Below are 69,518 nucleotides of genomic sequence, written 5' to 3'. Positions count from 1 at the left end.
CATCATATGTATCTTCATTTACAGTACCACTACTATCACCTCAAAGGGTTATTCCCAAGAGTTTGGCATTTTGTACTTTTCCCACAGGGCTTAACACCAATGCCTATCACACTCCTATCACAAAAGAGTGTTTACAAGTAGGTTTATCATAGCACACCTTTTGTCTGGACTGAATGTCTGTGAGGGTAGTTTGAACAATACCCATCATGTCTTAACTCTATCCTGAGCCTTTGTATGTATTCAGTTATTGGCTCTGCCTCAGTGTCCCTTTCCCGGGAGTCTCTGATGAGATCAAAGGGTCCTCTACCTTCCTTCCATATAGGAGATCAAATGGGGAGGGCCCTGTTGATTCTCGGGGTACCTCTTTGTAAGCAAACAGAAAATATGATAGCAGCTCGTCCCAATCATGAAACCTCTTATTTGCATACATCCCCAGCATAGATTTTAGAGTCCCATTGAATCGTTCTACCAAACCATTTGTCTCTGGCTGACATGGGGTGGCATGTATTTGTTTCACCCCACGCTAACTCCATAACTCACTGAATAGCTGAGACATGAAGTTTGACCAATGGTCAGGCAACATCTCTTTAGGGAAACCCACTTTGCTAAAGATAGTGACAGATTCTTGCTACAGATTCTGCCTCAGTGTTAGGCAGAGCTACTGACTCAGGATAGCTAGTGGCAAAATCCACCACCACCAGGATATATTTCTTTCCCCTTTGGGTAGAACATGACATAGGGCCCACAATGTCCATTGCTATCCTCAGAAATGCCTCTTGTATCACAGGCCAAGCACAGGGGAGCTTTCTGGGGTCCTGCAAGTCTCTTTCTCTCTTGACACAAGGCACAAGACCTGCAACAGTCCCTCTGTGTTCCTGTCTAGTAGAAATTTTTCTTTCACCTCTTCTAGGTTCTCTGTGCCCCCAAGTGACCAGCAAAGGGACAATCATGTGCTAACACCATTAACTCTCTATGGTGCTGGGTGGGCAAAACCAACTGCTTATAGGGCTGCCCAGAGCTTTTGTTTTCCCCTAGGAGCCTCTCAATACAACTTTCCATCTTCTTCAAAACTCTTCTCCCTGTTTCCCCTGCTTGGGGCCCTCTCTAGGACACACCCTCTTATGCTCCCTAGAATAGGACCTATCCTTTGTTCAATGGCAAAACGCTGATATCTGGGACAGCTTCTTCAGTCACAGGGGTCATCTCCTCCCCCTGGCCAGCCTCAGCTCCTTCCACACCTGGAAACACACTGGTCATTCTGCTGCAGAGGAGTTAGAGAGACCTTCCCTTTCCCCCACCAGCAGTCGGTGAGGTTTCCCACTCCCTTCTGGGGTTCCAGCACAACATTCCCTTTTGCTGCGGGTTACCAGATTAATAGCCTTAGCCATGTGCAAATTATCATTACTAACAAGTTCATAAAAGCTGTCAAACACCTGCTGTCAAACACCTTCTAAGCCTTCCCGTTCCATGTGCACCATGGCTAGAGGGCCAGGAATCTTATGTCCCCCACTGGCAGATGCTCCTCTTCCTGGCCAGGCAACATACCAGTCTTTGGACCACACTTCCCGAGAGCAGAGAAATCTGGGCTCCAGTGTCTCTCCACCCTACACACTCCTTGCTATTTCCTCTGTCAGCTTGAATAAATTCCATACCTATGCCCTCAGGATCAGCCTTCCTAAGACTCATCAGGTGAGCTCTGGGGCTTCTGCGTTAAGCCCTGGATTGGACAGAGTTTAGCTGATTTCTCAGTGGATGTTACGGCGGAAACACCTTCCTGGATCCTCTTCCTTCACAGCAGGGTTGTGATGGAGATTTTCAGGAGGGGAGCGATTCTGGGGGGTGAGTTCCTGGGCTCCCAACACCCTCCTTCTGAGATGTAAAACAGGGTCCCCCCTTTACACTGGGTTTGTACCCTCCTCCTTCTGTGGCTGGTGCTCATTAGACATTTGGACTTGCACAAAGCAGTCAGCCAGGGTGTGCATGGCTTCCACAGAATGTAAAGATTTGTCCCATAACATATTCCTAACCTCGTCAATGCATGTACTTAAGTAATGTCCTTGAGCAAAGAGATTAAACATCCTCATCCCTTTCCCCATTAGGGCTCACATTTTATAGGCATATTCTCTATGATTTATGTCAGCACTTTTCCTGAGATTCTTACATTTCAACCTATACACTTCAGGAGTAATTTTAAACCTTTGCAAAACAGCTTTTTAAAATTCAGAAAATCTCAAAGCTTCCTCAATCTGCATTTCATTAAATACATTCAAAGCTTTACCAGAGTGTGTTGCAATCAGGATGGGGACTTTCTTGTCCTCAGGAATATTATGAACCTCTCATAACCTTTCAAAAGTGGTAAGGTATTCTTCAGTGCAATCTGTTCCCTTCTGTGCAGGGCACAACTTGACCCAGATGAGGCTTCCTTGAGTGGGTGAGAGACTAGTGTTGGGTTAGGGTTAGGGTGGGGTCTGGCCATGTTTTGCCATCATGTCCAGACTATGCTTCCTCTCCTTCTCTAGGGGCTCTTTCTCTTTCTTCTCTCTCCAGCCTGGCCAGTTCTAGCTTTGCAGCTGTTTTGCTGGGGCTCACATTTACACTTTCCTGTTTCTATTTCTCGTACCCAAAATAAACAAACAAAAACAACAAACTGTTACCTCTCTGTGACTGTTTGAAGCCACCACACTTGACACTCACTTAAAGCTGCTACACCAGGGCTTAAGGTATAAACCTCATTTACAATAACAAGCTGTGCAAACACCCGAGTTCACTGCACCACTGTGAGATACTGGGGCACAGTCCAGACCAGTGGGGGGCTGTGTCACTCCTGCCCTGCAACCTTAGGTGCCTCACAATGCCATACTGTAGTAGCTCCCACCTGGGCTGCTCACAAACAGGCTTCCAGCAGGCAAGCCACTCCCTGAGTACCCATGTGTAACTGCAGCCTGCCAGTTACACCTTGGCTCTCACCAGCCTTGGTTATACTGCAGGGGGACCCCAACACACTCTCAGTCCCAGTTTCCAACCCAGAACTGTACGTCCTGTACTGCTCAGCCCTCTCCTGGACAGTACAAATATATTAAGTCTGTTATTCCTTTAAGGGAATAACATGCCAGCTTGTTACCTTGAATAGTTATCCAGACACTTCCGTTTAAACACACTGGATTAGATCAAACAGGAAAAGAAGTTTATTAACTACAAAGAGAGAGGTTTTAAATGAGTGCAAATAATGAGACATAAAAGTCAGAGATGGTTACAAGAGAAATAAAGATAAAATGCTAACTAGTATCTACTTAAGAAACTAGCTTAGTTGCAAAGCAAACGTTCTCACCACATGCTCAAGCAGATTATTCACCAAACTTTCAGGTCAGGACTCCTCCCCCAGAAACCAACCACTGTTTCCCTTTGTCTTCTCAGGTGCAGAAAATTATGTGGGCAGGGAGAGAGAGGGGGATATTTGTCTCTCCCTTCTATAGTTTCAGTCCCCCTATTGAAAAACATTTCCAGCTGAGACCCAGGAGGCAAAAAGTCTATGTGGAAGGATGTTCCCTGATGGTTTTTTCACCTGTTTGAACTTCCTTTGTTTCCCTTCCTGCTTGACGAACCTGTTTCCTACTTAAATGCAAATTATGGCAAGAACACATTGCTTCTTTTGGTTAGGACAGACCTGATTTCTGCCTGGGTGTGGCACTCTGTACCTCAAAACAGCACCCTAAAACCCTCATATGCATCATTCACCATTCATACAAAATATGCCATGTAAGATATCATAGGAAAGGTCACAATCTGCCGAAAGTCATTGTTCTGTCACAATATGTATATCTTTAGTGTATGAAATTATGAGATTTTTCTTGTATGATTGTTTCTGAAATATGTTGTAAGTTTGAGGGTTCTCCAGTTCTCCAGTGACAACAAAGGAGGTGACCCACTCACAGAAGGGTGTTAAATGACCATTTATCAGCAGGGAAATTGTGATCAAGGGATTTACAATGTTGTAAGAGGGCTGTGCAAACATCATACAGTGGGGGATTGCTCAACCCTGTGACTCAGCAAAACCCACCAGGACATGTCTGGGCTAGAGTTTTCAAAGTACATGGGCTGAGGATATAAAATAGAGGACAGTAGCATCATGCTTTGGCCTTTCTCCTTCCCACACTTATGCCAGAGGCAACAAGAACCCTGGGAAGACAAAGACTTGAACTGAGGAGACTGGTCCAGGCTTAAGGGGCAAGCCTGTGTATTCAGGGCTGTAACCTACCTGCAAGATCCAGTGAGGTGAGAAAAAGTGCTTGATCCAAATATTGTCTAGTTTAAGAAGGTTTAAGATTTAGACTGTGTGCTTACCTTTTTATTTTCTTTGGTAACTATCTCTGACATTTTGTGTCAACCACTTATAATCACTCAAAATCTATCTTTCTGTAGTTAATAAATCTGTTTTACATTTTTCCTAAAACAGTGGGTTTTGGTTGAAGTGCTTGGGAAATAGCTCAGGTTACAAAGGCTTGTTTGTCTCCTCTCCACATCAGGGGAAGAGTGGACTGGGTAATGAATTTACACTGGTCAGGCTTCTGACCAGGGCAAGACAGTACAGCTCTGGGGTATAAGGCTGGGAAGCAGGGGGGAATTGGCTGGGGCTTTTCTCTGTGTGATTTGTGAGTGGCTTTGGAAGCATTCATGCAATCTGGCTGGGTGTGGGGCTCCACATGCTGTTGTGCTGAGTGATAACAGTGCCGGGAGGGGTTTACTACTTGTCCCTAGCAAAGCATTGTGAAAGACAGCTCAGGATAGAGAGTTAAGAAGGCACAGCGGTCCCACAGTCCTAGGTTGTACCCCAGGGATCCCATCACATGGGTAGGGCTGTGGGGTTTGGAACGTGTGTTAATAACCTCATACAGGGGAATCTTATAACTTCACATACAGTGTTGCCACACATATTTTACCAGGACAATACTGACCAGCAAATTATGACTTTCAAATGATACCTTCCAAGGCATACCATGTACCCAGATTATTACACTAGTGTGTTGGGTGTGAATACAGGGATGTATTCTGTCACCGCTGGAAAGAATTGTTCTCGTAGGATAGGGAAGGAGACGGCTTCTGGGCTATGCCCTGCTAGTAGGAGGGGAGTGATTCTTCCAGGGGCAGGGATGGAAGGGGCCTGAACTCCTGAAATCCTATGGCTCGACAATGCCTGTGGCTGGCCCCATTCCGGTGCCTTGCTAGGGAGCCAGCCTACGCAGTGTGGCATGAAAAGACGCAGCCTAGCGCCTTAGGGCACACATGCTCCCCTCACGTTGCCTTGCCCAGAGGGGCTGGATGCAAGCCCCGATCTCCTTATGCCCCAGTCCCAGCTCCTTGACGCACCTCAAGCCCGTCCCCAGCTCCTCTGTTCACCCACCCCTCAACCAGCCAGCCCCACCGTGTGCCCTGACTGCAGCTGCCATGCATGCAGCTAATCCCCAGGGCCTGTCCAGCTGTGGGGGGCAGAGGGAAGGCTGCGGAGGTGGATACTGGAACTGGAATCTCAGGTTTGTTGGATTCGATTATTTGGAAGGACATGAACTGTCGCCAGGGAACCCGAACTCTGCATGAAGTCTTTTTTGCCATTTAATCTTACTGATTCCCATCATCTGTCCCTGCTAGCTCCCAGGCACTATATCTGCTAGGGCAGGGGTGGGAAAACTACGGCCCGCAGGCCACATCCGGCCCATCAGACCATTTAATCCAGTCCGCAGCTCCAGCGGAGGAGTGGGGTTGGCGGCTTGCCCCGCTCTGCACGGCTCCTAGGAAGCAGCCGGCATGACTCCCCTCCGGCTCCTACTTAGTACGTGGAGGCGTGGCCAGGCAGCTCTGCGCACTGCCCCGTCCACAGGCGCTGCCCTCACAGCTCCCATTGACTGTCGTTCCCGGCCAATCGGAACTGCAGGGGTGGCGCCTGCGGACGGGGCAGCATGCAGAGCCGCCTGGCCATGCCTCGGAGCTGGAGTGGGGACATGCTTCCAGGAGCTGCTTGCAGTAAGCGCTGCCCGGAGCCTGTACCCCGAACCTCTCCACCCCCGCGCCCCGATCCCCTGCCACAGCCCTGATCCCCCTCCTGTCCTCCAAACCCCTTGATCCCAGCCCAGAGCCCCCTCTTGTACCCCAAGCCCTTCATCCCCAGCTCCACCACAGAGCCTGCACCCCCAGCCAGAGCCCTCACCCCACCATGCCGCAACAGCCTGCCCCATCCCTGATCCCCCTCCGGTCCTCTGAACCCCTCGGTCCCCCGGAGCACCATCCTGCACCCCAAACCCCTCATCCCCGGCCCTACCCCAGAGCACTCATCCCCCCAGTACCCCAACCCAGAGCCCCCTCCTGCACCCTGAACTCCTCATTTCTGGCTGCATCCCAGCTGGAGCCCTCACCCCCTCCCGCACCCCTACCCACAATTTCATGAGTATTCATGGCCCACCATACAATTTCCATACCCCAATGTGGCCCTCAGGCCAAAAAGTTTGCCCACCCCTGAGCTAGGGGACAGGAAGGATGGCATTGAACCTGCTGGACACCATAATGCCCACCAGGGGGCACTGCCAGCTAGGGAGACAGCCCCCTCAGGTGTAATTCTGAAGGGCAGTGGTGTGGGGCAGATTGGCTTGCACCTACTACGGGAGGGGACCCCCTGGCTGCACTGGGCACTGCTGTCACACCCAACAGGAAGCACGGTCTAGTGGCTTTGGCTTGGCGCTAGAAGGCAGGAACTCAGGGGCTCATCCTGCTGACACTGACTCAGTGTCTGGCTGTGGATAAGGTGCCTAACTCCTCTGAGCCTCAGTTTCCCCTTCTGCAACCAGGGACTGCACTCGCTAGTGCAAGGTGCAGAGGATGGGCTGCGGGCAGTGCTTGTCTGTCAGGGCAGTGCAGCCGTGCAGGGAGTGTGGGACTGACGCCTGCTAGCACAGACTGTGTCTGCGTCTCGGGGCTGCTCTTGGTCCTCAGAGTGCTGGTGGGGGCAGCTGTGTCTCCCTGCCGTGTCTCCCTGTCCCTGCTGTGGAAGGCTGTCACTCATGAGGAGATGCCTTGCGGCTGGGACCAGCTCTCCTCTGCACAGATGTCACCATGGTGGCTGCGTGATCACTGGGGAAACGACAAGCCCCTGGTACTACAACCCCCTGGCCTGGGAAAGTTTTCTCCCGTCCCCAACCTGAGCCCAGCATTTTGCGGGCTTTGCCCCACAGCCTATTCTAAGTTATTGGAGAGTAAAATAAAAGACTGAAATGGTGAATTCTCCCCCAGCTCCGCTCTGCTAACTCAAAATGACTGCAAGGATTTACTTCAAACTCTCCCTCACATCTCCTGTCGGGGCTCAGACCCAGGACAGTAGCTAACATTGAAATGGGGCTGACATTGAAATATCTTGTGTCTCTTGCGCCCATTCTTTGAGCCATGGGGCAGGGAGAGGAGGAAGGCAATTTGGGGAAGGGGGGGTCACTTCAGAAAAGGTCCTGTAGGCTCAGCCAGACTTCTGTAGTAATTCCCATGGCATAAGCGGGACGCTGCTTCCCCAGTGACCTTGGCCAATTTGTGGAGGCCCTAGTTCTTGGAGTGAATCCCCAGTAAGACTCAGAATTAAGGAAAAATCCCGGAGACTCACCAGCTTTCAGATGGGTTCTTCCATTCCCTGGGGCATCTCCAGACAGCATCAGCCCAGCTGTGGAGAGCTGCCAGCCTCGCACGGTGAAGCCTTCGGCATCAGACTGGAGAGAGACGGACCGATGGAAGTTCATGGCCCCAAGACACTGTCTGCTGCTGCAAACTTGTAACCCTCTGGGGCTGGCAGTTGGGTTGATGCACATTTTCCAGCACCTGCCCCATCTGCCACGAGTAGAGGATGTGGTCAGCTCAGCAGAAACCAGTCGCAGTCTGTGATTAATCTCTAGTGCCGTGCAGGCTCTCAGGAGATCATTTCCCACGAGGGCAGTTGGGGGCATGGACAGGGCAGCCCAGATACTATGCCAGCCTGGAGGGTCTGTCCTGGGCCCATCTACACTAGGCAGGGGAACGGCTGCCAAGGCCTGGGCTGGTTTCCTCACTTCTCTGCGCAGCAAACTGCGCGGCAGGTGTGTGTGACAGAGCCATGTCAGCCTGTACCTCACAGCACCTCTGGCAGCTGGGGCTGTCCCTGGGTATCTGGGATGCCTGAAGCATCCAGGGCAACCAGGCTGCCTGCGGGCTGTCATGCTAACTTCACTCTGGCTTGCTTTGGAAGGGAGCACCCGGCCTGGGGTAGTCTGGGGTCCCCCCAAACCGCCTCACACCCAGCCTGGCCTCTGCCTCTCACCGCAGCCTCCCCTTCTGCCCACACAGCCTGGGCCTCAGCCCCACCTCCGGTCTGTCCCCACAACAGGCCACCTCAGCCTCTCCCCAGTCGGGTCTCACCTCAGCTCCCCTTGCCAAACTGGCCCCAAACCAGTGTTCACCTCAGCCTCCCTTCTACCCCACGTCACCTTCCTTTCCCTGGGCTTCTCCTCAGCCTCACCTCTGTGCCCAAACCAGCCCCCCGCCCCGCCCCCCATGTCAGCCCCTGCGCAGCCAGGCCTCCAGCCTCGTCTCTTCCCCCCAAGACCAGCCCCCGGCTCTGCACGTCAGCCCCTGTGCAGCCAGGCCTCCAGCCATGTCTCTTCCCGCCAAAACAGCCCCCTCCACATCAGCCCCAGCGCAGTCAGGCCTCCAGCCTCGTCTCTTCCCCCCAAAACCAGCCACCCCACGTCAGCCCCTGCGCAGTCAGGCCTCCAGCCACGTCTCTTCCCCCCAGCCGGGCCACACCTCAGTCTCTCTTTTGCCACTGGCCAGGCCTCAGGGTCCCCTGGGTGAACCAAACCATCAGGGCCCTCTTTCAGATCTCAAATGCCTTCCTCCCCTGGACCCCAGACCTCCATTTCCAGCTCAGCTCCCATTTTCCATTCACCGGGTCCTACTCCCTCTGTCTGCCCTGCTCTTTCATGGGCTGTGAACGGGACCAAAGCCCACTGTGATTCACCCACCGGGAAGGATTTTTGGTCCACCCTGGAGCAACAGGCCAGGCTCCCAGTGAGCTTGGCAGCCAATTGGGAGTGTGGGTGCAGCTAATGTCACACGGTGCCCTGGGTGGGGAGCAAACCTACGACTTCAGGATCAGAGCCAATGCTGCCTGTGTTAAAGACCCAGCTCTTCTAGCCAGGGTGGTGGCCGGCTCCTCTGCCTCGCCAGGGGGCCCAGCTGCCACTAGAGAGGGATGGAGCAGGCACCGGATGGTGGGATATGGGGTGACACTAACAGTCACACTCCCTGCAGGGATAGATCTCTGGGGGTTATTCAGGGTGCACTGGATGCTCACAGCGTCCTCTTGCTCATGTGAACGCTTTCAGCTGTCCACGCACAGCGCCAAGCAAATCCCAGACTGGAACGCTGGGCCCTGGCTTTAACCAAAAGTCACTGCCTGCAAGCGTTTGCTGAGGCTGGTTTGCAAGTGACACGGTGAGAGGGTTTGGCAGTGAGGTTTTCAGGGTGTTGTAGTAAAGCCACCCAAAGACTCTGGCCTTGTAACCCTGCTCAAATCTCGGTCCCTGCCCATTGCCCTACAGATCCCCCCATCGCCTCAGGCACTAGATTAGAGCCCTGGGTCTCCACACTCAAGAACAATTTATAGGCTCTTATGAGTCTCCTAGTATTTTTCACATGAGCTGGGTAATTTTTTTAAATGATCCTTATTACATTACACAGCCCTGCCGCGCTGGGGGTGGGTCAGCGAGGGGCAAACACACTGGGTGGGCATAAAGGGCCCGATGCCCTGAGGTCAATGGAACCGGAGGGAGCTCAGCACTTGACAGTACTGAATCTTTGGGGCACCAGAGAGATGCTACAGCAGGGAGCTGGTTTCATAATGCCTGCCATTTCGCCACGGTTACCAGCTACTTCCACAAGCCTTAATACACAGCCCTTCTCACCCCACTGCTACGTGGCTATTCATCGAGGCAGGAGGCTGCCTTTAAATGCCAGTGGTAAGTAGCTGAATGGAAAATCATTTAAAACCTGTTCCAAACCAATTACCTCATCCCACTGGCAGAACCAGTCCCTAATGGTGGCTATGCTCCTTACTTCAGGCCCTGGCTGCACAGCGGGAACCCAGAGCTCCGGGCTTAGTTTTGTTAGATTGACAAAGAACATGGAATCAAGGCAAATTGCTCCCTTGTTTTCTGCTCTATACATAACGTGAGAACAAATTGGGGTCATGTGATGAAATTAATGGCTGGGAAATGTAGAACTAATAAAAGGCTACTTCTTAGAATCATAGAATCATAGAATATCAGGGTTGGAAGGGACCCCAGAAGGTCATCTAGTCCAACCCCCTGCTCGAAGCAGGACCAATTCCCAGTTAAATCATCCCAGCCAGGGCTTTGTCAAGCCTGACCTTAAAAACCTCTAAGGAAGGAGATTCTACCACCTCCCTAGGTAACGCATTCCAGTGTTTCACCACCCTCTTAGTGAAAAAGTTTTTCCTAATATCCAATCTAAACCTCCCCCATTGCAACTTGAGACCATTACTCCTCGTTCTGTCATCTGCTACCATTGAGAACAGTCTAGAGCCATCCTCTTTGGAACCCCCTTTCAGGTAGTTGAAAGCAGCTATCAAATCCCCCCTCATTCTTCTCTTCTGCAGACTAAACAATCCCAGCTCCCTCAGCCTCTCCTCATAAGTCATGTGCTCTAGACCCCTAATCATTTTTGTTGCCCTTCGCTGGACTCTCTCCAATTTATCCACATCCTTCTTGTAGTGTGGGGCCCAAAACTGGACACAGTACTCCAGATGAGGCCTCACCAGTGTCGAATAGAGGGGAACGATCACGTCCCTCGATCTGCTCGCTATGCCCCTACTTATACATCCCAAAATGCCATTGGCCTTCTTGGCAACAAGGGCACACTGCTGACTCATATCCAGCTTCTCGTCCACTGTCACCCCTAGGTCCTTTTCCGCAGAACTGCTGCCTAGCCATTCGGTCCCTAGTCTGTAGCGGTGCATTGGATTCTTCCGTCCTAAGTGCAGGACCCTGCACTTATCCTTATTGAACCTCATCAGATTTCTTTTGGCCCAATCCTCCAATTTGTCTAGGTCCTTCTGTATCCTATCCCTCCCCTCCAGCGTATCTACCACTCCTCCCAGTTTAGTATCATCCGCATATTTGCTGAGAGTGCAATCCACACCATCCTCCAGATCATTTATGAAGATATTGAACAAAACCGGCCCCAGGACCGACCCCTGGGGCACTCCACTTGACACCGGCTGCCAACTAGACATGGAGCCATTGATCACTACCCGTTGAGCCTGACAATCTAGCCAGCTTTCTACCCACCTTATAGTGCATTCATCCAGCCCATACTTCCTTAACTTGCTGACAAGAATACTGTGGGAGACCATGTCAAAAGCTTTGCTAAAGTCAAGAAACAATACATCCACTGCTTTCCCTTCATCCACAGAACCAGTAATCTCATCATAAAAGGCGATTAGATTAGTCAGGCATGACCTTCCCTTGGTGAATCCATGCTGACTGTTCCTGATCACTTTCCTCTCCTCTAAGTGCTTCAGGATTGATTCTTTGAGGACCTGCTCCATGATTTTTCCAGGGACTGAGGTGAGGCTGACTGGCCTGTAGTTCCCAGGATCCTCCTCCTTCCCTTTTTTAAAGATTGGCACTACATTAGCCTTTTTCCAGTCATCCGGGACTTCCCCCGTTCGCCACGAGTTTTCAAAGATAATGGCCAAGGGCTCTGCAATCACAGCCGCCAATTCCTTCAGCACTCTCGGATGCAACTCGTCCGGCCCCATGGACTTGTGCATGTCCAGCTTTTCTAAATAGTCCCTAACCACCTCTATCTCCACAGAGGGCTGGCCATCTCTTCCCCATTCTGTGATGCCCAGCGCAGCAGTCTGGGAGCTGACCTTGTTAGTGAAAACAGAGGCAAAAAAAGCATTGAGTACATTAGCTTTTTCCACGTCCTCTGTCACTAGGTTGCCTCCCTCATTCAGTAAGGGGCCCACACTTTCCTTGGCTTTCTTCTTGTTGCCAACATACCTGAAGAAACCCTTCTTGTTACTCTTGACATCTCTTGCTAGCTGCAGCTCCAGGTGCGATTTGGCCCTCCTGATATCTTTCCTACATGCCCGAGCAATATTTTTATACTCTTCCCTGGTCATATGTCCAACCGTCCACTTCTTGTAAGCTTCTTTTTTATGTTTAAGATCCGCTAGGATTTCACCATTAAGCCAAGCTGGTCGCCTGCCATATTTACTATTCTTTCGACTCATCGGGATGGTTTGTCCCTGTAACCTCAACAGGGATTCCTTGAAATACAGCCAGCTCTCCTGGACTCCCTTCCCCTTCATGTTAGTCCCTCAGGGGATCCTGGCCATCTGTTCCCTGAGGGAGTCGAAGTCTGCTTTCCTGAAGTCCAGGGTCCGTATCCTGCTGCTTACCTTTCTTCCCTGCGTCAGGATCCTGAACTCAACCAACTCATGGTCACTGCGTCCCAGATTCCCATCCACTTTTGCTTCCCCCACTAATTCTACCCAGTTTGTGAGCAGCAGGTGAAGAAAAGCGCCCCCCCCTAGTTGGCTCCCCTAGCACTTGCGCCAGGAAATTGTCCCCTACGCTTTCCAAAAACTTCCTGGATTGTCTATGCACCGCTGTATTGCTCTCCCAGCAGATATCAGGAAAATTAAAGTCACCCATGAGAATCAGGGCATGCGATCTAGTAGCTTCCGTGAGTTGCCGGAAGAAAGCCTCATCCACCTCATCCCCCTGGTCCGGTGGTCTATAGCAGACTCCCACCACGACATCACTCTTGTTGCACACACTTCTAAACTTAATCCAGAGACACTCAGGTTTTTCCACAGTTTCGTACCGGAGCTCTGAGCAGTCATACTGCTCCCTTACATACAGTGCAACTCCCCCACCTTTTCTGCCCTGCCTGTCCTTCCTGAACAGTTTATTACCATCCATGACTGTACTCCAGTCATGTGAGTTATCCCACCAAGTCTCTGTTATTCCAATCATGTCATAGTTCCTTGACTGTGCCAGGACTTCCAGTTCTCCCTGCTTGTTTCCAAGGCTTTGTGCATTTGTATATAAGCACTTGAGATAACCTGTTGATCGCCCCTCATTCCCAGTATGAGGCAGGAACGTCCCTGATCTGCCTGAAGATATGTCTGCATGTGAGCTGGAGGGGTAACTTCCTGACACACCTGCCCTCGCTCTGAAGGAGCTGGCACACTGGAATAGAAGTGCGGCTGTGGTGGTGCGAGCAGCAGGATAGGTTAGTCTCCCCAAGCGTGGCCCAGAGTGAGACCCTAGGCACGTCTGCTCGCCCGGCCTGCTGCTTGTGCTGCCACAGCTCCAGGGCTATTTTTAGCACAGTAGTTTGATCAGAGCTAGCGCAGGTATGTTCACACAGCTGGAAATTACACCACTAGCTCCAGCGTAGCCATACCCTGAGTGGCTGAGTCAGTGTAACCCCTTCTGAGGGGTGCTCCTGACATACCACACCGAGCACATCGGGGACTTGCCCCTGGCCTGCAGCAGCAGAGTGGCAAAGGCTCAGGACTCCATTTCCCAGCTTGCCTGGGCTCCAGGGCGGAGACAAGGACTGGCTAACAGCACCACCAGACCTAATCAGAAGCCAGAAGGCAAAGACAAAGGGTTTGGTTTTACCTGTGGTTTGGGGTGTGGCGGAGAGAGATGTGTCACAGCCAGGGACGCCCTTCTCCTCCAGACTCCTGCCCAGGCTGACCAGATGTCCCGAAATAACCAGGACCATCCCAATATTAGGGGCTTTGTCTTATATAGGAAACTATAACCTCTCCCCGAAAAAAAAAAGTGTCTTGATTTTTCACACTTGCTCTCTGGTCACCTGTCAGGGTTCCCTCCCCACTCTGAACTTTAGGATACAGATGCAGAGAAATGCATGAAAGCCCCCTAAGCTTATTTCTACCAGCTTAGGTTAAAAACTTCCCCAAGGCACAAATCCTTTGTCCTTGGACGGTACGCTGCCACCACCAAGTGATTTAGACAAAAAATCAGGGAAAGGACCACTTGGAATTCCTATTCCCCCCAAATATTCCCCCAAGCCCTACACCCCCTTCCTGGGAAGGATTGAGAATAATATACCAATCAAATATGTAAACCAGATTCTTAAAAAACAGAACTTTATTTTAAAGAAAAAAAAAGTAAAAGAAGCACCTCTGTAAAATCAGGATGGAAGGTAACTTTACAGGGTAATCAGATTCAAAACACAGAGGATTCCCCTCTAGGCAAAACTTTAAAGTTACAAAAAACAGGGATAAACCTCCCTCTTAGCACAGGGAAAATTCACAAGTTGAAAACAAAAGTTAATCTAACGCACCCTGCCTTATTTACTTACTCTTTTTGCAATATTGAGACTCACTTTATGATGGTTTATAGGAGGAGTTTTCTGACCTGATGCTTCTCTGCTTCCCAAGAGAACACACAAACAAAAGCACAGACAAAGCCTCTCCCCCCTCATCCCCCCAGATTTGAAAGTATCTTCTTTCCCCATTGGTCCTTTTGGTCAGATGCCATCCAGGTTATTTGAGCTTCTTAACCCCTTACAGGTAAGGAGGAATTCTAGGCTACCTTTAGCTGTAAGGTTATGACATCACCCTATTCTGACCCAAGGGAAGACTTTGATCCTTTTGGGATTTCCGGGGTGCTGAACAGTGTCATCTCAGCAGGAGGCTGTGGAGAGTCACAGCCAGGCTACCAAAAGCCAGCATGACTGCACATCGGAATCCTGGCCAGGAGGCCGCAGAAATACTGAGATATAATTATCATCTTCTGATGAGCACAGAAACCTGTTGTATATGCACTGTTTAACTACTTGTCTCCATATAACCTCTCCGCTTCTACTGGAAAACAGTTTTGTCAAAGGAGTAGTGCTATCCCCTGTCATATTTTACTTTATTTGTTACCAAGGCATATAAAATCCCCTCCGCAGTTTCAATCAGCTATGGTATTCTTACTCACTTTCTCTTGCAAACTGCTGTGCACATTGAACAGCTACTTTGTCCTACCCCAGAGAAGGCTGCATTTCAGCTGAAATTCACTCATCTGTAAAAACAATACTAGCAAAACCCCATTGGTTTCACTGTACTTTACCTCTACAACTGAAGAGCAGAGCCAGGACTGTGAGTGAGGACTTTTAACTACCTTTGGTTATTCAGTACTTTTCTCAAAGGCAGGTCCAGTCTGTCTGTGTAGAGAGGAAGGAAGGCCCAGTGGTTAGGGCACTAATTTAGGACTTGGGAGATCAGGGATCAAGTCCCAGCTCTGCTATAGACTCCTAATGTGACCTGGGTCAAGTCTATTGGGGTACGTCTACACCGCAATAAAACACCTGTATCAGCTGCCTCGGGCTCGCAGAGCTATAAAATTGAAGTGTGGTCATTCAGTCTTGGACTGGAGCCCAGGCTCTGGGAAGCTGTGGGAAAGAAAGAGGAAGCGAAACAGAGTGAAACACAGCAAAAAAAGCAGGTGTGAGAGGGGAGTGGGGCAGAGTGAAAAAGAATCACAGCTAACAATCCTAAGTGTTGTGGGACTCGAGTTACTTCTGTGCCAAAAAATTAAAAATTCTGCATGCAGTATTGCAAAATTCTGCAAATTTTATTTGTCAAACAAATGTGGAGGCTCCAGCATGGCATTGGGGAGCACAAGGCACTGGCTGCACAGAGGCGGGAGATCAGAAAGTCATTTTTCTGCAGGGCAGCAAAGAAATCTGCAGGGGACATAAATTCTGCGCATGCGCAGTGGTGCAGAATTCCCCCAGGAGTATCGGGTTTCCTGGCTTGGTCAGTGACTCCAGGTATGGTCACCGCTGCACCTCTGTTTCCCAGTCTGTACAATGGGGCAGTGACCTCGCTGAGCTCACAGAAGGCTGGGAGGGTTTGGCAGGCCTCGGAATAGGAACCAGCAAGGTTCTGCCCAGATGTTACGGAGCGTTGAGATGGTTTGGCGTGAAGGTGTTCCGCATCCAAACCCATTTCCCAGCAAACTGTTCACTACTCCTCCTCCGAGTGAGGTGGGGGTCAGAGGGCCAGATCAGGCATGGAGCTACACTGATTTACATCAGCTAAGGATCTGGCCTACCAGGGCCTGGTATCTAGACTGCAGGGCCCCATGTACCCTCACTGCTGACTCGAGGTGTCCTCGACGGGTCCTTGCCGGAGTGAAACGGGTTCAGCTGTGAGTGGTGCTGGGACCAAACGCGTCTGAGCCCATTACACAATGCGCGACTGAGCCCACGATCCCCGGAGCTGGATGGGGCATTTCTGCGTTGGCCCTGGCCAAAGCGTTGTCCTGTTCATATCAGCAGTCGTGTCCTCACGCGGATGGGCCCTAGGTCCCTGAAGCAATCCGGAGCCTGCAGAATGAGCCCAAAACTGAACACAGTCCTGGCGTTCCGGTCATTTGCTCGGCCCCTAAGAAGGACCCAGGCGAGCTGGCTTTCCAGACAACCCCTTAGTTTGCCGTTGTGCATCTGCCCCGCCGGCGGGTCGCTGCTCATCCACGCTTCCCTCGGGGGCGGGTTTGGAGACGCTCCGATTCCTCCCTCCCCCCACCCGCCCGGGTCTGCCGGAGAACAGCCGCCGCGGGGGCGGACCGGGCTGTGGGAGGAGCCCTGTGCCTCAGTGGCTGCCCGGCCAAGCCCGGGGCGCTGGAGTCGGGGCAGCACGTGGGGGCGGGGGGTGGCTAGTGGCCTCCATGGCCACCGGACAAGGCAGCGGGCGAAGCGAACCCAAGCTCCGCGGCACCCCGCCCCCGCCGTGTCTGCGGCGCCCCGGGGCCGCTCCGGGGCCCGCGGGCCGAGTCTGTACAGCGCGCTAGCGCCCGCCCCGGTCCCCGCGGGGCTTGGTCTGCCCCAGGGACAGAGGCCCCCGGACGCCGCTGGGCTGTGCCGGCCTGGAACCAGCCCCTGGGGAGCGGCCGGGCTGCGCAGGGGGAGAAGCCGGCCCCGGGTAAGTGAGCCCAGCCCCGGCTCCCTGTGAAGGGGAGCTCGGATCTGCGGCTGGAAGCGCCTCGCGATGCCCCTAGGGTCGTGCGCGCTGCTCCCCTCTCATGACACTTGTTGCTGTTGGAAGGAGCAGGCAGCCAGGGCCCCTCTGAGCCCCGTTGCTGCGTCCCCCTGCCGAGTTCAGACCAGCGGGAGCTCGGAGGCTGAAGGGCGCTGGGGTCCTTGTGAGATGTGGGTTTGCAACCTGTGGACCTGGCTCCAGGGTGCAGGGATCAGACACAGAGACTGGGCCCGCTCCGGGGCTGGTGTAGGTTAGCGCTGCCTGGGTCTGGATTTACACCGCTGAGATCTGGCCAAAGGAAGGGTGAGGTTTGCTGCTTGAGGAGGAAGGCCGGGCAGAGGCAGCCTGGGAGCTAAGACAGGGAGCCATCGCTGGCATGGGGTGACCGGCTCCCCGGCAGTCCCCAGCTCCGGCAGCTTTCGCCTCCTTGGCTCGCGCCGTCTGAAGGAACAAACAGGAGTTTGCCAGCCAGGCCCCGTAGTTCAGAGCAGGAATGAAGGGAAGGGTTTGGTGCTATGCGGGTGAGGTGTGCAAATCCCGGGGATCCTTCGGGCCAGTCCTCCGCTGGTGTAAAATCAGCATAGCTCAGCTGTCTTGTGGAGCTATCCCAGCTTACACCAGCTGAAGAGCTGGCCCATCATTTCTCTTGCAGCAGGACCTACCAACCCCCCATAGGAATCAGGGCCCCTAACTCTGCAGCCTACAAACCAGTAACACAAAGACAGTCCCTGCCTCTGCTTGCATGAAACCTGCAAAGGATTCTTCCAGTGGAGATGGGCCAGGCCCTCACCAGTCTGACTTGGGTTTCACATTCCTCAGAGTTCAGGGATCATTGGATCCAGGAGGCCACATTGGCGTAAATTTGGGGTAACGCCATCAGCTTCAGTGGAGTTACTCTGGATTTACATCAGTGTTACTGAGCCTGGAGTCTGGCCCAGGGTTCTTGAGCTCAGTGAATTTCGGTTCTGGGTTTGGAATCGGGACCCTGGGGGAGGGGCTGTGTGTGAAGAATAGGCCAAAGTCCTAGATCCAGATCTTTGGAGATTAGCCTGGGCGCCCCACACACAGGGAGAGGCACTCCCTGCCTGGCAGGGTTACAGCCTACACACACACTCACCCACCCCCAGATGGTGGGGGGAAGGACATGGAGAACTGAGGCACAGAATGATGAAAGTCTGTGGCAGTGCTGGGAACTCAGCACCAATCTCAGGGCTTCTCACCTGCTGCTATTTATTGTTTGAAAGGTGTTATCCCAGGCCCCAATCCTGCAGCCGGAGCCACGTGTGCCTGGGAGGAGCCCATCAGCTGCAGCAGGCTCTGCACGGGCCTGCGGGGATGGAACTGCAGGATTGGCTCTGACCTCTGCAAAGCGTAGTGCATGCAGCGTATGGGACAAACGCTGTATAAAGTCACCTTCTACTTCACTGACTTTTTAAAATAAAAGGCGGAGCCGGTTAATTTTTCCCTTCTCAGAAAGGTTCAACAGTGACTTGGCCGAAGAGCTGAGGTCAGGAATGTCCATTGTCTGCCCTGGGGCAACTTTTGACAGCAACGAGATAAATCCATGCAGAGTCTGGTCTGTTTGCTTGTGATGGAAGTTCCAATAGACCCTGACCCAGGGCCTTACCCAGGGCCTCACAAATGAGGTGGCTCTTGAAATGCAGAAGGTTTTAGGTTTTAGTTTTAGGTTTTAGTTGCTAAGGGTCTGTCTACGCTACCCACGTTAGAGCGTGGCTGCGGCAGTGCAGCGATGTGTGCAGCGTAGTGGTGTGTTATCGCCAGGGGAGAGCTCTCCCGGCAATAACAAATAACCCCCCCGGAACGAGCGGTGGTCGCTTTCTCATCGGGAGCGCGGCTCCCGGAGCTAAAGCGCTATATACTGGCGCTTTTCAGCGCTAACAATTTTTGTCACTCGTGGGGTGTTTTTTCACACCCCCTAAACGACTGAAGTTTTAGCCCTGAAAGTGGCAGTGTAGACGCAGCCTGACAATCCTGCTATGCAGGCAAGAGCGGTTCTTCAGGAGCCCACTTGTGGAGCGGCTTTTGTCCAGGAAAACCTCCTACTGCCTGTCGGGGGGAAGGATCCCCATCCCTGATGAGGTTTGCATCTTTGAAGCAAGGGAAATCAGTCTTTTTCCCGGCCCTGCGGGATGATGGATGGTCTGTGACCAGGCAGGGAGACATTAACCGGGCACTCGTCCTGCAGTGTGGATTGTTTTTAAAGAGCTGATTATCAAAGCGGGATGAATCCACACAGTGGCCTGTGAATTCCCTGCCGTCTGGCTAAGACAAAGGAACCTAGGTGCAGGCAGGCAGGAGAGCGGTGTTGGAAAGGAAGCCGCTGGGGATCACCACTGCTTTATCACTGGCTTTCTGCCTTTAATTTCTCTTGTTCCTGGGCAGGGAATGTTTGCACAGTGCAATTTGGTCTGGATGCTGCTTCCTTTGGCACATAGCAGCTGAGAGCGACGGAGCAAGGCAGGTTTAGAAACCATCCTGATCCCTGGCGACAAGAGGCAGAAAATGTGACAAGGTTTCTGAGATCAACAGACTCTTTATTGCTCACTGTGCTAACGTGCAAACCTGATAATCCAGCCTCTCCCACCCACCAACAGCCACTGGCCTTCACCCGCTCCTCAGCACGGTCACTTCTCCAAAAGCCATTGCAGTTTGTTTGCTTTTCCAGGGTGGGCTGGATTTTCCTGAATGACTTAGGAGTCAATGGGACTTGTGCTCCTAAATCACTCTGGCGCTTTGAAGCTGCCGCCCCCAGTGTACTGTCAGGAGGGAGAGCACAGTGTGGTGTTATTGACAGGGGATGGGGGCAGGAGCCCAGGAATCTGTTTCTGGCTCTGTCGACCTTGGGCTCATCACACCAAATTTTCAAAGGTAGATGCTGGTGTTGGTGTCAAACTTGAAACACTTCGGGCCTGATTTCCCAAAGTGCTGGGCACCCCCAAATCCCAGATGAAGTCAGTGGACCCTGGGGGTGTCTGCATCTCGGAGATCAGGCCCGGGGGGTCTCACAAATTCAAGCACCTTAAACCAGTTTAAACTGTCTGTGCTGCAATTTCCCCCATTACAAATAAGGAAAAATGAGCTCCTGACCTGCTTCCCAGGGGGTTGTGCGACTGAGCCCCCTGTTGGTGAGGTGCTTTGGGATCCCTGCGTGGAAGGCACTATATGAATGATATAAGGACAGTCTATTAAAACCAATTCTATTTTGCACTTCTGTAGCGCGCTCCACCCACAGAGCTCAAAGCACACTTCAGTATCGTCACCCAACGGTACGGATACGGAAATGGAGGGACAGGGAGGTTGGATTAGGCTTGCCCATGGCCACGAAGCAAGCTAGTGTCAGAGCTGGGACCAGAGCCCCGGTCTGTCGTTAGTCAAAAGAAGTGAACAAGCCATGTTTGTGATGCAGCCCGCTTGATTTCTGTGTCAGGCGTTCGCAGAGGGTCGGGCCAGAAGGGACCGCGCTGATGATCTGGTCTGAGCCCCTACACAGCACAGGCCAGAGACCCAGCCCTGGGTTCCCGCATGCAGCCCCTACGCTGTGCTTGAGCTAGAGTAGCTCGGCTAGACGAATGTCCAGGGGGACGTGTGGTTTAGCAACGAACTCTCCTGGTCCCTGTTGGCAATCCCAGCCTGGCCGGACACCGCAGGATGCAGTCATCGGCTTCCCCGTTGTTGCTGTGAACTGGGGGGAGTCTCCTGTGAGAAGCGAGGCCGAGGCTGCCCTGGACGGGGTACCAGCACAGCTCGATCAGTACAGCTGGACTGGCAAACCCTCCTGGTGGGGATGCAGTATCCACTGGCCAGAAAGCGCCGTTGTCAGTATAGATTGTATCAGTTCCCTGCGTGAAATACACCCCAACCCACACTGCTATGGCAGCAAAAATGTCTAAGGTAGCCCTGGCCTTGGATTACAGGTGTTGGCATCTGAGACAAAGCCAGATAAGCTTGGCCTTGCTGTGACTGACATAGCAGGAATGCGGAGAGAAGGGGGCGTCTGTGAGCCAAGGGGATTGATCCAGTACAAGGGAGCATGTGATCTCCCACGTACAAAGAAGCGCTAAGCAATTGTCCGATTGGCTCATCACCTTGGAACAACCTTGGTTTTATTTAACCTGGAGCTGTCCAAATTGTTTTGCCGACTCCCCTGGAGGGGGAAGAGGGAATCAGGCCAGGCTGGAAACAAGAAGAATAAAATCTCAAATCAGCAGCATGAAGTTCCAGGAGATTCCCTGGCACCGGCCTAAGGGATCGCCCACCCTGTACTGCAGTGTGGACTGTGGGGGGGTGGGTGAATGACAGTGCACCCAAAAGTAGGGAGCTCTAACCGCCCCGTGGGGAGGCTGCTGGACCAAATGAAAAGGTAGCTGGTTTGCACTACCATAGGCCTGTTTGAATGAGGTCTTGTGCGCCTAACTCACTTTAGGCACTTTGGGAAATCCCACCTGCAGTCTCTGTGAGTAATATTTCAGAAGTGCTCGGTGACACACTGAAAGCCAATGGGACTTAGGCTCCTCAGTAATTGAGGCACTTCTGAAAAAGTTCCCCACAGAGATGACAGGTGGGATTTTCAAATGCACCCAAGTGAGTTAGGAGCACAAGTGCCATTGACTTTCAGGTACTTTAACGGTACCTCCCTAGCCCAGACAGGGGTGTCATTGGGCCCACACCCTCAGTGGGGAATCGGAAGTCCTGACCTTTGCACCTTCCGCAAGGGTTCTCTGTAACATCAGCTGTAAGGAATGATAGCGTGTCAGATCTTCAGCTGGTATAAATCAGCTTAGCTCCATTAAAGTCTATCGACCTAGACTGGTTTCCACCAATGGAGTATGTAGACCAGGGGTTCTCAAACTGGGGGTTTGACCAGGGTGGGTTGTGAGGTTATTACATGGGGGGGTCGCGAGCTGTCAGCCTCCACCCCAAATCCGACTTTGCCTCCAGCATTCATAATGGTGTTAAATATGTAAAGAAGTGTTTTCAATTTAAAAGGGGGGTCGCGCACAGAGGCTTGCTATGTAAAAGGGGCCACCAGTACAAAAGTTTGAGACCCACTGATGTAGACCATAGTCTCGTTTTAAAGTGACCCTGGAGGTATACACCACCTCCACCTGGTGAGCGCCTGGCACTGTGGTATCTGGGCTGCCTTTGTGTGCACAGTATAACACCCGCCTGCCCGTGAGAGCAGGGAGCTCGTCCTTTGCTCTGCTCTAATGCCCATGTGCACAGTCCCACAGCCCCATTGTCAGTGCAGCTCGAGGCACTCGGGTGCAGAATTCTTCTCTGCTGGCAGAACGTGCGCCTTCTGCTGGCTGCCTCCCCCTTCCTGCTTTGGTCATGGCCACGGACGGTCTCGCTCTCCATGGCCCTCCCAGCGGGGAGGGAGAAGATGTCAGGAAACGCCGGGAGGCCACGCACAGGGTTGGGCTTGGATTGTGTTGCTACCTGTGTCGATCAGGAGTGACTCTGCTGAAGTCACTGGCCTTACACACAGGTAAACCCAGGGTCAGCGAGAGGGGTAAAGCCCCCGCCTGTTCAGATCAGCTGTTGCTGTGGCTTTGGGAGAGCAGAGAAGCTTCTCAGGAGCTTGGGACAGGACCCATCTCCCTTCTGTTCCCCTTTTCATTGTCTTCAGTCTCATGGTGACCTGTCCTGCCCATATGAAGGGTACAGCCCCTGCCCCACGTGGCAGTCCACTCAGTGGCACTGACAAGTGCCACAGGCTTTGAGGAACAGCATCAGAACCTCTGCCCCAGTTCCAAACACCCGGAGACCACGGCTCTGGCTCTGCATTTATCTAAGAGCCTCTGTGGCCCTTGGCGCTGGAGTATCTGAGCATCTGCCAGCTATCAATGGGCTCCATCCAAGGCAGGCAAGTGTTATCCCCATTGTACGGCTGAGGAAACTGAGGCACAGCATGGGGAAGTGACCTGTCCAAGAGCTCATGAGACTCTGGGGCTGCCCCAGGAACTGAATCCACATCTCCACAAGGCCAGCCTTCCTCTCCACCTGAACTCAGTGCTGTCACCCAAGGCTATTCAGCCTCTTTGAAGAGCTCTCCCTGCGGCGCTGACGTTTCATGGTTAGTATTTATTTTCAGCCTTCCCAGAGCATGGTTAATAATCCCTCTACTGCTGCAACATCCCGACCCGTGTGCCCAGTGCCTGCACCAGACAAGGCTGGGCAGGTCAAGTCTTTGTCTTGGACAACAAGGAAAGTTCTCAGGCCAGAACCCAGCTGTGTTCCTTCTGCGGCTGGCCAGGCATTGGCTGCCCTGGCCCATGGCTGAGTTCTTACCGGAGTGGGTGGGCGGGCTGGTGGGTGGGAAGAAGGCTGGCAGGGATGGCACTAGGGCCAGAAATGTTGGCCAGAGATTTTCAGATGTGGGCACTCATTTTTTTTGGCAGAGCTACTTGAGAAGCCAGGGCCCTTCCGAGGTGCTGCCTGGGTATGTGACTCCATCGAAGTCAGTCACCTCATCGAGTCATCGAATCATCGAGTCATCGAATCATCGAATCTCAGGGCTGGGAGGGACCTCAGGAGGTCATCTAGTCCCACCCCCTGCTCAGAGCAGGACCAATCCCCAACTAAATCATCCCAGCCAGGGCTTTGTCAAGCCGGGCCTTAAACACCTCTAAGGAAGGAGATTCCACCATCTCCCTAGGTAATCCATTCCAGTGTTTCACCACCCTCCTAGTGAAAAAGTTTTCCCTAATATCCAACCCAAACCTCCCCCACTGCAACTTGAGACCATTACTCCTTGTTCTGTCATCTGCTACCACTGAGAACAGTCTAGATCCATCCTCTTTGGAACCCCCTTTCAGGGAGTTGAAAGCAGCTATCAAATCCCCCCCTCATTCTTCTCTTCTGCAGACTAAATAATCCCAATTCCCTCAGTCTCTCCTCATAACTCATGTGTTCCAGCCCCCTCCTCATTTTTGTTGCCCTCTGCTGGACTCTTTCCAATTTTTCCACATCCCTCTTGTAGTGTGGGGCCCAAAACTGGACACAGTACTCCAGATGAGGCCTCACCAATGTCGAATAGAGGGGAACGATCACGTCCCTCGATCTGCTGGCAATGCCCATACTTATACATCCCAAAATGCCATTGGCCTTCTTGGCAACAAGAGCACACTGTTGACTCATATCCAGCTCCTCGTCCACTGTAACCCCTAGGTCCTTTTCTGCAGAACTGCTGCCGAGCCATTTGGTCCCTAGTCTGCAGCAGTGCATGGGATTCTTCCGTCCTAAATGCAGGACTGTGCACTTATCCTTGTTGAACCTCATCAGATTTCTTTTGGCCCAAACCTCCAATTTGTCTAGGGCCCTCTGTATCCTATCCCTTATGCTTCTCCCCTCCCATTCCCGCTTATCCCGGCAGAGACATCTGAAGAGTGCTGCAGGGATGGGCTATACATCCCAGTGTGCTGGACGGGGCACGGGGATTGTGTTTCTGGCCATGTTTGCAGGAGCAGATGTGCTGCTGAGCACGGTTCCTGGGATGTGTGTGGGGTTGGGTATGGTAAAGAAAATCCTTTAATTGGGCATTTCCTTGTTTCGAAGGCCTGCTATGCACAGACGCTTTCTGCTGGTATCACTGTCAGGCAGAAGCGTAATTATTTACCAGTACAGTTATACCACTGCGAGCACTAATGTGGGTGCAGTTATACCAGTATACAGGTGCCTTAAGCCAGGAGAGTCTGTTCCCCCTCCTGGATGGGGATGAATTAGACCGGTAAGAACACCTTCATACCAGTATAGTTGTGTCCACACTCGGGGCTTGGACCACTTTAACCCTAATGGCACTGTTACCCAGTACAAGTTCTGTGTGGAGACGAGGGCTAAGGGTTGTGGGGGACTGGTGGCACTTACACACCTGGGCCTGGTTAGTGATGAGAACAACGAATAATCACCCCCCAGTGCCGCCCATCAGTAGCCTGGTTTTCATCCGAGGATCTCAAAGCACATTATAAAGGTTGGTTAATTCAGCCTCCCAGCAGACCAGTCTCACTAGCCCTCTTCTACAGGTGAGGAAGCGAAGTCCTGGGAGGGGAAGTGACTTGCCAGCCGGCCAGTTGAGAGCAGAGGAACCCCTGGGCTCTGCTCTGACCACTAGACTGTACTCCCTGCAGATATATCCTCAGAGAAAAGTCACAGTTCTGTGACCAGACAGCCCCTTGCAAGGGGCGGCTCTATTCTATGCGACCTCTCGCTCTGGCTATGCAGCTACTGCACGTCCGTCACTGAGCCAGCCTAGACGCCGTCTTGTCTGAAGGAGACAGGTGTGGAGCGTTGTTCCAGCCCCACCGTGGAGGGTTGGTCAGAGATGGTGAATTTCCTTCCATTTGTTTCTGTGACGGGGCTGCACTGAAAGAACCGGGCCCCGTGGCCCAGCTCTGGCAGCTGGCTGGAGTTCCTCTGACTCAGGGTGGGTCTAGCCGAGCGTGTGACTGTAAAAACAACAGCCGCCCAGCGTGGGCACTGATTGCAGCAGAGTGTTTGTGGCAGCGGCAGGATCCCGGCTGTTTGGCGGAGTCTCCACTCCCTGGCCTTTGGAATCCAGCCGCTCAGCGTGATTTCCACTAAACAGAAATCCAGCCCTTCCTTTGTCTTTATCGTGCTGTGCCTGTAGCCCGGGTCTCAGATGTGACATACCTGGACTCTCTGTGTCTGGGTTAGCAGGGGAGCCACTTGGGGAGGGGAATGTTTGTACAGGGCTGAACGCACTGGTGCTGAGTAATTATTAGGCTGTGTGAGGGGTTTTCTTGGCAAATGCTGCAGTGTTGTTATTCTGAGTCAGAGATGGTCAGAGACGTTCTCCCGCGATGCGCTAGCAAAGGATTCACCCGGCAGCTCGGTTTGCTGCGGCGCTCAGACCCAGGCAGGGTGCCCCAGAAGTCGTCCGCTGCGCCTGTGTGGACACAGTGGCTCCAGTGCTAGTTCTCGGAGCAGGCGCTCCAACTGGAGCCAGCCTGCCACGTGTGCAGTCCGCTGTGAAGACAGTCCCTGGCACGGCCAGAATGGCGCCAGGCGGGCTGAGACCCGGCTCTGTCTTTGGTGCTCCCCAGGCCGGTGCTGAGGGAAGGAGCAGTCGTGGCAGAGCTTCTCTTTGCCGCATTTCCAGCTTAGCTTCATTTTTGTTTGAATCTTTGTTAAGAAGGAGTTTTCTGGGACTGTCACGTTCTTTGCTCACTGGAGGGAAGAAGTGCCTCAGTTCTCCTGCCTTTTCAGCTGTTCAGGTGTGTTAGCTAAGAACCCTGGTCCTGATTCTCCTCTCACACCACTTTCATTTTGGTGTAACCTCACTTCCTTAAATGGGATTACTCCTGTGAGTGAGAGGGGAATCGGGCTCAGTGGGTTACTCCTGATTTACACTGGGGGGAGGGAGAGGGGAATTGGGCTCAGAGGGTTACTCCTGATTTACATCCAGGTAAGTGAGAGGAGGATGGGGCCCAGTGGGTTACTTCTGATTTGCACCAGGGGAGTGAGGGGGATTTGGCCCCAGTGGGTTACGCCTGATTTACACTGTGGGGAGTGAGAGGGGAATCAGGCTCAGTGGGGAGGGAGGAGGGGAGTGAGAGGGGAATCGGATGTGTAGTTTACCCAGGCTGGTCCTGCTCAGAGCTCAGTCAGTTCCCATATCCCTCTGTGACAGCCACTGCTCCCTGGTGTGCCTCTGGCCAGTTAGGCAAGGCCTGCGTTTGGGAAACAGCGTGCAGGGATTCCCTCCCGCCTCATCCCTGCAGCTGTGGGCTGGTGAGCTCAGATTACCCCTAGCTGAGCTTGCACAATCATAGCACTGTGTGCGGGTGTGCGTGGCTGAGCTTCTCCTGTTGCTGTGGGGCAGTGGGAGGGGAGTAAGTGCTACAGACAGAGCAGGAGGGATCCGCACGCACTGCGGGGTGCAGGCGATGTGCTGTGCTAAGGCCCAGGCTGGTGCCCCAGCTGAGCCTCTGGCTGGGTGGGACAGGCCACTGCGCCCTGGCTGTGCGTCTTGTGTGGTGCAGGTTTCCCACTCAGCTCTTGGAAGAGGGCTTGCTCCTCCCGGCTCCGGGAACGCCTTGTGCTGCTTGCACGCTGCCTCTGCGCCTGGCCCCGCCGCGCCTGGCAGGGCTGGGACGGTGTTGCTCACCTGCCCCTCCTCTCTGACTCACTGGTTCCCCTGGCACGGCAAGCGCCAGCGGAGTGGAGCCAGAGCGAAGACAGAGGCTGGCAGAGGGGACCAGTCGACTGTGTGGGGGGGGATTGGGAGAAACCCGTGAGTTGGATTTAAAATCAAAAGGCAGCTCCACGCTGTTTCTGGGCCGGCGCAGGGTGGAGAAGCCCGCCAGGTAAGGACGGCTCTGCTCCTTCCCAGGGGTCGGTAGGTGAGCTGGGGCGGGGGAATGAATGGAAGAGAAACCCGGGGGCCTGGGGTGGAGAAATTCGCCAGCCCTGCCAGCCCACTGGTGGTACCAGAGCACATGGCTGTGGCCTGGGAGACATTTCCTTCCTGTGCCATTCTGGGGCCCCCTGGTTCCACTGGGGCTGCGGGGAGATGGGGGAAGGAAGAGGCGAAAGGCAGCCTCCTTGTTTACCACAAGCCCTTTGTATTCAAGGAGAGTGGCTCTGGCCCTCCCCTCTCTGGAGGGTGCTAATTACAGCTCCTGGGAGGGAGAGGGCAGCTGCCATGGCAGGGCCTGAGAGGCCCCTCTTTGCTGGTACCCCGCCAGCCCCCCCAGTATGGGACTAGCAGAGTAACCTCGCTCAGCACTAAGCCAGCAGAGAGAGACCCAGGGACTTCAGTGGGCTTGGCTTAGCTCCGGGGGGAGTGCCAGCCCCAGCACTCACTACAGGAATATGTTCTCAGTGGAGACAAAACCAACCCCTAGTCCTTTCTCCGGAGCCCCCTCGCTTTCCCTCCCCTCGGTTGCAGTCTCTGGGGCTGGGGACGCTCCTTGGGGTTTTTTATTTCTGCTAAATCCCCATGGCTCAGAGTTTGCCAGCCCCCGGTGCTGACGTCTGGGCTGGCAGGAGGTTTGTGCTGTTCGGCTGGCAGAGCAGCCAGGATATGGCTCTGATGGACGGACCCGTCCGGAAGATTCACACCCAGCGGCCAGTGAGGCAGCGAATGGGGCCGAGTCACTGCCAGGAGCCCTGTGCTGTCAGGCCAGGAAACTCCAGGGCCCAGGAGTGGGTCAGAGACTACAAGTGTGAGCAGGACTGGAGCAAGGGACTTGGGGCCTCCTAAATGTCCCAGAGCCAGACCCTGAGGGAGCCATTCCTGATACAATATGGGAGGCTCCAAAGATTTAGGGGCCATTGGCCACGTGGCCTAGAGCAGTGGTTTTCAAACGGCGGGTCGCGACCCAGTACTGGGTCATGTCGGCTCTGGTCAGCATTGCCGACTAGGCCATTAAAAGTCCCGTTGGTGGTGCCACCAGGCTAAGGCAGGCTGGTCCCGGCCGGCTCTGGCACCACACTGCCCCCCAGAAGCGGCCAGCAGCGTGCTGCCCCCGCCCCGAGCACTGACTCCACACTCCTGGCCAATGGGAGCTGGGGCGGGAGGGGGCGGTGCCTGCAGGTGAGAGCTGCGCGGAGCCGCTTGTGTGCCTCTGCCTAGGAGCTGGACCTGTTGCTGGCTGCTTCTGGGGCGCAGCGTGGTCCGCGGTGCCAGGACAGGCAGGAAGCTTGACTTAGCACCCCCGCTACGCCGCTGACCTGGAGCCTCCTGAGGCAACCCCGTGTCCCAATCCCCTGCCCCAGCCCTGAGCCCCCCGCTGCACCCCAAACCACGCATCCCAGGCCCCAGCCAAGCCTGCGCCTCCAGCCCAGAGCCCTCACCCCCTCCTGCACCCCAACCTCTGTCCCAGCCCAGAGCCCCCTCCGACACCCTGAACCCCTCATTCCTGGCCCCATCCCACAGCCCTCACCCCCGCACCCTGACCCTGAGCCCCTCCCACACCCCAAACCCCTCTGCCCCAGCTCCGTTGGGTCACAGGCATCAACAAGTTTCTTCAACTGGGTCGCCAGAAAAAAGTTTGAAAACCACTGGCCTACTCGATGGGGCACTACACTGGGACTCAGGAGACCTGTCTTCTTTCTCCGGCTCCTCTGGCCTGCTGGGTGATCCCGGCAAGTCACTACCACTCCCCGTGCCTCAGTTTCCCCATCTGTACAATGGGGATGATGATCCAGACTTGCTTTGTAAAGCACTTTGAGATCTGCTGATGCAAAGCACTAGATAAGAGCAGCTATTATTTATTCATTATGATCTTGCCTTGAGTAGAAGTAGGAATCACTGGAACCTGGGCTAACGCCCATCCAGGCTTCTCTCCGATTTGCCTGGGGGCGCCTCGCAGCCCAGGGGTGTTTGAAGAATCAGCCTTTTGTGGTGTTGCCTTTGCTCTGCGCGGGTCCCTCTCCCGCTATAGAGGGGCCCCTCTCCCGCTATAGCTGGTGGCCCCTCGCTGGGACGTGCGAGTGCCAGGAACCGCTCTGCATTGTGTCCTGACCTGAGACCTGGCCTCTCCGCTCCCCTCGCCACTGAGCCCAGTGCGGGCGTGTCCTTGCTGGCCCCTGCTCCTCTGCCCTGCCTTGCTCCCCCCATGGGCCTGCCGGGTGAAATGTACAATCAGTGACTTATCGCTCTGCATGAGTAATGAGGAAGGAGACGGCTGCTTCGCCTCCTGTGACTTGCTCCCAGTTAACCCCTTCCCTGACGCCAGCGGGTTCGGGAAGGGGACTTGGCTGTCCCTGGGCAGGAGTGGAGGTGTCATGCCCTGGCCCTGCTGCCTCTCCCTGGGGGTGAGGGAACTCGGCAGCGTCCCTAGCAAACCAACCTGCCTCCCTTCCACAGAGAGCACGGGGCTGTGTGGACGCTGCGTTCATGGCTGTGTGCCCACAACAGAGCCACATGGGCTCTCGGTTTGGAGAGACGCAAGTCCGGATTTTCTGGGAGCCCAGCACGCTGAACGCTTCAGAGAATCCGGGCCACACTGTTCATCTTGAGAGTCAGACGGGCAAACACAGCCTGTACGGGGCTGGCCCTTTGTGCGTGGGCAGAGCAGGGAGGCTGGCACTGGCTTGGAGAAGGCTGCTCATGAAAGAATTGCAGACACTGGCTCAGGACGGCTGCCGAATCAAATGTGAAAACAGAGTGAGCCAGACACTCAGACGGTGTCCTCAGGGGCTGCGCTCATGGCAGATCTTCCCTCAGCAGCAGGGGCTCCTCAGCCTGATCCCCAAAAGGGATCCATGCGTGGGCAGCAGAAGGAGGGGTGGCCGTTGGCATTGGCAGGCAGGTGCCAGATGGAGTGACATGCAGGGCTGCAGCGCACGAATCACAGAGGCAAAGAGCCAAGGTTCCAACGGGCCGGAATACGGATTTCTGGTGAACTTTCCAGAGGACAAGGGGAGGGGCTAGGAAGAGGTGGGTGAGAAATATTATGATTTGTTACGGCTGTGGTGGGAGCAAGGCAGGCTTTGGCCTGGACAGGACAGGGGCATGCAGCCAGCAGGGTGATCCTGTGGGCTCTGCTCTGTTCTTGTTCATGAATTAATCCTGGCTGACACCTCAGGAAGCTTTTCCAGTTTCTTATTTTTCCCATTAAGAAAGGGATAGAAAATATCATACTGCCTCTATATAAATCCATGGGACACCCACACCTGGAGTACTGCGTGCAGATGTGGTCGCCCCATTTCAGAAAAGATGTATTGGAATTGGAAAAGGTGCAGAGATGGGTAACGCAAGTGGTTAGGGGTATGGAACGGCTTCCGTATGAGGAGAGATTTAAAAGATTGGGACTGTTCTGCTTGGAAAAGAGACGACTAAGGGGGGATATGATAGAGGTCTATAAAATCATGACTTATGTGGAGAAAGTGACCAGGGAAGTGTTATTTACCCCTTCACATAACACTAGAATCAAGGGTCATCTAGGGAAATTAATAGACAGCAGGTTTAAAACAAACAAAAGGAAGCATTTCTTCACACAATGCACAGTCAACCTGTGGAACTCCTTGCCAGGGGATGTTGTGAAGGCCAAGACTATAACAGGGTTAAAAAAGAGAACTAGATAAGTTTCTGGATAATAGGTCCACCTGTGGCCATTAGCCAGGATGGTCAGGGACACAACCCCATACACTAGGTGTCCCTAAAGCTCTGACTGCCAGATGCTGGGCATGGACGATAGGATGGTTCACTCCCTCTGAAGCACCTGGCACTGGCCACTGTTGAAAGACCGGAGACTGAGCTAGCTGGACCTTGGGTCTGACCCAGTCTGGCTGTTCGGATGTTCTTATGCTCAGTTCCCGCCCTGGGTGCTGTGCAGCTCACACGCCTCCCCCTGAACCAGGGACCTGGCCGTGAGGGAGCAGGGGTGGATTTGTAGGGCTGCTGAGGTTTGGATGCAAAACCAAGTGGAATCTGGATTGTTGTGCTGGGATTCCCAACTAGCCAGGCTGAACTCAGGGGATGAGGACATGGGGGTGGGAAGAAATGAGGGGGATGGGTCCCGCCCCGGAGCCCATTACAGTGGGGGCGTAGGCCCCCCACTGACATCGGCAGCTCCGGTGCTGGCCTCACACTGGGCAGCTCTGCACCGTGCCCGTTTCCCAGCTGACAGATGTTAGAGTTAAACAAAACCTGGGCTTGGTGCCCAGAGAAACTGGCCATTCCCTTGACTGAACCTGCCAGGGCCAGGGGGCGAATCCTTTGTCACAGGGAGCGGGAGGGGCCCTTCCCCTGCTGCTGAGGCAGGAGCCTGGGAGTGGGACTAAGTGAGCTCAGGGTGCTGGAGGGGGGAGACACAGACAGCCTGGAGCCGCAGCAAGAGGGAGAGGAGAAAGGAAGAGCTGGCCAGGACCGGGGGAGGGGTGGAGGCGTCATCTGGGGGAGGGGTGGGGGTGCGGGTGCCGGCTGGGAGCAGGCGGAGGGGTGGAATTAGGGAGCCAGCCAGGGGCGGGGGAGGGTATGACATCCCAGTGGACATGGGGTGGGATGGAGCGGGGTGGTTGTCCAGCGGTGGGTGGATGCGGGAGGCAGGACAGAGACCGGCGGGGACTTGAGCTAAACTCTCAGGTTATGTCTACACTGTGATGAACCCGTGGCTGGCCCAGCTAAGCTGCCTTGGGGCCGCGAGGCTCGGGCCATGGGGCTGTAGAATTGCAGGGTAGATGATTGGGCTCAGGGACACTCCCCACTCCCGGGGTCCCAGAGCCTGGTCTCCAGCCCAAGCCCCGTGAGGTTGCGTCAGCAGAGCCGGGCCAGCTGCGGGTGTTCGTGGCCGTGTAGACGTACCTCAGCTGCTGCTCAGCAGCGCCCCACGCTCAGCGCTAGCTCTGCCTGTATCAGAGGGGGGCGCCAGAGCAGATCTGCAGGGACCCTGCAACCCCGGAGCCGGCACTGTGCTCCCAGGCATGCTCCTCGGCCGACTCGCAGGGAGCCTGGGGCGGGCACAGTGCCTGAATTTCCCCACTGTGTGACTCACAGCATACAGCTGGCCTGCCCGGTGACTCTGGGGAATCGGTGCCAGCGGCTGCAGCAGCCTCACCAGTTTCCTCACCACCGTGTGGCCGCTGCTGAGCCTGTGCCAGGGGTTGTGCCCTGGACCCGAGTTCCTGGCATAGCCCCATAGGCAGAACACAGCCTGTGAGTGGTCCCGACAGGGGGGCCCATGTGCAAGGTGGTTCACAGGGGGCTCCTGGGGATTCAGCCAAACAGTTTGGGGCCCAACTTTCCAAGTGACCTCTGATTTGAGGGGCCTCCACTTTGGGGGTCTCAGTGGATCTGATTTACGGGGTGCGAGGAAGCTGGGGTGACCTGTGGATGTTCAGCACCTTTGGCCCCAGGCCCTGGCTGGGGGTATTTAGGCTCCTGAAATTCAGAGGCTGCATCTGAGAGCTCGTCGGCTGGAGCAGGATGGTACTGGGAGTATCTGCTGTCAGGGCTGGGTGCCCGCGCTGGCTAGGCACGCGGCTCAGCCTGTAGCTCCCCTCGGGAAACGGACTGGGTTTCTGCCCGCGCTCCGTTCAGAAGAACTGGCTAAATCAATCAGGGCAGGTCTGCAGGAGTACGCGGAGCCAGCGCCAGTCTGGTGGCTTGTGGTTTCCGCTCACAGTGAGGCGAACGGTGAGCAGCTCGGCTCAGGAACCCGAAAGTGCGAGTGAAACTCGGTGGCTGGGATTCCAGCGTTTTCTGAAACTGCTGGGGGGCTGGGCCCTGTGAACCGAAAGGTGGTGTTCTGCGTGCCGTGCTTGGCTGGCAGACTCGGCTGGGATCTGGCTGGTGAGACGCCAGCCAATGGAGCGACTGCGTGAAAGTCACCGGCCCCAGGGTCCCGCTCTCCAGAGCGCAGCACACCAGGAGGCTGGCCAGGGGCCACCCAGAGTGGCTGCACTTTTGCTCCATCGGCGCAGGGACCCGGGGTGTAGTTAGGTGGCTGCTTATGCCAGCTTGCTTTCGTCACCCCAGCAAAGGTCGCATTTTGCACTGGTGCAGAGGGTCTACCCCAGCAGCGTGCCCTGGGGACCCACAGAGATACAGATACGCAGGGCGGGGGAATTTGCTTTCTTTCTGGGTGGGCTCCCTCTGCCCCTCCCCTAGGGAGCCGCCAGTCCCAGGATAAGCTCCAGACAGGAACTCTGGGAGACTTTCAGTTTCTCATGTAACAGGCTGACTCAGCTGGCGGGGGCGGGGAGACAGGCGCAAACGCCGGCTCTGCCCCCAGGGGAATAGCTGCAGGGTGAGCAGCAGTGATGGGACAGGTGGCCCCCAGGGCTCCACTCTCGCAGGCTGGGGGCCACGCAGTGGGCCTGGGGCAGCCAGTGCCTGTGGCCCCTACAGCTCCAGAGGAACAGTGCACTCCAGCTGCCCGCAGGGCTTTCCTGCGCCAGGGGATGGAGGGACGGAGAGGCAGGGAAAGGGCTTGGGGAAGGGGATGAGCTGCCAGTCCCCAGGGGTGCCATCTGAGATGCCCTCTAGGGGCCTCAGCAGCTCCCGGCCCCAGCTCCCCCCCATACAGCCTGGTGCAGCGTCGGAGAGCTTGGGCCAAAGCTCCGGAGCAGCTAATGTTCTAGGTGAACCCGGGGGGCCTGAGGCAAACCCCGAGCCTCGTCCAGGGCCAGTCTGCACCGTGGGCCCAGCTCCCTTTGCAGGGCAGCTCAGACGGGAGCTTGGTGAGAAGGCACGAGAAGGAACGTTCCAGCTGAACGAATGCCCCAGTGTGTGTGTGTGTGTGTGTGTGCGCGCGATGGCCTTACACAACTCTGTGTGTGTACCAAGTATCAGAGGGGTAGCCGTGCTAGTCTGTATCCACAAGAACAACTGCCACCAGACTCCTCGTTGTTTGTGTGTGTGATGGCCTTACACAACTCTGTGTGTGTGTTTCTATGTGCTAACCATGTGTGTGTCTGTGCGATGGCCTTACACAACACTGTGTGTGTGTGTGTGAAGCACTTCTGAGTCTTTGTCTTTTATTTAACCAGTTCCCACTCAGGGTCGCCCACTCCCGGGAGCCCCGGCGTGGGTCTCTGCCCCTCACTGTTCCTGCCCCCGGGGCCACCACCGCCCATGGAGAGTAAAGAGGACGTCAGCGACTCGGACAGCGGGATCATGCTGCACTCAGGTGGGTGAATGGCAGGGAAAGTCCAGCTGCCTCCCTCTGCATCGGCCTGGGGCTGGAATGTGAGCCCAGGAAGGCGGGTGTGGGGGGAAAAGCTGTTCTGGGTCAGTGTCTCTTCTGGGGATTCCCCTCCTGGGCCCTTCTCAAGGTAGGTTTCCCTGCATTGAGAGCTGTGTCTGGAGGGGGAGGCCATTTGCCAGGGACACATGAGCCCTGAAGTGCCTGTATATCAGACACATCCGTCCTGTAACTGTAACCATAGGCACGGCCGCGCTAGCAGGGGCTGCGGGTTGGGAGAGAGGGGCACCGGCAGAGCTGTGGAGACCCAGGGCTGGGCTGGCAGGGGCTGCGGGTTGGGAGTGAGGGGCACCAGCAGAACCGGTGGGGAGCCCCAGGCTGGGGTAGCAGAGGGGCTGTGTGTTAGGACGGAGGAGCAGCAGCAGATTGGCCTGTGTGAGGAGAGCCTGGGGTGGCTGAAGATCCGGGAGTGAGTGGAGTCATCAATGTATCTGTGAACTTCCAGTTTTCAGCATTTATTTGGCTAAAATAATCAGCTGATACTGTCACAATCCCCCCTCCCACCCCGCCCTCAGATTTTCCAGTTGAAAATCCTGTTCCCTATGTGCCCAGTCGTTCCCGAAGTCAGTCTAAAGGTGCCCCCCACACCTAGAGATGCTGGTCGGAGGGCGGGGGGAGGTTGAGGATGTCCCCAGCTCCATGAAGGTTGAGACCTTACCTTGAATCCCCTGGGCTGTCAGTGAGCGGGGCACGGTAACCACTGCTAAGATTTACAGCTGGATTCACTGATGAGAACACTGCCTTCAGGATCAGGCCCCCGGTCCAGGACCTTAGCTCCGGCAGGGGCCGGTACCAGATGTGTCAGAGGAAGCTTCTTAGCTCCAGGCAGCTCAGGAAAGTCTGCAGCATGGAACGGAAATGGCCAGGAGTGGCGACTGCACCCATGCTACAGGCGTGCTGAGCTCTCGGCAAAATCCAGCCCCAAGGGCAGGTGCTGAGCCGTAGGAAATTCTGGGCTAAAAGGAACGTCCTGGTGCGAAGGGGAGACATGCCTCTCTCCTGCCCCTCCATTTGCATTCCGCTCCCAGGACCCAGCTCAGCCCCCGCTGTAGATGAAACCAGCAGTGTTTCCACTCAGAAACCTGCAGTCAGGGCTCCCTGCTGTATCTGATGGCAGTGACCTGGAGCTGGCTGCAGCCTGCTGATGCTCCAGCTAGAAACATTCCAGGCTGGGCTGGGAGCCTGTTCTTTGAAGTGCCACTTACCCTGAGATGGGCCATTCCTGCTCTGGGATAGCCCTAAAGGTCAGCTTTTTTAGGTACCAGCCCCACTCCCGCTCCAGGGAGGGCCTGAAGGGCAGCTCTGTCTGGGTCATTAAACATCAGCTCTCAGGGTCACCTGGTTCCAGCAGGGCCCCCGCTCCAGCCCACAGAGGGTGAGGAGTGGCACTGGGCTGACAGGCTGGGGCAGGGAACTAGCCTCAGATGCACTGTGGGAAGTATCAGAGCGGGCTGAAAATTGGAATTTCTGTCCCATGGAAAATTCCGATATTTCTAAATTAATTTTTATCCCAAATTGGGCTGAAAAGTCAAAAGATTGTGGTCACATGACTTCCATGATGCACTGCCTCGGTTAACTACAGGGTGACCGCAGTGCATCATGGGAGATATAGCCCAGCCAGGAGCCCTGTCCCTAGAGGCCGGTGGGGGCACGAGTGCTGGTGGACAGATTAATGTAAAACTGACTCGGAATGAAACCTGGGTTTGACAAACCAGAGCGTCGCCGCTGGGCTGGCCCAGCCCAGACCCGAATCTCCCATTTTGATTTTCCCAATAGAAAATCAACACATTTTGGCAAAATTGAAATTTTTCCTGCGGAAAATTTTGATTTGACAGTTAGTGCATCTTGCATCAAAAAAACACATTTAGATGGGAAATTCCAGACCCCCGAGTAAATCCTCAGTCAGATCAGTGACGCTGGTGGGCTTGGCAGCCGGATCAGCCAACACCTCCCAGCTGCTAACGCGAAGTGAGCAGAATTGGAGGACGCTCGATCCCTCTGGACTGGTGGGGAGCTCTGCGGGGCAGGGCCGTCTCTGGGCTCTTTTTCAACACAGGGACTAGCATCCTGGGATGCCCTTGAGCAAGCTGCAGAGAGCAGCATAACACACAGTGAATCCACTTGTTTAGTTAAATCTTCACAACGGCTCCAACAGCAGGTTGGTTTCTGTTGTTATTCAGAGGGAGAAACTGAGGCACAGAGAGGGGCAGTGACTTGTCCGAGGCCACGGGGGGGAGTCACTGTCGGTGACTGGAGTAGAGCCATCGATTTCCTGGTGCCCAGCCCTGCGCATGGCGTGGAGGCTGCCACTCTCATCCTGGAAAGGGGCAGTGTCCCCAGCCAAGGTGACTTGTGTGAATGAAGGTGCCCGAGCTGGCTGGGGGAGAAACCAGCTCGGGGTGAGCTGCAGAGATGGCACAAGATATGGTGCCCAAGCCCCAGGCACCTTAGAATCCAAGGCCCCAAGTGGCCCCAGTCTGTGCTCAGGGCTGGCCCTGCGTCTCCCCTCTGGCTGCTGAATCGCGACTCCTGCTCTCATCCCCCACAGGCCAGGACAGCCCCGTGTCTCTGCTGAAGGACCTGACCCAGGCGGTGCGCAAGCAGCAGCAGGAACTGGCGGCGCGGCTGGAGGCCTGTCTGGTGGAGCTGAGGAAGCTGTGTCTGCGCGAGGCAGTAAGGAGCCCTGGATCTCTTGGGCTGGGCCTGGCGGCGGGTTGGCTGGATGGAGATTGTTCGGCCACCTCTCGTTTGGAGAGGAACCTGGTGGCTTTCCAGGAACTTGGGGATCCCTGCGTGTGACGGAGGGGGCTCCACCAGGTAGCCCAAAGTCACAGCTTCTACCTAGGGTGGCCAGTTTTGGTGGGACTTACTCCTGGAGGTTTCATCACAAGACAGTATCTTTAATTAAAGATTAATATTAATTCCTGGAGACTCCAGGCCAGTCCTGGAGCGCTGGCAACCCCCTGGCCTTGATCGCAGGCTGCCACGGCCAGGCCGGATGGCTGGGGCAAACCTTAGCCCTGGCACTGAGGGGTTAGTTTGGGCCCATAGCTGCTCTGGTGTCTGGGCTATCCCGGGAGGACGGGGAATACATGGCAGTGCCAGTCAGTTAGTGCAAAGGTAACAATGTGCTAGGGCCACGTGCGTGTTGGCTGGTGTGCCCGCTCCTCCGGGGCCTGCCCCCCCAGGGCCACGTGCGTGTAGGGTGGGAGCACACTCCTACGCAGGACACGCTCCCCAGTGCGCCCCGGCTCCTCACCCATCTCTGGTGGAAAAGACATGCCATGTGTGATCCCTTCTTCCCCTGGTGGTGCCCTGTGCTGCCCTGGAGGCTGATGTCTGTCCCTGCCCTCCCCAGGAGCTCACGGGCATACTGCCGCAGGAGTACCCCCTGAAGCAGGGGGACAGGCCCCCCATGGTGCGGCGGAGGATTGGCACCGCATTCAAACTGGACGAGAAGACAATCATCTCACGAGGAGTGGTAAGGAGCCTGCTGAAGCCCGGGGATCTCTCCCTGGCGTTAGGCAGGGCACGGATGGGTCACCGCCACCACTGCATGGTGGCTCGTGTGAAATGAGTTTGGAGGGTCTCAGAACAGTTCCACAGTCCGCAGCACCCCCACAAGCCCGGTCTGGTGGGCTCTGGCTCGGTTGGTCCACAGCACGGGAACTGCTCCGGCCCCTTGTTGGCTTTCTCAGCGCGGAGGCCAAAGAGTGAGGAGGCCCTTCCAGGTCAGGGGGAGGCAGCAGTGAGGGGACGGATGCTTCCCTTGCGGTACCCGCCCGGTAGATCAACGGAGTCTCCAGGCTGCCCCACCCCATCGGTACTGAAAACGACCCGGATGCCTGTCCCAGCCGGCTCTGTCTGTCCCTGGCCGTCTCCAAGGGAGGAGAGCCCAGCACTGAGGGGTGGTGCACAGCAAGCTGGAGCTGTCCCAGCTCTTGTGAGGAAGCCCAAAGGTGCTGAGGCTTTGATGCTCAAGCTAGCAGGGTCGGGGGAGGGGAAAGGGCGTGGCTCCATCAAATGGGCAGAGTCCATTGATGCTTGATTTGCAAGAGTTCGTTAACATGCCAAACTCTCCACCTCCTGGTGACCTCTGCCTCAGCCTCCTCTGCCAGCCCACGCCCCAAGATAATGACCCAGCGTCCAGAGTGGTGCTGAGGATGGGGGGGATGAGAGGGGGGGACGACTGCTCCCTCTGGCGGGAGGGAGAGGTGGGAGCATGTTTCCTCTCCCTTGACTCCAGTCTTGGGGACCAGCCTGTTCAGCCTCTGCCTTAGCACCTCAGGAGACACAGCCGGAGCCGGGAGCCCAGTGTGCAGCGATTCCCGCACCGGGGGGCAGGCGGGGCTCTCTCCAGAGCCTGAATCGTTCCTGGGACTCCCCGCTAGCTGGGGCTGAGCGTGCCGCGTGTGCAGCGCTCCCAGCCCTGCGGGCCCACGCGGGGGAGAGCACAGGGCGGGGAACCAGTTCAGACTCCGTATGGCTGCTTTGGGGCGCACCCGGGATCTGGACTTCCCTGGGGCCAGGGTGTTTCCTGATCTGTCCAGTGGGGCAGGGGTAGAGTCAGGGCGGGGCCGAGGGGGGTCGAGCACCCACTGGCACAAGCAGAAGTCAGCGCCTATGGAAGCCTCAGGTTTCCCCTGAGCGAAGGCCTGGCTGGACGTGGTTCCTCCTAGCCCCAAGCGCTGTTCCATGGCTTGTGTCCTCCTCCCATCCAGGACCCGCTGAGCACGCTGGAGAGAGACCTGGCCTTGCAGCTGCAGATTGCCGCAGCCACGCATCGCCTCTACCGGGAAGAGAACATCAGCAAGCACCTCAAGAAGCGGCGGAAGAACATGGTGCTGAAGGAGGAGAAGAAGCTGAAGGAGCTGGAGAATGCCCTCAATGAGTGCCGCTTGAGGGCCGCGCAGGAGCCCAGGCCCAGCTCCATGGCCCTCGGGGGTGAGCTGCGTGTGCAGGCCAGATCTTGGCCTACTGCTCCATCAAGGCCTGCCTGGTGCGAGAGAGAGCGGGCGTGATCCAGTGGGAGCCCCTGGCACAGCCCCACTGCTTTCCCAGAGATCGGCTGCCTCTGGCTTGCCCGGCTCCAAGGAGCAAAGGGCCTTGTCTGTAGCCTTGGCGTGCCTGGGGCTGGCACTGCGTGGCTCAGCCCGTGTGGGGGTTTGTCCTGCCCCAATGGTTGGCATGTTAACTGTGCCGCGGGACGTGTCGGCCGGGGGGTAGGTGGTAACATCCATGACTCCTTGGTAGAGCTGTACAGGGAACGCCAGCACTGCCCCGATCACCGAGACTGGCTGTCCGCTGGGTTATTGCTATAGCTTCACACGCTGGCAGGGTCTCCTGTAGCCCCAAAGAGCTCCAAAGAGGGTCTCACTGGTCCGCCAGGGCCAGTCTCCCGGCTCTGCAAATGTTCGGTAATGGCTGTTGCTGAGGAAGGAGAGGGCAGGGCCCCCGAGCTCAGCTGCGCCTTGGAGGTACGTGACTGGGGGCGAGCTCTCCCGGGCTCCTCTGCTAATGAAGTTAAACCCTTGGCCAGGAGATGAAGCTACACTTGTCTCAGCTCCCCAACGAATAGCTGGAGGTTATGGAGCTTTCCCAGGGCTCCTGCAGCAGCCTGTTCCAGAGGTCTCTTCTTCCAGCTAAAAGCACCAAGCTTTGCTTTCCTCCTGCGGTGCCTGAAAGAGGGGAGTCAGACCAGTTACTCCTGAGTGACACCAGTGCGAGTGGGAGAAGAATCAGGCCCACCAACTTGCCCGAGTGGTCATCCCCGGCAGCACCCTGAACTGCCCGTCCCAGTCTGGCTTCACTTGCCTTCCTGGACTCCGTTTCTCAAACTGCTGCTGTCTCTCCTGCATGCTTCTGTCTGTCCCCTCCCCAGAGCTCCCGCTGCACTCCCCCACCTCAGGGCTGTGGCAGGCAGGGCAGGAGGTGTTTCCATAGATCATGTGTTCATCCAGAAATGCTGATTTGTGCCAAGCGAAGCCGTTCGTGGAGTCCATTTGGAGTCAGCGAATCTCCTGACTCAGAAAAACGTGCGCGGGAGGTGGGGGAATGTTTCAAAATTGTTGAAGTGGTTTGTTGTGATATTTTCAAAATGAAAAATTCCAGTTTTCCAATTCCAAAAGACTTTTGGTTTCAAAATTGAAGCTCCTTAGACAAAACAAAGATTTTAAAAAGAGAAACAAGTGGAAACTGAAATGAAATGTTTCAAAATGATTAAAATGAAAACAGAATGTTTTGAGTCACTCGAACCAAAACTGTTGCAGTTTTTGGTTAACTAATATTTTCAAGAGTTTGACTTTTTGTCCCAATTCAAAATGGGAACATGTTCAAACTCCTGACAGTTTTGGAGGGCTGAGACATCATGTTGCCTCCACCTCTAGCTGTGAGCAGCGCGAAGGAGAGCGGAAGAATTCAGAATAGTATTTTGCCTTTTTACAGGGCCTTTCAGCTGAGGCCCTCAAAGCTCTTTTCAGACATTAATTAATGAAAGCATCCCAACAGCCCTGAGGCAGGTAGTGGATAATCCGGGGCAATTCCAATCCTTGTCGAAATGCAGCCTACTCTGAAGTGGAGCCCAGGGGCTGTTGAACAGCTGAAAGCATCCGTGTAGAACAGGCAGTTAGGATTGTCCCGTTGAAAGCTCAGGGATTTGGGCGGGCTGGTGGAACTTGGCCTGTGGTGCAGGTGAAGGGGAGCCTCTGAGCCACGTCTGACATTGGCTGGCTCGTCGTCTCCACCCAGGGCTCACCTGACAGACCAGAGGCACAAAGATGAGGGGACTTCCCAGGCACCATGGTCCTCTCCCCACCCAGCCCCTGAGGTGATGCAGGCAGAGTGCAGGGCAGGGAAAGGAGAGTGAAAAGGCTCTCGGTCTCCCCAAAAGGGACTGAGCGTGTGTCTGGGCGTGGGGCTGCTTTCTGAGCCAGCAGGCGGGCTGGGGGCTGTGGCGGAGTGGGGGCGAGAGGCAGCGCACTCGACTTCTCTGCAGGGGCCAGGGGACTCTCGCTGCTGCGTGGCCTGGCCTGAGCTCTGGGGTCTACGCTGTGTGCCCTCCCCTCTGGTACCCTGCTTCCCCCCCGCGCCCCCCGGCTGGCATCTCCCTTCCAGAGAGGGGTGGCCGGGGCGCAGCTAGTGAGACCAGGGCAGCGATGGGGGTGCCATCACACCTGCAGTGCTCATGTGCCGGTGCCCTCTGAAGGGCTCCCCGTGTCTGGGGATGGGCGAGGGGAGCTGAAACCCGCAGGAGCAGCTGCTAGGCCCAGCTCAGCAGAGAGGAGCGGGTGGGAAGCCTGTAGGGACATGCCTCCTGCGTGGTGCCAGTTAACCCTTCAGGCACCAAAGTGCTCCCTGCCTCCACCAGCTTGATCCTGCCTGGGATGGTCCCACGTTCCTTTGATGGTGCAAACCCCACGGGTTCCACCGCAGAGGCAGCTGCATTGCAGTGGTGGGTGAGGTGGCCCCGGAGAGGTTGGAGCTCGTGGGACAACAGACACTTTCACTGTTGCTGTGCATAGTTAACCCCAGCTCCTGGAGCCGAGGCAGAGCTGCGGGAGACCCAGCCCCACTCGTGTAGCTGTGTTAGGGGTTTGTGCAGCGCTCGCACAGCACGGCCAGTGCGTCTACGTGCTGCTGGAATCCCAACAATCCCTGCTGACTGAGGCCCCATGGAGAGTCAGTGGGATCTGTGTTACGGCCCCTGGCCGAGCCCAGTGAGCGTCGCTGCCCTTCCTCACCTCTGCCTCTTTCCCCATTGCTTCCCTAGAGCTGAGCTCCTCGGATGACAGCTCCCTCTCCGATGCCGTCCTGCTGGAGGAGGGTAAGGCATGAGCAGGGTTTGGATTTTCCCTTCCTGTGGGCAGGGCATGCGGGCAGGGCAGTGTCTGCACCCCGCCACGTTGGGAAAGGGCGTCTGCTCCGTTCCCCCAGAGACAAGCATTTGATGTGGGGTGAGCCAGGCAGGGCTGCTGGGGGATGGGCTCTGGGCTGTGTGGGGATCTGAGCCTGGAGGCGGAGGGAAGGTGACGGGCAGACACCGTGATTCCTGCACTGCTTTCACCCCCCTCGTTCTCTTTCAGAAGAAACCCAGCCTCCGAATCATCATGCTGCCCAGCAGCTCATGGTGCCAGTCCAGCCCGGCACACCGCACAGCTCCCCGGCCCTGCCCGCCCGCTCTGCCCCTCTCCAGCAGCGTGAGGGGCTGCCACCCACGCAGGGCGAAGTCCTAGAGCTGGAGCGCTCGCCCATCCAGAACAGCCCCTGGAAGGAGACCAGCCTCGATAGGCTCTATGAGAAGCCCAAGAAGCAGGCGGCTGAGCCCTGCAGCCTGCCAAGGTACAGAGCATGGGCAGCACCTATCGCCCCATCTCTACTCTGGGGAGCCCTGCGGATCAGGGGTCTGGGGGAATAGCCATGGAGAGATGCTGTAACCACAAGGGGCATAGAAACAACTTGGCTTGTAAGGCAGGAGAACCACAGGGGAAGTGCTGGTGGGCTGTTGGTGGCCTCTTCCCTCTAAGCCGGCAGAGACCCAGCCTCGCACTGGGGCGCTACAGCTGAGACTGGAAGCCAGAGCGCGGAGACCTGCAGCCATTGCAAATCCAGGGCCCCTGCCTGACGAGTGAACCCAGTGTCCTGGCCAGGTGTCCGCTGGGCTTGATGCTCTTCACGTCCTGGCCTAAGCGGCTGGGTTCTGTGCCATTGCCTGGGGCTCTGGACAGGCTAACATGTGTCTTTGTCTCTCCCGCTCCTCTGGAGGTCACGCCCTCCCCAGCTTCCATTGCTCGAAACTCCCTGGGACACTGAGCGGGGGATCATCTTTTCCATCCGCTTTTCCTCACCCTTCTGCCCCGCTGTCCCTTCCCTCCCCTCTGGAACGTGATGCCCTGGGTGGGTCGCCGGCCACAGGAGGGAACTGGGACCCTGCGTCTCTTGCGGGAGCTACACGCCGATGCTCTGTGGGTCCCTGCAGCGGGGCAGAGTTGCTGAAGGGCAGGGCACCAATGCGGAGGTTTGGGCACTGTCCCCGTCTCCCCAGGGCCCTGGGCCACTCTGCTCCCACGGAAGGAGCCATGCAGATGTTGCACTGGAGGGGAGGGATTACAGCTCTCCTGCACTGGTTTCTGTTCACTGTGTTTCTCCCCAGCAGCCCAGCCGGGACACCCATGCCAGCGCCTGCCCGCAGCCCAGCCGCTCAGAGGACACCTGAGACACCCCCCTACCACTTTGTCCCCATCCGGACCTTGGCCTTGTGGAGGCAGGCTGGTTCCAGTGGGCCCCCGACCCCAGAGATGCAGGCGAGGCGAGGGCAATCTCAGTCCATGAGGTACTGCCCAGCAACGGGCTCTCTCAGCCAGCTGGGTGGCACTGGGCTCAGATGGGGCAGGAGAGGAAGAGAGGCTGTGTGGCCTAGCAGCTCTGACATTGAACGGGGAGAACAGGCTTCTAGTCCTACCTCTGTCACTGCCCTGCTAAGTGACCTGAGGCAAGTCACTTCCTAGCCTCATGCCTCAGTTTCCCCTCCCACCCATTCTCTGTTTGGTCTGTGAGCTCTTTGGAGTGGGGGCTGTCTCTGTGCAGCACAGGTGATAGTGGTTGAGGCCTCCAGGCAGTGCTGGTAGGAAATGATAAGGAGTGTGGGATAAATACAGAATGTGGGTGTGAGACGGGACCCCCAGAAGGGAGACAAATGAGAGGAGATGGGAGCAGCAAGGGAGGGACCCTGGGCCTAGCCCCAGAGTTTCTGCTCAGGAGAGCTTCTGATTTTGGTGCTATTGATCTGTCTTCCCCCGAGTGCAAAGCAGGGATGTGGAACCCAATTAGCGCGTCCACCCTGAGCTGCCCTCGCTCTAGCAGAATCAACTCCTGCTGGCTACCTTAGCATTGACCCTGACACCCATCACTGTTGTGTCTGGGCGCCTGCCACATAAAATCACTAGCAAGAGCCATGTCTCTAGTGGACTCCATGGAGCCTCTGGCTCTGCTCCCTTCTCAAGGTCAAAATTGTGCTATGGGGGAGGGGGGTTGATTTGTTTTGATGTTATTAATGTCCTTGTTTAGTGTCGGTTAGTTGGGGTATGGAGGTGGAAGGGGGGGGGTCAGCTAAGGGGGTGGCTGGAACTAAGGCGTGGGCAGAGCTAAAGTGGTGGGTGGAGCTAAGAAATGGGCAGGATTAAGGTGGTGGGCAGGGTTAAGAAGGGAGGCAGAGCTAAGGCGGTGGGCAGAGCTCGGGGTGGGCAGGGTTAAGGGCGTCTGGAAGGATTTCCGGGGTATTCTCCATTGAGGTCTGTGGGGAGGGCTGGTGTGTCTGTACATTAGAATCATAGAATCTCAGGGTTGGAAGGGACCTCAGGAGGTATCTAGTCCGACCCCCTGCTCAAAGCAGGACCAATCCCAAATTTTTGCCCCAAATGGCCCCTTCAAGGATTGAACTCACAACCCTGGGTTTAGCAGGCCAATGCTCGAACCACTGAGCTATCCCTCCTCCTGCCAAAACTAACCTCCTCTGACCAAAGGAAACGTCTGCCAAAACCCAGGATTGAACCAGGGACCTTTAGATCTTCAGTCTAACGCTCTCCCAGCTGAGCTATTCCAGCTGGTACACATTCCCTATGTGTACACGGTGCTTTGGATTTCTGAGACCGCTTCTTTCAGCTTCCTTCACTCGCCCCTGGTGCTGGAATACCCCTAAATAGCTTCCCTCTGCCCGCAGGCTGGATGTGTCCCGGGACCGAGCGGAGCCCCGGGGGAGGAGCGTGTTGCCGAGGCGGCGCCCCACCTACTATACCGTCACCGTCCCTGTCCCCGTCCCCGATTACTGCTTCCCTTCATCCAAACCGGGCCGGGCCTCCTGCTCCGTCTACCACTCCGGTTCCGAGGACAGCAGCTCGGACGTCTCCAGCATCCCGTGCGCCCCGTCGGCTGGCAGTGGCAGCCCTGACGCCTTCCTGAGGCCGTTGCCCCCGCCGTCCGCGGAGCCGCCCTCGCCGGAGTTGGGGGGCCCGCGCTCCGTGGGGCCCGAGGCAGCGTACTATTACCAGAGCCCCCACAGGCGGCTGCTGCCTCCCGGTTACTTCCCAGCTGTGGAGCATGTGGCTGGGCGGGAGTTCTGCCGGGGCTACCCCTTGCTGCGGGCTGGCAGCCCAGCTCCGTTCCCCTGCGAGCAGGGCGTGGTGCAGCTGCTCTGCCAGCGGCTGGCCCCGGCCCCCAGCAGGCTCCTGCGCACCCCGTCCCTCAAGGACTACGCCCCGGGCAGCGGCAGGGCCCTCGCCAAGTCGGCCGTGTCGGAGGAGCTGAAGTCGTGGCACGAGCGCGCCAAGCTGCGGACCTTGCGGCCCCACTCGCTGGACAGGCAGGGGGCCTTCCGCGTGCGCAACACGCCAGGCAGGGAGCTGTACGCCTCCCGCTCCGCCGGGCAGCGGCCTCAGGTAGGGCCGGCACATGGCACGGGGTGGGTAGCGACAGCCAGGGCAGGAGGTGCTGCTGTACCGGGAAAGTGCTAGGGGAAGGGGACCATTGACTCTCTACGGCCTGGGGCACTCGGAGAAGCTGGGGGCCCCTTACTGAGCCTCACCTCTCAGTGCCCAGCAAGTAAGGGCGAGCTGGCAAAGGAATGTGCCAGCCTTTCTCCTTTGCAGGCCTAGGTTCAGTCATGTCCTGGGTCATACACTGTCCTAGCATGGATCATTCCCCAGTTCACACAAACCCCATCGGCAGAGCACGGTGTGAGGGGAGCCCAAGGCTGGGATGACAGGGGGTTGCGGGTTGGGAGTGAGGGGCACCAGCTGAGCTGTGTGTGGGGGGAGCCCAGGGCTGGGATTGCAGGGGCTGCGGGTCGGGAGTGAGGGGCACCAGCTGAGCTGTGTGTGAGGGGAGCCCAGGGCTGGGATGACAGGGGGTTGCGGGTTGGAAGTGAGGGCTTTGCTGGGAGGGCCCGTTCTGTGGGAATCCCCAGTGATCCCTTCTCAGTGAGGGCAGCTCATGCCAGCTTGGACACCCTCAAAACCCAGCATTTGGGCCCCCAGCAGCTCTCGGCTTTCGACAGCGTTCGGTCACTGCTGCTGTGGGCAGGCCCACGCCGGGGCCCAGCACCGTCCATCAGCAGCTCCCTCCCGCTGGGCTTCTGCAAAGGGATCAGCCAGGGAGTAAAACGCTCCTCACAGAACGGCCACGCTCAGCCCAGCGTGGGTAACAGGTGGAATGGCAGCTCCACAGCCCGCGGGCCAGGCCCTCCCTGGTGTAAATCAGCGTCACCGATGCCAGTGGGACGATGCAGATTGACACCAGCTGGGGCGCTGGCCCTGCCGACTCCACTGGAGCTCCGGCTGATTGACACCAGCTGCGGCCCTGCCCTCCCCGCTCTCTAAGGTTAATGTCATATTATTGGACTAGTCTTAGCCTGCCCGTTTGGGGGGGAATTGAGTTTATTAATGTTTGAACCCGCCCCCTCCCCGTGCCACACGACCCCAGCAGCAAGCGGGATCAGCCCTTCCCGGCACGTTTCCCCCAGGTCCGTGTGGGCCGGCCCCGGGGCTGGCGATGCGCTGGAAAGCCTCCAAGTTCAAATCTCGCCCAGCCGGGGGCATCTGAGTGTTGCTGTTTTCCCGTGGCCGGCTGAATGTGCTGCTGGTCACATCCAGCTCCCAAGAGCCATGCACAGCCTGGCTCAAGTTACTCCCACGGGCAGCTGCAGAGAGGCCTTGCAGAGGGGTTCCCCGGGCAGAGCAGGGCACACTGCCCCTGGCAGTGCGTTCTGGGAAGCCCAGGCCCTTGGCGAGCACACTCAGTGCAGGAAGGGGCTCCAGAGCCCAGGTTTAGCCCGTTGGGCTGTGGAACCGGCAACACTTGTCCAGCAGGCCCTTCCCCGAGCCACGTCCATTCTCCTGCCCGGGCAGCTCCCTGCCTGCAGCAGAGGGCAGTGGCCCACGCCAGGCAGGCTGGGGCTTGTGCCTGGATTCCTCCCATCACCGCCCCCGCCAGGAACCAGAGAGCTGCTCTCTGCAGTGACACGCAGCCCGGCAGCTGTCCTCGCCCCTGGGAGTGCCGCCTGGGGGAGCACGGCCCTGCACACCACATCGTCCTGCGAGCACCGCAGGGTGGGCAGCATGAGGGGTCACGTCACCCGTGAGCTTCGCAAGAGGGCCAAGGAATCCCTGGGGTAACTCCATGCACACCCAGCCCCTCTCCACCCACGCACCAAAGGCCAGGCCCGCAGCAGCTGGTCTTGTCAAAGCAGGGTGCTCTGTGCTGGGGGCAGGGGCCTGGGCACCCCCAGGAGACTGGGGCTGAGCGCCTGGCTCTGCACAGGCTCCCTGTGTGACTTTGGGCCAGCCCCCTCCTCCCACGGGCCTCTGCTCCCTGTGTGCGGTGGGGAATAGTGCCAAACCCCCAGGGGTTGTGAGCGGCCGGGACGGGCTGGCTGTTGAGTCACACTCTTGCTTTGCTGGCTGGGATGGCTGCCCTGAAAGGCTTTTTCCTTCACGCCCATGCAGGTGTGTCAGATCCATGTCCTGAAGCAGTCCCCCGAGGGAGCTCCTGTGCAGGTCTACGTGCCAGAGAATGGGGAGGTCATCACTCAGGTCTAGAGCCGGCCGGGGCCTGCTGCCAAGCCCTCGCCAAGAGAGCCCCGCGCCCAGCTGGTGAGAAGTGGCAGCAGTGAGCCTGGGCGCGGGGGCTTACTCAGGAAGCCAGCTGGTTGCCCTGGACGGGGCTAGCAAGGGGGCAGGACCCCGGGTGCACCCGTCCTGACCATGTTATTTGGACACTGCCATTTGGAAGAACTGGATTCATTCTGGCGTTGTCACCTTCTGAGGCGTTTCTCTTTGGACTATGGGGTGCCTCCTCCCACAAGAACTCCCCTCTGTCTGTCTATGGGTTTGTGTGGGCTGCAGCAGAGGAGGAGGGCCGGCTTAGGGCCACAACCTCCTGTGCGGCTTGGGGCTGGACTGGTTCGGCTGCTGGATATTCGCCAAGGGGTCCTTGCTTCACAGGTGTCATGCAACTGATAAGAATAGCAGCAGTTGCCTTGTGATCATGCAAGCAGCTGCTGGGGTCATGGTACGTTGCTGATAGAGAGACACCTGCAGGGTCATGTGTTATGTGTCATGGTTCAGGCCAGTGCCAGGGAATTGTCCTCTTCTTGATTCAGCATAGAAGCTGCTGGTTTGCCGAGCACCCCACTACCTCCATGCAAATGGCACATTCCTGGAGAATGCAGCAAGGGCCGTCAAGATCAGAGTGTTTGGGCAATTGGGGAATGGGAGGATTTGATTGGCTGCTGGTCTTGCTGCAGTCCCATAAACCATTGCAGCTCTCCCACAGGGGTACGTGCCTTGCCCCTTTCTAGGCTCTAGAGCAGTGGTTCTCAAAGCCGGTCTGCCGCTTGCTCAGGGAAAGCCCCTGGCGGGCCGGGCCGGTTTGTTTACCTGCCGCGTCCGCAGATTCGGCCGATCGCGGCTCCCACTGGCCGCGGTTCGCCGCTCCAGGCCAATGGGGGCTGCGGGAAGGGCGGCCAGCACATCCCTGCTGTGTCTCCCTGTTCCCTGCAGCAGTCCCCTATTGCTCACTACCCTGTGAGTAGTAGCATTTATAACTGCCCAGGTGTCTTTCTGTGTTAGGCTAGAGAAATTAACCCACTAATTACGGTAGCAGACTGAGTTTATTTTCATAGATTCATAGATACTAAGGTCAGAAAGGACCATTATGATCATCTAGTCCGACCTCCTGCACAACGCAGACCACAGAATCTCACCCACCCACTCCTGTGAAAAACCTCTCATCTATGTCTGAGCTATTGAAGTCCTCAAATCGTGGTTTGAAGACTTCAAGGAGCAGAGAATCCTCCAGCAAGTGACCCGTGCCCCACGCTGCAGAGGAAGGATATACCGTGTCTGTGGCACCATTTCTTTATATTAACTTATTTGCAATAAGGTACAGTATTGGGTACCCACCCTGTGGGTTTGTACCAAACAGCGAGGGCTCAGGTTGGTCTGGATTTATTCCAAGCTCCCTTCTTTAATAAATGCTGTTGTTCTTTGGGGTCCCTTTGGTATCTGAGACTTAATTTTTGAGGCATTGGGCCCCCCTCAGTCTCATGAATTTCTTGGGGAAGGTGTGGTGCTGTCACGGGCTTGTTAACGCTGCCGGGTGCTTTGTGGGGGTGGGCTGACAGGAGGAGCCAGCAGCGAGAACCCACTGTGACCGTCAGCCGGGTGCCTGCCCCAGAGCTCAGCGTTTGTCAGGAGACAGCAACGTCACTGGGTAGTGAATGGAGCAGCTCTCCCACCTGGCATTCAGCTCAGTCCTCGGCCAGGAACCCAGCCTTCCAAAGGCCCCTCCTTTAGGGACTTGACTAATGCTGTTGCTATACACGCAGGGTGCCCAGGTGCTATGGTGATGGGCAGCAGGAGAAAAGCCTAAAATAGATCAGTGCCAGCCCAGCTCCTGTGCTGGGGGAGGAGGGAGTCGGAGCTGAGGTTAACCCTTAGTTCCCCAGGGACCAGCCGGAGCAGTGGGTTCTCAACCTTTTTCACCCCAGGATCCCCCATGACAGCAGCAGAATATCATGGGGCCTGGTTGCCAAATGATGAGATTTTGATGCGGGGCCAGAAGCTCCAGCCTGTCAGAAAATTTGAGCCCTCTGACTGGCTGTCTGCCCTAACTGCCCGCCTCGTGGGGTAGAGCAGCCAATCAGAGCTCTCCCACTCCAGCCCCTCAGCAACCCAAAGCCACTCTCACGGGAGGGGATGGGGGGGAGGGACCACAGAGCCCAGCAGCCCAGAGGGCTCCACTCCCTCCCCCTCCTGTGAGCAACGGGGATGGGACAGCGCTTCTCCGCCCCGCTCTCCACCACCACTTTGAGGGAACGGGGCTGAAGAGGCCCAGGAGGAGCAGAGGTGAGGCTGGAGTGATGGGGACTGGGTGGGAGCTGGGCAGATCGGGGCTGGGGCTGAACTAAGCAGGGGCGGGGGGAACAAAAAAAATGTCCTTTTAAAAAAAAAACCCTCCCTGCTTTCCAAACAGCCAAAAGAAAGGGGAAAAAAGTCCTTTTAATATCCTGAGGTTTGTGCTTCTGGTTCAAAATGATCCCACCGTTCTGCCACCATGTCAGGGTTCCCTCCCTACTCTGAACTCTGGGGTACAGATGTAGGGACCCACATGAAAGACCCCCTAAGCTTATTTCTACCAGCTTAGGTTAAAAACTTCCCCAAGGCACAAATCCTTCCTTGTCCTTGGATGGGTACTTCTGCCACCACCCAGTGAGTTAGACAAAGATTCAGGAAAAGAACAACTTGGAGTTCCTGTTCCCCAAAATATCCCCCCAAGCCCCTTCACGCCCTTTCTTGGGGAGGCTTGAGAATAATATACCAACCAAATAGGTTAACAAGGTGAGCACAGACCAGCCTGTTGGGTTTTTAGGATATTAAAAACCAATCAGATTCTTAAAAACTGAACTTTATTATAAAGAAAAAATAAAAGAAGCACCTTTGTACAATCAGGATGGAATGTAATTTTACAGGGTAATCAGATTCAAAACACAGAGGATTCCCCTCTAGGCAAAACTTTAAAGTTACAAAAAAAACCCCAACAGGAATAAACCTCCCTCTTAGCCTAGGGAAAATTCACAAGCTAAAACAAAAGATAATCTAATGCATTTCCTTCCTATTACTTACAATTTGTAATCTTAGATGCTTAGTTCAGGTATGGCTTCAGGAGATGTATTTTCCCTGCCCTGGTTCCTCGCTGTCCCAGAGAGAACCACAAAGAGCACAAAGCAAAAACCTTCCCCCACAGATTTGAAAGTATCTTCTCCCCGTATTGGTCCTTTTGGTCAGGTGCCAACCAGGTTATTTGAGCTTCTTAACCCTTTTCAGGTAAAGGAGGGATTTTATGCTACCCTTAACTATATGATTATGACACTGTCTTAACCACTGTGTCTGGAAAACCATCTCTGAGCAATTTTCCATGACATGGTGGTAATAACTCCTTTGAGCCCTGCCTGCGTTCGTGCCTTAGTACCTGTTGCTGCTGGACCATTCTTCATAGTGTAGAAACACCTAGGTGGATGTCATGTTCACGAGGGGTGTTCTGGTGCAGTTTATTCCTGGTCTGCTCCTCACAGGAGTCTCAAATCTCTCCCCAGTTGCACAGAAATGATGGACTGAGAAGTAGCTTGTGTATCTTTTGGGAGTTCTTACTGTGCGAAGTAGCTGCCAGGATGCGAGGTTCTAACGTAACTCAGCAAGGCAATATGGATGCGATGCCTTTGAGATGCCTGGATGACGACAGTTCTTTGTCTTCCCTTCTGTTGCACTCATCAATAAAAGGTGGCTATTGTCCATCACACTATATGAAAGTCAGAATTGTTTTAGCCTGGGCTTCTGTTGGGTTTAGCTTTAGGTCAGCTGTTTCAAGTTTCTTACTGGAATTTTAATTCTTAGTTCCTTCCCTCACCCAGATCTCTCAAATATCTTTATTTTTCTGACCATAACGTTTCAAAACTGCATTTGAGTTTTCAATCTGTTGTAACAAAATGCTGGTCCCTTAAGACTTCAGGGTTCTGTCTGTCCAGGTACGAGCAGGTAACTCCTGGTGAGTACCTTTGCTGCAGTATCTGAGCGCCTGGCGGTTGTCATTATGCTGTACGAGGTGTGGTCACTTAGCACTGACAAGGACAGCAAGAATCAAGCGTGATCCTCTTGCTCCAAAAACACAGGCCCCTACCACTTGAGCAAAAGGAGAACGAACCCCTGTTAGCTAGTGGGTTTGCAGGACCTGTGGTTTACAACTCAGCAGTTCTGGTCTATTCCAGGAGAGGGCAGTGATAACACATGCGTATTAGCCTATCCAGTCTAATGTTTGTTTAATCGGCCTCAATGCAGTATTCCTCTGGGTTTCTTCCAAAAACGTTTTAAAACTAAGCATAGAAAATAATGTTTTCAAACGATAAATAATACACTGTACCCTTTGATTTGTATTTAAATACAAAGGGAGTTTTTGTTGCATACAAATGCAGTGAAAAGCAGCGGTAAACAACTGGACTGTACCTTTCCCAACAAGGAGGAAGTGAACAGCCAAAAAACCAGCTAACTTCTGGAATTCCAGGCTTATGAAACAGACTCTTACTCCTTCCTGGCTGCCTGAATGGAACTGAGGCTTCGAGAGATAGTGACGTTTTCATGCAGAATAGTCTCTTTCAAACCTCATTCCCAGAGTGTCCCAGCATGCCCCCCTCCCCCTATGGAGGTGCAGTTTGGCACAGAGGGAAGGGGAGCGCACACTGGCAATTGTACCCAGGTGGGGAATTAGATATTCTGTCTCTGGGCAGCACCTACAGAGGTGCTTGTTGGAGCCTAGATGAAGGAGTGGGGGTTCCCAGGATAGGTAAGTCTTCTTTGTCAGTTAAGGGATGGGAGAATTGGGGTGCCCTGGCCCACCCCATATGTGTATTGTGGTTTCTTTTAGGTCCCTAACCCTGGGGTGGGGGAGGGGTCAGAAGCGAATCCTGGCCAAAGCCAGAGAACGGGGATTGGGGGAGGGCCGGGGGGGGGGGGGGAGGAGAAGAAAGGAGCCCATGGAACCCTTCTCTCAACCACCTGCTGTGTTCCCACCCCAGCCACTGTCTCCCTGGGCTCCCTCCCCTTCCCAGCCCCTTACCTGTGCACTCTGGGCCATCCCTGGCACAGCTGTGCGGATCCTCCTGCCTGAGGATGGAGCCAGGTCTCCTGCAGGATATGTGGGTTCTACTAGGCTCCGCTCCACTTCCCGGGAGGTCAAAGGAGACACCCTTCTCCCAGCATGCCTGCAGCCAGATCGGCTTCCCCACGTGCTCCGTTTCCACCCAGACCAGCAGCCACCCAGCTGGGGCCTGAGGCAGATGTAGTCGCACAGAACAGCGTGTGGAAGGTGTGGGACACCAGCTCCTCGGGGATGCAGCTCTGCCTGCCAGCCCCAGCACAGAGCACAGGAGCTGGAAGCCCAATCCAGGCAGGAGGTCCTGGCAGTTGAAAGTCAGGTGGTGGAAGAGCTCCTGTAGGTACTGGTCAATCCCTGTGGCCAGCACCACAGCCTTGTCCCCCCCAGAGTCCTGGCTGGCAGTGATGGTGGGAGAGAGCTTGGCAGAGCCAGCAGGTGCTATGCATGGGGGTGGAGGGGCAGGGGCTCTTTCTGGCCATGGAGCTGGCAAGGGATGAGGAAGCACAGTGTGAGGAAGAGGAGGTAGAAGAAATCCCAGGCACCTGGTGGCTGAAACTCCAGTTATATTGATCCCTATAAAAGGTCTTTCATCCACAGAGTTCAAAAGCAGGTCTGGATCATTATCACCCACTAACTCGCAGGGAAAGCGAGGAGGCCAGGGACTCCCCCAGGTCACACAACAGCAGAGCTGGGAACTGAACCCCAAAGCCTCAACTCCCTGCTCCTGAGTGTCAACCACTAGACCACGCAGCTGCGCAGTTTCCCTGTAGCTAGGCAGCAGACAAGCATGAAAATAACCCCACACAAGCCAGAAGAAGCAGAGAGGAGACAATGGGAAGCTGCAGAAAGGGACAAAGATGCCTCCTGTGAGCTCCTGAGCCGGGAGGCTGCTGCAGACCCCTAGGGAGCCCAGGACTGGCCAAGGCCATTTACAGACCCAAGCGGGGAGGAGCTGTAAGCGCTGACAGAGGCCTTCTTCCCCAATGACCAGGATGATCCTCTGCAGAGCCAGGTACACCCTGAGAGGGACCTGGGAAGTGACCCAGGGGTGGCCGACCCCTGTCTGGCTGCAACACTGCCAGCGAGTGAGTCACCGGGGACAAGGTGAATGGAAAAGATGTTGCTCAGGTAAATGAATGATTAAGAAGGGACGGTCGAGGATGGGGTGTAATGGGGTTGGGAATCAACCGGGGTTGCGTAAATCTAAAAACAAGCAGCGAGGGGGCTTACGTTGTTTATTTTCTGAAAATCTCTCAACAGCTCAACAATGCCTTTCTAGAGGCCTTTGAGACTTTACACATTGGGAGCCCTGTGGAAGTAAATATGTCATGCATCAGCTGTTTTTGCTCATGTCTGAGACACAGATCTCAAGAGGAAAATCCAGAAAAGGACAAAATGGAAGAATGAACCAGCTCAGACTCCCTAATGGTAGGGGCCACGGCATCAATTTTCACAGGCGGCTGTAAAAGGTTGTGTTAAACCAGGCGAGTAATAAAACTTGTTTAAATTTGTCAATATGCATGTGTCCCCTCCATACTCGTGTTAGTAAAAGACGGTACCAGTAACAGTCATGTCTACGCAGATGGTTCTGTTAAAGAAAATATATTACACTCCCGGGGAAGTTGGGAGTTTCGGCAGGCTGAACCCTCTTTTTCAAGTGGCCAAAAAGCATAGTAAAACTTTAAACAGAAGACAGGTAATAGCTTGGCCTTCAGACCAGGATGCTTACACTTTACCATCTTTCTCACCCACACCTATGTATTTACTTAAAACACAAAACCTCATAAAATAACCAAACCAATATGCAAAATATATTTACGGGGCTTCATCCTTCCATCAGCCGTTGAGGCTGGTGAATTTTGCTTTTCAGTTCATAGAATCATAGAATATCAGGGTTGGAAGAGACCCCAGGAGGTCATCTAGTCCAACCCCCTGCTCAAAGCAGGACCGATCCCCAATTAAATCATCCCAGCCAGGGCTTTGTCAAGCCTGACCTTAAAAATATCTAAGGAAGGAGATTCCACCACCTCCCTAGGTAACGAATTCCAGTGTTTCACCACCCTCCTAGTGAAAAAGTTTTTCCTAATATCCAACCTAAATCTCCCCCACTGCAACTTGAGACCATTACTCCTTGTTCTGTCATCTGCTACCACTGAGAACAGTCTAGAGCCATCCTCTTTGGAACCCCCTTTCAGGTAGTTGAAAGCAGCTATCAAATCCCCCCTCATTCTTCTCTTCCGCAGACTAAACATCCCCAGTTCCCTCAGCCTTTCCTCATAACTCATGTGTTCCAGTCCCCTAATCATTTTTGTTGCCCTCCGCTGGACGCTTTCTAATTTTTCCACATCCTTCTTGTAGTGTGGGGCCCAAAACTGGACACAGTACTCCAGATGAGGCCTCACCAATGTCGAATAGAGGGGAACGATCACGTCCCTCAATCTGCTGGCAATGCCCCTACATATACATCCCAAAATGCCATTGGCCTTCTTGGCAACAAGGGCACACTGTTGACTCATATCCAGCTTCTCGTCCACTGTAACCCCTAGGTCCTCTTCTGCAGAACTGCTGCCGAGCCATTTGGTCCCTAGTCTGTAGCGGTGCCTGGGATTCTTCTGTCCTTAGTGCAGGACTGTGTACTTGTCCTTGTTGAACCTCATCAGATTTCTTTTGGCCCAATCCTCTAATTTGTCTAGGTCCCTCTGTATCCTATCCCTACCCTCCAGCGTATCTACCTCTCCTCCCAGTTTAGTGTCATCTGCAAACTTGCTGAGGGTGCAGTCCATGCCATCCTCCAGATCATTTATGAAGATATTGAACAAAACCGGCCCAAGGACCGACCCTTGGGGCACTCCACTTGATCCCGGCTGCCAACTAGACATGGAGTCATTGATCACTACCCATTGAGCCCGACAATCTAGCCAACTTTCTATCCACCTTATAGTCCATTTATCCAGCCCATACTTGTTTAACTTGCTGGCAAGAATACTGTGGGAGACCGTGTCAAAAGCTTAGGAACAAGATGTCCACCACTTTCCCCTCATCCACAGAGCCAGTTATCTCGCCATAGAAGGCAATTAGATTAGTCAGGCATGACTTGCCCTTGGTGAATCCATGCTGACTGTTCCTGATCACTTTCCTCTCCTCTAAGTGCTTCAGAATTGCTTCCTTGAGGACCTGCTCCATGGTTTTTCTAGGGACTGAGGTGAGGCTGACTGGCCTGTAGTTCCCAGGATCCTCCTCCTTCCCTTTTTTAAAGATGGGCACTACATTAGCCTTTTTCCAGTCGTCCGGGACTTCCCCTGATCACCACGAGTTTTCAAAGATAATGCCCAATGGCTCTGCAATCACATCCGCCAACTCCTTTATCACTCTCGGATGCAGCGCATCTGGCCCATGGACTTGTGCTCATCCAGTTTTTCTAAATAGTCCCGAACCACTTCTTTCTCCACAGAGGGCTGGTCACCTCCTCCCCATGCTGTGCTGCCCAGTGCAGAAGTCTGGGAGCTGACCTTGTTTGTGAAGACAGAGGCAAAAAAAGCACTGAGTACATTAGCTTTTTCCACATCCTCTGTCACTAGGTTGCCTCCCTCATTCGGTAAGGGGCCCACACTTTCCTTGACTTTCTTCTTGTTGCTAACATACCTGAAGAAACCCTTCTTGTTACTCTTAACATCTCTTGCTAGCTGCAACTCCAGGTGTGATTTGGCCTTCCTGATTTCACTCCTGCATGCCCGAGCAATATTTTTATACTCTTCCCTGGTCATTTGTCCAATCTTCCGCTTCTTGTAAGCTTCTTTTTTGTGTTTAAGATCAGCATGGATTTCACTGTTAAGCCAAGTTGGTCGCCTGCCATATTTACTATTCTTTCTACACATCGGGATGGTTTGTCCCTGTAACCTCAATAAGGATTCTTTAAAATACAGCCAGCTCTCCTGGACTCCTTTTCCCCTCATGTTATTCTCCCAGGGGATCCTGCCCATCAGTTCCCTGAGGGAGTCAAAGTCTGCTTTTCTGAAGTCCAGGGTCCGTATTCTGCTGCTCTCCTTTCTTCCCTGTGTCAGGATCCTGAACTTGACCATCTCATGGTCACTGCCTCCCAGGTTCCCATCCACTTTTCCTTCCCCTACTAATTCTTCCTGGTTTGTGAGCAGCAGGTCAAGAAGAGCTCTGCCCCTAGTTGGTTCCTCCAGCACTTGCACCAGGAAATTGTCCCCTACACTTTCCAAAAACTTCCTGGATTGTCTGTGCACCGCTGTATTGCTCTCCCAACAGATATCAGGGTGATTGAAAGTCTCCCATGAGAACCAGGGCATGCGATCTAGTAGCTTCTGCGAGTTGCCGGAAGAAAGCCTCGTCCACCTCATCCCCCTGGTCCGGTGGTCTATAGCAGACTCCCACCACGACATCACCCTTGTTGCTCACACTTCTAAACTTAATCCAGATAATCCAGGATGATGAGCTCTGATTAATATGAAATGAAATAAAACCTCAGGAGTCTACGCTATTTAAACGCTATTGGACAGTTTAAATATGACCCCAGGAGTTGGTAGAACTCTATTGGACAGTTTAAATATGAGTCCAGGAGTTGGTTGAACGCTATTGGACCGTTTAAATATAACCCAGGAGTAGGTTGAACGCTATGGGTCACTCTTTCTAGTAACAAAAAGTCATTAAAATAATATATTTACAAAAATAAACGAGGGTCTAACCCAAAACTGAAATGTTTCAAGAGTTCACAAACCTCCACCATACTTCAGAACAAGCATTTGCTCTGAAGACAATCAAACATTTAAAAGCTATGGGTATTTGTAGGGTACTTACTATGGTTGTGATACATCCATTTTATTTCAAAAACAGCCCCCAAACTTTAAGCATGAAAGAAACATGTTTAAAAAACAAACAAGCCCCAAGACATTCATTGATAGCTGCAAGGGGCCCCACACTTAGGAGTGGGTACAGTAACGTTAAGGATTCTTGTGTATGGTGATTTATTGTTTAATGCTGTAAGAAGGCCCTACAGAAAAATGTATTTTAACAAAAAGAAAAAAAATTAGCCAAAAGCAGCCCAGTTGTGCATACAACTTAATTCCCCCACCCCAGATCAAAAAAGGAATGTTAGGGGAGAGGGACCTTAAGTATCTATTAATTCGGAGTTGTGGTGATCGAATCAACCTGCTAACTCAGACTTCTGAAGTCTGTTTGAAACAAAGAGCTAGGATGGTATAAAAACCTCCATTTTTTGGAGACTGTCCTCTTTCAACAGAAACTATCATGAATTGAATTGCCGCTGGACTGCAAGAGGAGGTATGCTCCCTGTTTTTAACGCTGAAAATATATATTATATAATGTCACTCTTTGGCCATGCTGTCCTTACTAAATAATGGTACCTATCGTTATTGCAGTGTGATCTGTTTAGCATGGAACCAGTAACTTTAAGCTGCATTTCACCATCAGGCCAAGGTGAAAAAGATTTTGAACGATAGTTGTGCTTAATACTGTTAAATTACCAAAAAAAAACCAAAACAAAACAAAAAAAACCTTCTGGTATTACACAGGTTGCATATGTATTTGGGGGTAATATTAACTAAAATGTTTGTTTGTTCTTTAACCCAAAGGCCCAAACATACATGGGGGGAACAGAACAATCATGTGTCAGCAACCCTTTATCCTGTGGTAGAAGGTAACTTTCTGCAACTGGCTTTTAAATGCATGTGGGTTTATTGAAAAGTATTTTGTTGGAAACCGTTGGTTTTAAACTGCTGGGGTTTTATGGCTACAAACTGATGGTACAGTGTGTTTCAAACTAACAGGGGTTTCTGTGCAAAATGGTTTTTAAAAGTTGGTTTTTCAAAGCAGTTTGGTTTTTATTCTGCAAAAAAAAAGAGAGGTTTTTTGTTTTTTTTTTTAAATGGGGTTGTTTGTCTTCTTAAAAGAGTTGGCTTTAATGTTTAAATTGTTAGTGATTCAGGGGCCTAAGCTAGAGATAAATGTGGGTGTTTAAAAATATTTTGTTGCAAACTGTTGGTTTGGTGTTTTAAACTGCTGGGGTGTGTGTGTGTGTAACATAGGTGTGTTTTTTTAAAAAGTATATGACTGCAAACTATTGGTTCGGTGTGTTTCAAACTAACAGGGAGTTTCTGTGCAAAATGTGTTTTAAAAGGGATTTCAAAAGTTGATTTTAAAGCAGTTTGGTTTTTATTCTTCAAAATGAGATGTGTTTTTAAAAACGTTGGTGGTGGTGTTTTTTTTTAAAGTGTTAAAAATAAACTCAAAACCTGTGTTTGTTGTACAGCCTAAAATGGATTATTTTGTTTTAAAGCTATGACTTTTTAAATAGAAAAACATCCTAATGAGTATTTCATTTTGTTAAGTTTACAAGACCGTTTCATAATAATAATGTTTTCTGCTTCACAGTACGGCACGAGAGATCCTTACACCAGAGGGTAAACAAACTCAAAAGAAAAAGGAAAGAGACAACTGAAAAGGAAAATTGACCAGCATCAACGGCTGGTGGATGGATGAAGCCCAGTAAATATATTTTGCATATTGGTTTGGTTGTTTTATGAGGTTTTGTGTTTTAAGTAAATACATAGGTGTGGGTGAGAAAGATGGTGAAGTGTAGGCATCCTGGTCTGAAGGCCAAGCTATTACCTGTCTTCTGTTTAAAGTTTTACTATGCTTTTTGGCCACTTGAAAAAGAGGGTTCACCCCGCCGAAACTCCCAACTTCCCCGGGAGTGTAATATATTTTCTTTAACAGAACCATCTGCGTAGACATGACTGTTACTGGTACCGTCTTTTACTAACACGAGTATGGAGGGGACACATTCATATCGACAAATTTTATTACTCGCCTGGTTTAACATGACCTTTTACAGCCACCTGTGAAAATTGACGCCATGACTCCTACCATTAGGGAGTCTGAGCTGGTTCATTCTTCCATTTTGTCCTTTTCTGGATTTTCCTCTTGAAATCTGTGTCTCAGACATGAGCAAAAACAGCTGATGCATGATATATTTACTCCCATAGGGCTCCTTATGTGTAAAGTCTCAAATGCCTCTAGAAAGGCATTGTTGAGCTGTTGAGAAATTTTTCAGAAAATAAACAGTGTAAGCCCCCCCACTGCTTGTTTTTAGATTTACCCAACCCCGGGTCAGTTCCTAACCCCATTACACCCCATCTTTGACCGTCCCTTCTTAATCTTTCATTTATCTGAGCGACGTCTTTGCCATTCACCTTGTCCACCGGTGATTCCCCCGAGCCGTGGTCGCCTTCCTCCACAGGGGCGGACAACGAGAGGCCGTCACGCTCGTCGGTCTTCCTCACGAGTAGTCGGGTTTCGGGGTCGGGTTCCGGAGTATCCATCACCGGTCGAGTCAAAGGGCCCTTGTCGTAACTGTCGCTGATGGAGCGCTTTCTCCACACTAGTCCATATTGCCTTGCTGAGTTACGTTAGAACCTCGCATCCTGGCAGCTGCTTCGCGCAGTAAGAACTCCCAACAGATACACAAGCTGCTTCTCGGTCCATCATTTCTGTGCAACTGCGGAGAGATTTGAGACTCCTGTGAGGAGCAGGCCAGGAATAAACTGCACCAGAACACCCCTTGTGAACATGACATCCACCTAGGTGTTTCTACACTATGAAGAATGGTCCAGCAGCAGCAGGTACTAAGGCACGAACGCAGGCAGGGCTCAAAGGAGTTATTACCACCATGTCATGGAAAATCGCTCAGAGGTGGTTTTCCAGACACCGTGGTTAAGACAGCCTGTCTGCTCTAGCGCTCATGTTGTTGCTGCTGCCCATTGATAGCAATTGCTGTAACACTAGTAATTAATGTGTCTAGGATTGACAGGGCTTCCAAGTACGGTGGGTGGGAAACTTAGTTTAGTTGGAAAATGCCAATTTGCTGGAGCAAAATGTTTCATTCAAAGTGTTGCAGATTCAACAAAACATAGGCAGGTTTCCAGGGAAAACTGCTGGTGTTGCAGGGTGGACAGCCCCACAGCAGAGAGCCTGGCTGGAGGAGGAGTTCTCACAGCTGTTACATTCCCTGATCTGCAGCAGGGAGCTTGCCAGCCCCCAGAGCTGGGCTGGAGCTAGGGCTCTCCAAGCTGGCTAGGCTCCTAGCTCAGCCAAGCTCCCTGCTGTGGAGCGGTAGCCTAGAAACCCTGAGTGCCCTGGCTCAAGCAGGGGCTCAGAGCTTCCAATTCCTTTCCATGGAGCTGGGAGCCTGGCTCCCAGGGTCTGTGGCCCCAAGGCAGTCCCACCAACAGCCAGGGAACCCAGGGCTTCCAGACTCTCTGCCAGTGTTACTCATGTGCCTAATAGGGAGATATCTCTTTAAGAGACCCATTGGGGGCAGGTAGGAGTGAGTTGTGTCTGGTCACTGGTTTTTGTTGTTTGTTTTTTGCGGCTCCTTCTCTTTTTTGCTCGTGCACACGGCGGGGCAGGCTCCAAACAGCTCTGGGAAGGAACCGGTCCAGCCCAGGCCGCTAGTCAGCCATCTGCTTCTCCATGGTGCTCAGCCCCAGGGCGTTGGGGGTAAGCTGCCCATAGGTGTGGCCAGACTGGAACTTGTAGCCTGGGACGTAGCCTGCGTAGTGGGGCAGCGGCCCCATGTCTGTGGAGTACGACTTCAGCAGCGGAGGAAGGACGGTGCTGCCGTTCCCGGCCTCAGGCCGGCTCCTCTGTTCTGGCCAAACTCCACCAGGGCGTGGTGGGGAGTCAGCGGGTAGCCTGCCCCGATCAGGAAGCGGGCACGGGGCACAAAGCCGGTGAAACCTGAGATGAAGCACTTGTGGGGGTTGTTGTCCTCCATGGAGTAGGGGGAGCCCTGCGGTTGGAAGGCGAAGGGTGATACATACGGGGCAACTGCTGCCGGGCCTGCCGGGACGGAGTCCTGTACTTGGCGGTGAGGAGTTTGCCCTTGGTGCCCTGGGGCAGCCACCCTGTGTTCTGCAGCTCCTGCTCCTGGCCTGCGGCTCTCAGCCGCTGCCTGGCAAAGTCACTCCTTGCAGATCTCGGGGTAGGTCTTGGCGAAGAGGCTCTGGGCCCTGGGAATGAATCCCGGGGCCGTGGTGCGGGTCCGGGCTCACCAGGCTCCGGCCGAGCTTGGGGGCGAAGGTGGCGGCCATGGATGCTGTTGCGAGGCAGATTAAGCACTCCACATCCGGAAGCTTCTGGACTTGGGGGTGGTAGTTTTGGGTCTGCTCCCATAGGTTCCCTGTTGCTGGGGTCAGACTCCAGGAGGGCGAGCGGGCAGGGCAGCTGCTTTGCAGAAGGCCCGGTGCCCTGGGTGAGTTGGGAGAAGCTGAGCCCAGGAGCAGGAAGCCGGCTGCTGTCCCTGCCTCGGAAGGATTTTGCAGCAGGTTAGTGATATTGTGAACCCTCGAACAGGGAAGCCTGGGAAATGCTAATTATAGCCAGGGGAAATTGGGAGGGAAAATAACTTCTATTTTAATTGTATGTTTTGAATGTTGTTTTGATTTTAACCAAACTGTTCTAGTTACATTCTCTCAACTCGTCTGAGTTGCCAACTTTTCGTTCAATGCAGTAATGGGGAAGGAGTCATTTCTAGTTTGCCATTCTCAGTTGTGTATTTTCTTGTAACAGGGTTTTCTTTAACTCTAGACAGGTAACTGAGTGGTTGGTTAATCAGTCAGCTGACTGGCTAGCAGTGATTTCAGCAGAGGAAGAGCATGGATCCAGCTGAAGATTCCTACAAGCAAGTGGAGGGAAGATGTTGTTTTAAACTCAGCAGACTGTCTAGATTTGGTGATCAAAGACTCTAATAGAGACTTAGGTAAACAAAACCTGAGCTTTTGGGAACTTTGTTTCTTCTCACTATTTCTGTGGGGATTGAACTGTTCAGATTTTAATTTTTCTTTGTGTTTATGTAAAACTGTGAAGGCAATGACTAAAATTTATTTGAGCATAAGCTTTCGTGAGCTACAGCTCACTTCATCAGATGCATTCAGTGGAAAATACTGAATGCATCCGATGAAGTGAGCTGTAGCTCGCGAAAGCTTATGCTCAAATAAATTGGTTAGTCTCTAAGGTGCCACAAGTCCTCCTTTTCTTTTTACGGATACAGACGAACACGGCTGGGACTCTGAAACCTGTGAAGGTAATGTCTGTGGATTATAAAATAGCCATGTCATGCTGTAAACATTAAATTATAAAATCTTACGGTAAAGAAACAAATAATAAAGTTATTTAATTAAATTTATTTCTTTAGTTCCTGTTGGGACTTGAATGTGGGGAGGTTGACCTGGTGCAATCCTTGCTGAAAATCCTTAGAGACTGAACTCTGGGTCTCCAGCTACTTTCTGTGGGAGTTGGGTGTTCTTTTTAAGGCACTGGAGATGGGCAATGAAGTGAACTCTAGCCCACTTACACCAGCTCAGGAGTTGGGCAGCCCAGAGAGCCAGGTAGGCTGGGAGTCCAGAAGCCCTGGGGTCTCTGGCCCAGGGATAGCCTGTATGGCAGGGCTGCCCTGAAGCCACAGACCCGGGGAGCGCAGGCAGCTGCTCGGTGAAACTGACTGTCTTCTCATTTTCATGGCTAGTATTTATTCAATAGCAAAAAGAAAAGGAGTACTTGTGGCACCTTAGAGACTAACCAATTTATTTGAGCATGAGCTTTCGTGAGCTACAGCTCAAATAAATTGGTTAGTCTCTAAGGTGCCACAAGTCCTCCTTTTCTTTTTGCGAATACAGACTAACACGGCTGTTACTCTGAAATCATTCAATAGCAGTTCTGTAATCAACAACAACGTCAGTGTCTCATTTCATTTTAGAAACACCCTGTTTCAGTATTTCTGAAATGAATTTTTTTAATTTGCAAAGAAATGTTGGCAAATTTGGTTTCATTCTGTTCCAGAGTGAACCCAGATTCCAAAAAAACCCCCAAATGTCTCCCAAACTGGAGATCACGAGATCTACTTTTGAGTCAGCGATGAACCAATGCCCAGGCATTGTTTTAGGAGTGCTCTGCGACTAGTGATGCCATGTTTTAGATGAGGCTTTGAATCACTTCCTGTGTTCATGTAAAGATTTCAAGCACTGAGAGCCCAGTCCTGCTCTCCTGAAACCAATGGGACTTTTACCACTGTCTTCACTAGGAGCTGGATCAGACACACACAGAGGTAGATTAGATCATCAGAGGAGAGAGCTATTTCCCTTTACATTACCCCTATGGGCGGGAAGCACCAACTTCTCACCTCCGTGAGCTAAAGGAGTAATTCCACTAGTTCGGGGTGGGCAAACTTTTTGGCCCAAGGGTCACATCTGGGTATGGAAATTGTAGGGCGGGCCATGAATGCTCATGACATTAGGGGCTGGGGTGCAGGAGGGGGTGAGGGCTCTGGGGTGGGGCCAGAAATGGGGAGTTCAGGGTGCAGGAGTGTGCTCCGGGCTGGGGCAGGGGGTTGGGGTGGGGGGGTGAGGGCTCCAGCTGTGGGTGCAAGCTCTGGAGTGGGGCTGGGGATGAGGGGTTGGGGGTGCAGGAGGGTTCGAGGAGGGGAGGGGGATCAGGGCTGGGGTTGGGGTGTGGGAGGGGATCGGGTGCAGGCTCTGGGTGGCGCTTACCTCAAGCAGCTCCTGGAAGCTGTGGCATGTCCCCACTCTGGCTCCTACGCGGAGGTGCGGCCAGGCGTCTCTGCGCGCTGCTTGGTCTGCCGGCGCCGCCCCTGCAGCTCCCATTTGCCACAGTTCCTAGCCAATGGGAACTGTGGGGGTGGCGCTTGGGGTGGAGGCAGCGTACGGAACTCCCTGGCTGCCCCATGTGTAGGAGCCAGACGGGACATGCCGCTGTTTCTGAGAGCCATGCAAAGCCACAGCAGGAGCTCGAAAGCCAGATTAAAACATCTGAAGGTGGGGCCCCCGGGCCGTAGTTTGCCCACCCCTGCACTAGTTGGTAACAATAGTTTACCCCTAGAGTGGGATTCAAGAATCTCTGGTAGCATCAGAAAAACTAAAAACTTTTAGAAACAAAGTGAAACCGATTGGTCTAGTCTGCAGGAAGCAAGGTGCAAAAAAGGAAACAGCAAAAATGGTGGAAAGTAAACCAGAATGTCTGAGAACTCTTGGCCCTTTTAATCTGATAGTAAGCTAGGTGAGGAACTGAGAGAAAAGGGTTATGTGATTTATCGTGATCGTGTCTTTTTGTATGTCTTTGGGTCATCTCAGTATAAAACAGTCTGTGTGGGGGCCCCCCAGGCAAGCACTAATCTGGCAGACTCCAGGGGAGCGAGACCATCTAATATGCCCATTATTTATTTTATTTTATTTTACTTTATTATAACAGGATCTGGAATCTGCTGGGGCTGGAATAATTTTGCAATAAAATACAGCATTTGCGGCATAAGCAGCATAATGAGACATCTGAAATATCTTTAAATTGTCCCATTTACCAGGCTCTCATCTACCTTGATGTCCCATGGTCTAGATCAGGGATCGGCAACTTTTGGCACGCAGCCCATCAGGGAAATCCACTGGAGGGCTGGGACGGTTTGTTTACCTGCAGCGTCCACAGTTTTGGCCGATCGCAGCTCCCACTGCCCGCGGTTCACTGTTCCAGGTCAATGGGGGCTGCGGGAAGCCGCGAGGGCTGAGGGATGTGCTTGGCTTCCATCTTCCACGAAGCTTATGCGAAACCCTAAACTGCATCCGCTCAAACCATGGCAGGCGCGGATCCTTGATGCACAAATGGAAAATTAAAAATTCTCCAGAGTGTGGCTGTGGCCACCCAGAACAGACCATGGAACCTATAACAACTCAATGCCCAATTTGCAAATACGAAGGCAGCATCATAGCGATACACTCTGCTACTCTTGACATAGAAGAAGAAGAAGACCGCATCCTCCATATCTGAATATCGCCACTCCCTTGTTCTGGCTGTCTGCCTCCTTCTCTGTCTACACTGCTTCATCTGAAGCTTATCCCGGCTGGAGGTAGGCTAGGCTCTGCTTATCGCATATGCTCCCAACCCTAGCCACTTCTGTTTGCTGGCTTTAAAATCTCTGTCTTCCACCAAAGGGTGTCACAGAATGGACTGGGCCCTTTAATAGGAAACTGGTCCAGCTCATCTGTGCCACATGAACAGCCTCTCAGTAGGGCCTGAGAGAGGGCAGCTGCCCTGTAGGAACAGCCGGCATGGCTGAGAGGAAGCTGTGCTATAGTGAAGCTGCAGGAAAGAAGAACGCTCGGTAGAGAGCAGGAGGTTGCAGGCGAGTTTGAGACACAGGGACCAAAAGACTCCAGCCAGGTAGGGCTGGGAGTGGCCCAGGGGTCTAGTTTTACATACAATTCAAAACACAAGCACTGAGTGTTTTGAATTGTATGTAAATAAACTAGACCCTGAAGGTAAATGTTCTAAGGACTTTGGATGGGTGGAGCTCTAAAGAAGGGAAACTGAGGCAGGATACTGGTTAGCTGCCCTGGCCTTGAGGGGGCACTCAGGTGGCGGCTGCCTGTTACGGTGTGTTAGTGATTAGACCAGTGACTGTAAAGATGAGTTTCCTGAACTGGTTTTATTCCCCCGCCTCAGCTCATCCCCAGCTCAGTTTCTAGCTTCTGTCTGGTATCGCCAAGCTGAGCTCTCTCTGCTGCCTCAAGCATCCACTGCAGTGCAGACACTGGCGTTGACCTTTAGCTGGTAACTCTGCCAACACACTAAGCGGAATTGAATCCAGCTCGACTCTCCCTGGCAGCAAGAATCATGATGTTGCCAGAGATGATGGGGAACTGAATGCGCCTGGATCCACCAAAAGTGGCCCCCACTCCCAAAGTCCTTGCTCAGCTGATCCCCTTCAGCAGCATCTCTGAGGCTGTTACAATAAAATCTCTCCCACGCACACTGCATCATAGAGTAGGTTGAAAACTAAGCAGGCTCCCATAACATTGAGCAATAAATCACAGTGGCCAAGTAACCTGGCAGATTTAGTGTTGATAGAGGAAAGAGAACATGTATTGGAGGAAAAGGCAGCTAATAGAAAAGGATCCAAGATTCTGCTGCCAGCATCTATCCAACACCATGACAACCCTCTCTCATCTTGGCACATGAGGTTCAGAGCAGGCGATCTGGTGCCAGATCTGAGCATGTCTATGCAGAGGAGCGATGGCAGTGAACTTTTGGCACATTGAACCTCTAGTGCCCCTGGAGGGGAGATCTGCCCACTGGCCACCCATTTACAATGGATCCACTTCCCACGTGGCTATGGATGCTTCACAGAGGTCTGGATAACAGGCAGAAGCTTAAGGGCAACTGGTTCCTGCTCCTTGATATGCTGTGGTGAAGCCAAGAGCAGTCTGGGTTCTGGCCAGGGCTGGGTCACTCTGGTCCCTGCACACAGGCTGGTCTGGGGGCAGTGCAGCGCTGGGCTGTTCAGAGAAGGCAAACAGAGTTTCTCAAATGATTTCCAAGGAAGGTTGAAAAGTGCCCTGCCCCACAGCAAATAATGAAAAACTTAACAGAATTTTTGAATCAAAAATCTAGTTTCTGATGTGACAGGGTCAGGCCAGATGGCTACAGGAGAGTGATAGAAGGCACATATATTAGCCCCAGGTTAAGTAGGTCCCTTTTCCCTGGGTAAGGTAACAGAGAAGGTTCCAGAACAATTGGGAACCTTCTGGAGACAATTAAGACAGACAGGCTGATTGGCTGCGGGTGTTCTAATCAAGAAGCTGCTAGAATCAATTAAGGCAGGCTAATCAGGGCGCCTGGGTTTAAAAAGGAGCTCACTTCAGTTTGTGGCACGTGTGAGGAGCTGGGAGCAAGAGGCACTAGGAGCTGAGAGTGAGAACGCGGACTGTTGGAGGACTGAGGAGTACAAGTATTATCAGACACCAGGAGGAAGGTCCTATGGTGAGGATAAAGAAGGTGTTGGGAGGAGGCCATGGGGAAGTAGCCCAGGGAGTTGTAGCTGTCACACAGCTGTTCCAGGAGGCACTCTAAACAGTTGCATACCACAGGGCCCTGGGCTGGAACCCGGAGTAGAGGGCGGGCCCCGGTTCCCCCCAAACCTCCCAACTCCTGGTCAGACACAGGAGGAGTTGACCTGAACTGTGGGTTCATGAAAACGGCCAAACTGAGGGCTGCCATGAAGCTCCAAGGCGAGCAAATCCGCCAATAAGTGCAAGACCCACCAAGGTAGAGGAGGAACTTTGTCACACTGACTAACACACCTGTAATCAAGCGTTTGATGGTGGGGGTGGGGGGGGGAGGGCAAGCCTTGGGATTTTTTCCATAGACAATTGCTACAACATCAATAATATTCATTGAACACTTCTGCCTTTTCTGCATTCTTGATAATTGTACCATTTCCATCTAGTAATGGACCAATACCATTGTCCACATTTTGTTTCTTCCTAATATATTTTAAAAACTATTTATTGTCCTTAACTCTGTTGGCCATAGAGGTCTTCTTGTGTCCCCTGGCTTCCCTTATCAATTTTCTACAATTCCTAGCTTCTGATTTGTATCTGGAAAACCATTCCCAGAGAGTAGTTATCAGTGGTTCACAGTCATACTGGAAGGGCATAACGAGTGGGATCCCGCAGGCATCAGTTCTGGGTCCAGTTCTGTTTAATATCTTCATCAATGATTTAGATAATGGCATAGAGAGCACACTTATAAAGTTTGCAGATGATACCAAGCTGGGTAGGGTTGCAAGTGCTTTGGAGGATAGGATTATAATTCAAAATGATCTGGACAAACTGGAGAAATGGTCTGAAGTAAATAGGATGAAATTCAATAAAGACAAATGCAAAGTACTCCACTTGCACACATACAAAATGGGGAATGACGGCCTAGGAAGGAGTACTGTGGAAAGGGATCTGGGGGTCATTGTGGATCACAAGCTAAATATGAGTCAACAGTGTAACGCTGTTGCAAAAAAAGCAAACCTCATTCTGGGCTGTATTAGCAGGAGTATTGTAAGCAAGACACGAGAAGTAATTATTCCACTCTACTCCACGCTGATTAGGCCTCAGCTGGAGTACTGTGTCCAGTTCTGGGTGCCACATTTC

At 53.9% G+C, this 69,518-nt stretch overlaps 2 protein-coding genes and 1 non-coding gene across 5 annotated transcripts; 1 reads left to right on the top strand and 2 right to left on the bottom strand.

Moving 5' to 3' along the window:
• Positions 1-16,594: 16,594 nt before the first annotated feature.
• INAVA (innate immunity activator) lies at positions 16,595-51,422 on the top strand. Of its 3 annotated transcripts, none has more exons than XM_043533668.1 (10): positions 16,595-17,043; positions 34,580-34,719; positions 37,343-37,467; positions 38,153-38,275; positions 39,516-39,738; positions 42,563-42,616; positions 42,876-43,131; positions 43,943-44,122; positions 45,509-46,223; positions 48,288-49,836. In XM_043533668.1, exons 2-10 carry the CDS (start codon positions 34,665-34,667, stop codon positions 48,378-48,380), a joined length of 1,824 nt encoding a protein of 607 aa, XP_043389603.1. In that variant the 5' UTR covers positions 16,595-17,043; positions 34,580-34,664; the 3' UTR covers positions 48,381-49,836. The 3 variants fall into 3 exon arrangements, with proteins under 3 accessions (XP_043389603.1, XP_027690577.2, XP_027690576.2); XM_027834776.3 differs by lacking the exon at positions 16,595-17,043 and adding an exon at positions 26,943-27,447 and having other exon boundaries at positions 43,946-44,122; XM_027834775.3 differs by lacking the exon at positions 16,595-17,043 and adding an exon at positions 27,198-27,447 and having other exon boundaries at positions 48,288-51,422.
• Positions 45,320-45,392, bottom strand: TRNAF-GAA. Its single transcript has one exon. It is a non-coding gene; the product is annotated as a tRNA-Phe (tRNA).
• Positions 51,423-61,933: 10,511 nt separating the features above from the next.
• Positions 61,934-66,357, bottom strand: LOC102941457 (protein FAM166B). Its single transcript, XM_037885335.2, is given in 5 exon segments — positions 61,934-62,173; positions 62,176-62,382; positions 62,385-62,497; positions 62,499-62,580; positions 66,249-66,357. Coding segments are annotated over 5 exon segments (702 nt in total). The 3' UTR covers positions 61,934-61,982.
• Positions 66,358-69,518: the final 3,161 nt, after the last annotated feature.

This window comes from Chelonia mydas, chromosome 21, assembly GCF_015237465.2.
Source record: "Chelonia mydas isolate rCheMyd1 chromosome 21, rCheMyd1.pri.v2, whole genome shotgun sequence".
NCBI lineage: Eukaryota > Metazoa > Chordata > Testudines > Cheloniidae > Chelonia > Chelonia mydas.
Note: the sequence above shows the minus strand (reverse complement) of the source record. Positions and strands in the feature narration are given on the sequence as shown.

Excerpts from the sequence above, each read along its gene's own strand:
- INAVA (XM_027834775.3), top strand. The coding sequence starts at position 34,665 with ATGGAGAGTAAAGAGGACGTCAGCGACTCGGACAGCGGGATCATGCTG. Across the intron at positions 42,617-42,875 it reads TGCCGTCCTGCTGGAGGAGG|AAGAAACCCAGCCTCCGAAT; the intron begins GTAAGGCATGAG and ends GTTCTCTTTCAG. Across the intron at positions 43,132-43,942 it reads GAGCCCTGCAGCCTGCCAAG|CAGCCCAGCCGGGACACCCA; the intron begins GTACAGAGCATG and ends GTTTCTCCCCAG.